This window comes from Zootoca vivipara, chromosome 17 (genome assembly GCF_963506605.1).
Source record: "Zootoca vivipara chromosome 17, rZooViv1.1, whole genome shotgun sequence".
Taxonomy (NCBI): Eukaryota; Metazoa; Chordata; class Lepidosauria; order Squamata; family Lacertidae; genus Zootoca; species Zootoca vivipara.
This window is the reverse complement of record NC_083292.1, coordinates 32,932,912-32,993,943: the sequence shown is the minus strand read 5'-3', so window position 1 is coordinate 32,993,943 and position 61,032 is coordinate 32,932,912. Positions and strand designations below refer to the sequence as shown.

Here is a 61,032-nt window from a genome sequence, read left to right as displayed (position 1 = left end):
CGTCAGCTCACTACAGGGAACGGGGGGGGGGGTAATCAATGCTGTTCCAATGACCATTTGGAAAGGGTCTTGAATGATGATATGCTCGGTCTCGGTCCTGTATACCTGAAGGATCGTCTCCACCCCCACCATTCAGCCCGGACACTGAGATCCAGCACCGAGGGCCTTCTGGCGGTTCCCTCATTGCGAGAAGTGAGGTTACAGGGAACCAGGCAGAGGGCCTTCTCGGTAGTGGCACCCGCCCTGTGGAACACCCTCCCAGCAGATGTCAAGGCAATAAGTAACTATTTTACTTTTAGAAGACAACTGAAGGCGGCCCTGTTTAGGGAAATTTTTAATGTTTGATGCTGTACTGTTTTTAATCGGTTGGAAGCCGCCCAGAGTGGCTGGGGAAACCCAGCCAGATGGGCAGGGTATAAAGAATAAATTATTATTATTTTATTTTAGGATTATTCAAAGTGCAGGTTCCAACCCGAGCCAACGGCCACTCCTATCAGCAATAGGTTTTGGGGTTTGTTTGTTTTTTGCTGTCATATAAGCAACTAATCACTCTTGGTTTAATGCATTTCCACTTTCATACATGCACAGAAATACAAATTTGTTCACTTTTAAGGTGTCACAAAGTTGGATTTTTCTTTTTGTTTTTGCTGCAGCAGACTAAGGTGACTACCCCTCTAAAAGAGGATTGGACAAATAACGCCAAGGTTGCAGGTTTGATCCCCGTATGGGACAGCTGCTTATGCCTGGATTGCAGGGGGGCTGGACTAGATGATCCTCAGGGTCCCTTCCAACTCTACAATTCTATGAAATTCATGGAGGATAAGGCTGTCGGTGACTACTAGTCGCAATGTCCCCGTGCTGCTTCTACTGTCACAGGCAGAACGTCTTTGAATGCCAATTGCTGGGAATCGCAGTTGGGGAGAACTGCTGTTGCAATCAGTTACGGCTTGCGAGCTTCCCAAGAGGCATTGAGTTGGCTGCCACGAGAACAGGATGCTGGGGCTAAATGGGGCATTTGGCCTGATCCGCCAGGCCCCCTTTTATGCTGTGGAAATGGCCTTTCTGCATCCATTTTGTCCATTTCACAGATTTCTTTTTTTTTTCTTTGAGAGAGGATCTCTTTGTAAAATGATTGTTCTCATACGAGCATCTTACAGTCCACTCCCTCCCTCTTCTCACCAGGGCCTGAAATTGCACTTTGCCGAGTCTCCTATTATTTGTTTACTCTCTCTGCGCTAGCTTCTCCACCGATTTAAAAGCCAAGTGGGTGTTTGTTCTTCCAGCTAAAGGGAGCGTTCACAAAACGCAAAGCGCTTGGTGCCGTGATATATACGTTTCAAAGTTATCATATCCTCCAATATTTCTCCGATGAAAATAAGGGTGTCCTATTTAATAATAATAATAATAATTGTATTTTTTTAAAATACCCTGCCCATCTGACTGGGTTGTTGTTGTTCATTAAATTTGTATATTGCCGTGTACCTGTCAAGATCTCAAAGCGGTTCACAAAAGAAAGTTACAATTAAAAAAACACAAAACACATAACCAAAAATAAGAACAAAGAGAACCCAATAACTCCCCCCCTTCTATAACCTATTTAAAACCAGGCAGAGGGCCTTAATGGTAGTTGTGCCTGCCTTGTGGAACGCCCTCCCATCAGATGTTAAGGAAATAAACAGCAATCTGACTTTTAGAAGACATCTGAAGGCAGCCCTGTTTAGGGAAGTTTTTCATGTTTGATGTTTTATCATGGTTTTTAATATTTTGTTGGGAGACGCCCAGAGTGGCTGGGGAAACCCAGCCAGATGGGAGGGGTATAAATAATAAGCTATTATTCTTATTCTTATATAAAAGGGTGTATATCAACCCAAGGCCTGGTTGAAGGGGAACATCTTTGCCTGGCGCCTAAAGGTGTATAGGGACGTGGGTGTTGCTGTGGGTTAAACCACAGAGCCTGAGGCTTGCCAATCAGAAGGTCGGCGGTTCGAATCCCCGCGACGGGGTGAGCTCCTGTTGTTCAGTCCCAGCTCCTACCAACCTAGCAGTTCGAAAGCACATCAAAGTGCAAGTAAATAGGTACCACTCTGGCAGGAAGGTAAACGGCGTTTCCTTGTGCTATTCTGGTTCGCCAGAAGCGGCTTAGTCATGCTGGCCACATGACCTGGAAGCTGTACGCCGGCTCCCTCAGCCATTAACGCGAGATGAACACCGCAACCCCAGTCGGTCTCGACTGGACCTAATGGTCAGGGGTCCCTTAACCTGTAAAGGTGTATAATGAAGATGCCAGGCAAGCCTCCCTGGAGAGAGGGTCCCACAAACTAGGAGCAACTTCCCACCTGATTCAGTATTGTTGGCTCTGACTGGCAGCAACACCCCAAGGTCTCAGGCATGGAAGGCTTTTCCCCATCAGTAGGTATCTGCCCCCTTTTAACTAGAGACTGAGACTTATGTTAGCAAACATGCCGAGTTACTTGCGCTGTGCACACTACGCACAAAATATACATTTAAAGCATATTATTTTCCCCAAAGAATCTTGGGAGTTTTCCCCACACAGAGCTGCAATTCTCAGCACCCTTACCAAGCTACAGTTCCCACGATTCTTTGGGGGGGGGAGGAATAACATGGTTTAAATTTACGGGGTGCCCAGGTCAGAACCAACTCCAGCTACCCTGGGCGAGCAAGGGGGCTATTGGCTTTGGTAGCTAAGTGGAACCTCCAGGTCCAGAACCAGTATATCTCCAAATATTGGAGAGGCACCCAAACAGAGGAAGGCCACCGTCTACACATGCCGTGCTTGTGAGGTTCCAGAGGATGCTACTTGGGAAAATATATTATGCTGGTGGGCCACGTGGCCTGGTCCACAAATGTTGCAGCCGTTCCGAGAGGTTTGTTCTGCGGGAAGAAAGAGGCAGCGAAAGCCCAGCGGCTCCAGCTTTTAGCTCTCCTCTCCTGCCATCAAGACAGCTCCCCAGAGGCTTAATGGACGCTCCTCCACCAGCAGCCGCAGCCCAGCTCCTTCCCCGCCCGACGCTAAGTGCAGTTCGCTGGAGCTGGCGGAAACCCCAAATGGGCCAGGCCCGGTGGCTCCCTGCTCATCCGCCGCCCCCCCCCTCCCCCAACTGCCTCCCCCGTTCCCTGGCACCAGTGGGAAACGGCCAGGCAGGTGGTGGCAATAGGTGCCAGGAAGTCTTTTCATGAAACACCAGCCAGAGCTCCCAGGCTTACAAACAAAGTGATATCCATTAGGCTCCCCACCACCCCGTGTGCCTTCTTTGTTGAAATCGATGCCAGAAGGGCTCAGATCCGCCTGACACCACCCTGTGTGACTAGGAAGGTCTCCTCTGGGGTTTTCGGATGTGTGGGGATTCTCTGAAGCAGTGGTGGGGTGGCAAAGGCAGAAGTGCAGGGCCCCTCCTTCGTGGTTAGTCACACAGCCTCTTCTTAGATTCTGCAACCTTCCAAGATTACACATTAAATCTTATATTTATGCAATAATGGTCACCGGGGATGTACTGCAACGATCAATGCAGATCTCTAGGTGGGCTCACATACTCGGAAGATTGTTCATCGGATGAACTCAAGTTGTTGAAACTGAAAACTTGCTGAACGTGTACTTGGCGTCTTAGCAAACAAAGGATGCTTAAGAGAACAGACAGATAACAATGGCTTCTTGGGTTTCTGCGGTGAAACAATTTGCTGTACGCCAAGCCACCCAGCTGGGGAAACCCAGGCAGATGGGTGGGGTATAAATAATAAAGTTGTTGTTAATAAAGTTGTTGTTGTTGTTGTTGTTAATAAAGTTGTTGTTGCTGCTGCTGCTGTTAATAAAGTTGTTGTTGCTGCTGCTGCTGTTAATAAAGTTGTTGTTGTTAATAAAGTTGTTATTGTTGTTAATAAAGTTGTTGTTGTTGTTGTTAGGGTGGCGGGACAGAAGCGCTGGCATTACAAACAGGAAAGCTAATGCAATGTGGTCCCCCGCCCCCAGTCTAACCGCCGCCCCCCCTCCACAGAGAAGCCCCTTATACATCACTCCAGGAGACCAGCGAGTTAAAATGTAGTTTATTCCTTAAATAAAGTTCTGTTAAGTCATCTTGCATTTGGCACAGCAAAATAAATAATAAAAAAAGTTGGGAGTGGAGGAAGAACCACGCACGCATGGACAAGAAAGTCCAACATTTTTGGAGGGGGGGGAGAGAGGAAGAGCAACGAGTGAGTCAGGGAAACATTGGCTACGCGGTACAAGCCCAATAATTTCAGACGCAGGGAAAAGGAGAAGGGCGGTTGGCCTTCAGGGGTCAAACAAACGGAATGAGCCACGGAAGAGAGGATAAAGCCTCTGGGCTAAGGATGAGACCTGGAACCGGCAGGAGCTGAGAGAAAGAGAGACAGAAAGAGCACAGGTGTGAAACCGAAACCTGGGGGAGAAGAAATCGGCAGGTCCCCTTTGCTATTCAGAGCATCCCAGGCCACAAAAGGAGGCCTTCGGGGCACAGGAAGAGGAAGGGGACGTGGCTGGGCCTCAGACCCCCCAACCCTCACCTGTTTCCTTTTCTTAAGCCATGGTTCAGGAAAATAAGGCGAGCGCAGGTGGGGACGGAAAGAAGGAATAGACCGTTTTAAGCGGAATTTGGATAGTGGGGTGCAGGCTCGCGCACACACCCCAGATCTGGAGGAATAGAAGGAACGGGAAGTGCCAGGGAACCTCTAAAAGGGTGCCACCCAGAAACAGATACCTATTTATATCAACCCCACCTCCCCCCACTTAAAAAAAAAATGAAGACACACAGCATCAAAGATAAGGCAGGGCTGCAACGGATGAAAAACCTAGGGAGAGTTGGGGCACAAAGATTTGGGGCACAGAGCTCCCTGCCCACAAGCCATATGGGGAAAGCAGAAGTCATGGAGACGAAACTCGGTAGCATCACCCGCAAGGGTCCAGCTCAAAAACACAAGGGGGTCAAAATAACCCAGTACTGTTCTATTTACTGAAATAAAGCAGGTGACTGTGTAGGCCAACACCCCCCTCCAGTGGCCAGCACCGGCAAGAAAAAGCCCTATAAAACTTGTTGGAGGAGAGAGCCTTGAAAGGGAGCGCCAGCAGCAGCAGCAGCAATGGCCGCTCTGAACGCAGCAGTGAGCTAATAAAGAGGGCATAGCAGAAAGAGAGCCAAGTGCCTCTTCTCCCACAGACGGACACACACTCACAGGCCCCCAACCTGCACTATGCATTTTACATTTGTGGTGTCATACCGCTTTAAGCAGCTACTTTGGCTTCCCCCAAAGAATCCTGGGAGCGTACCAAGAGATGCTAGGACACATTAGAGGGCTACAATTCCCAGTTCCCCAGGAAGATGGAGTGATGGCTAAACCCCTCTAATAACTGTGTGAGGGGAAAGAAGGCCTACTAACAGGTCTCGGCGCTGTTGACAAGACTACTTTCCCAGGATCCTCTGGGGGAAAGCCGTGACTGTTTATAAAGTGGCATGATCCTGCTTTATATGCATAGTGCAGAGGGGGCCACAAACGCGCGCGCACACAAACAAGGGTCCAGGAAGCACCCCTCTGCACCAAACCGGAGGAGGGGGACCCCTTTTACTGCCAGTGTAGTTCTTCCTGCTCTGTTTTCCACCTGCAGGGAAGATGTTTAGGGCAGAGAGCCTCTGCCCCTGTTTAACCAAAGGGGGCAACCAATCAGGAAGCAAGAGAGGCAGAGAGAATTGTGGGAGAGGCGAGGATCTGGCAGCCCACGGTTGCAGCTCAAAGGAAGAAACTTGGGGAACTCGGGGAAGTGCCCCTGCCTCACCCCACCTGGGCTAAGCTGAAGGAGGGGTGGGGGCACGTGAAGAGGCTCTGGCAAATGAAGAGTCGCTCCAAAACAAGGCCTCCATCCTCCATGCAGCCTTGGGAGATCCGGCACCGAGGCGAAGAGGCAAAATGTCTTGCAGAACGGTTGCGGCTGCAGGAGATGAGGCGGAGCCGCCGGTTCCATGCTGGGTGGTGGTGTGGGGGGAGTGAAAGGATGGGGGTGGGGCAGGAAGAGTACAGCCTTCTAAAATCAGCACACACAGAAAGGACTTCCGAGGAGGAAGGGGGGGAGAGAGAGAGAGAGAGAGAGAAAGTGCAACTCGGCTCGTCGGTTGAAGCTGCCCCCGCCCCGGTTGGGAAGGGGCCGGAAGAGGAAGAGCAGCGGCAGATTTCTAACACATGCGCGCGCACACACACGCACACGGCTTTACGAAGGCCGGAAAGCGTTGCTCGCCGCCCCGGTCGCTGCGTTGGCGGCTGCCGTGCGCACCGCTTGGTTGGAGAAGACGCCGGCGGCAAACTCCTCCTGGGCTTTCTGGAAGCTGGCGCCCGTGCGGCGGTAGAGAGAGTGGATCTGTGGGGAGAGATTGACCGGTGATGGGGCTGGTTGTTCAAAGTGCTGGCTGTGTCCTATAAAAACCCTATATATTAGGCATAGGCAAACTCTGGCCCTCCAGGTGTTTGGGACTACAATTCCCATCATCCCTAGCTAACAGGACCAGTGGTCAGGGATGATGGGAGTTGTAGTCCCAAACATCTGGAGGGCCGGAGTTTGCCTATGCCTGCGCTAGATGGTGTTGGCCAGGTGACGGATGTTAACTCCCTCCACGCAACCAGAAGGTTGGTGGTTCGAGCCCACCCAGGGATGGCTGCGGGCAGGATTCCCGCACTGCAACTCTATCATTCTACCTGCACAGGTGCTAAGATCCTCAGGTGAGCACCTTCTCTCAGTCCCATCAACCTCAGAGGTGGGATTGGTAGTGACACAAGAGAGAGGGTGCAGAGAGCCTTTTCTGTAGCTGCTCCCAACATTGTGGAATTGCCTCCCAAAAGAGGCCAGACTGGATCCTTCCTTGTTATCCGGCAGACTCAGATCTTCCTGCCCAGAGAGGGTCTTTGAAAATTAAGGTGCAGACAGGACTGATCACTAGGTCTCTGTCAGGGCAAACTGTACAGTGGACCCCCGGGTTATGTTACCTTTGGGTAACATAACTTTCGGGTTGCGAACTTTCGGGTTCACCCCCGCTCTAGATGCGGACTTTTTGGGGTACAGATAGACCCCCGGAATGAATTAAGTTCGTATCCGGAGAGTCCACTGTACTTTACTTGCTGGTTCTAAACGTATTCTGACGTATTTTAATTGTTGTTTTCAGCTAGTTTGTTTTTATTACTTTATATTTTATAATCATGGGTTTTGTTTTTTTTGTTTTTTAAGTATTCAGATGCCAGGCCAAAACATTCCACTTTACCCAGGCCTATGGCTACTAAATAATAAAAATGATTTTATTATTTGTACCCTGCCCATCTGGCTAACGGTAAAGGGACCCCGACCGTTAGGTCCAGTTGTGGACGACTCTGGGGTTGCGGCGCTCATCTCGCTTTATTGGCCAAGGGGTGCAGCTTCCGGGTCATGTGGCCAGCATGACTAAACCGCTTCTGGCGAACCAGAGCAGCGCACGGAAACGCTGTTTACCTTCCCGCCGGAGCGGTACCCAGTTAGCGGTACTAGGAGAAACAGACTGCAGAAAACAAACCTGCAGCTGCCATACTCACCCGCTTCAGCATGATGATGCCGAGTCCGGCGACGACCGTGAAGAGTGTGGCCACCAGCATCATGAGAATGGCCACCCCAGTGTTCAGCTTCAGCGCTGTGAGGCTGACAATCCAACCACTGCAGTTGAAGGGGGGGGAGAAGGATCAGTGCCCGTGAGCAAGGGGGCGGCAATTGATAACTGTGTGCAATTTTTGGCATAAAGAAAACCTCCCCTATAAGCAGCCACAAAGCGTAATTATTATTTACATCCCTGGAATCCCCCCCACCTCACACAAAACAACTTGCAAACCATTTTAAAAACAAAGAATAAGAGTTCAAAGTAGGGGGCCAGTCACCATCTCTTAGCCTAACCCAGGGGTCCCGAAACTAAGGCCCGGGGGCCGGATGTGGCTCAATTGCCTTCTAAATCCGGCCCACGGATGGTCCAGGAAATAGGCATGGCTTTACATGAGTAGAATGTGTCCTTTTATTTAAAATGCATCTCTGGGTTATTTGTGGGGCCTGCCTGGTGTTTTTTACATGAGTAGAATGTGTCCTTTTATTTAAAATGCATCTCTGGGTTATTTGTGGGGCCTGCCTGGTGTTTTTTACATGAGTAGAATGTGTCCTTTTATTTAAAATGCATCTCTGGGTTATTTGTGGGGCATAGGAATTAGTTCATTTTTTTTCCCTAAATATAGTCCGGCCCCCCACAAGGTCTGAGGGACAGTGGACCGGCCCCCTGCTGAAAAGGTTTGCTGACCCCTGGCCTAACCCTACCTCACAGGGTCGTTGTGAGGATGAAACAGGGAGGAGGAGGTGGACCACATATACTGCCTTGAGATCCTTGGAAGATAGAGGTGGTATACAAATGCCATCAATCAATCAATCAATCGTTTTTTTTGTTAAACTTTAAAAAAAAATCCAGCAGGCATTTTAACTGAATTCCAGTTTTGCAGTTTGGACTGATTTTTGGTTTTGTTGTATTGCGTTCCTTGTACATTGCTCAAGACAACTCTGCAATTAAGCAGTACATGAAATGTCTAAACAAATAAAAACCGCCCCGGGAAAGCATGGACCGCTTCCGTTCCATGAATTCTGCTTGGTCGGCACATTTTTAACACTTTCCCCACAGAGGCCCCAGACAGCAGATTTGCTAAACTCCCCACCAAAGATCAGTGCTGCCTTTGCAAACACTTAAGAGCTTGAAACAGTCCCTCACGTGTTTTCCCTATTGTACACATTATGAAAGGGTTAGAGAACGCTAAATTTATCCCCTTAGGAGCCAGTTTCCTAGTCCATCCCTGAAGACACTATTGAACTCCTTCCTTGAGAGGCTCTAATCTATTATCTATTATGAAACAGGTAGCAATAGATCAGGGGGCTGTAATGTATTTTACACCCACTAAGACATCTAATTCACCTTCGCAGGCTGTGGTATTTTGTTTTGTTTTTTCATTTTTTAAACACCTGCACTTCTTCCATGGTCAGTTGACTGCAATTATACATTTGATTGAGCAACCCCATTCCCTGCCTCACCCACTTTTGTGTTCGCTCCCCATTCAGCCAGATTTATGGGGCCCAGAGTTTCCTCAGCCCTTGCTGCTGGGCTGTTCCCCAAATCCATTAGGGTCCCCCCACCCACATTTCATTCTGCTGCAAAGCTTGGGGTTCCCAAATACCCGAAAGCAGTGCTATTTTTCTAGAAAAAAGAGAGTTGCTGGAACTGACTATGAACACCTTCACTCGTCCCCTTAGAATGGCATTGGTGCCCAATGGCTGGAATGGGGTTCCGGCAAGGATCCGAACCTCCCTAGTGAGAGAAGGGAGGCAGGATCCAGGCGAAGGACAAATAACGTGGGGGCGACAGAAGGGCTGCTGGAAAGAGGGGAGTGGGCTGGAGTGGCCGAGAGATGGAGTAGGTTGATTGTCAGAGGACATTATAATTAAGGGATGGATAAAACGGTTTAGAAATGGTCTGTTTAAAGATGCTGGTCGGGACATCCAGAGAAGCGTCGCCCAGGTGAAGGAGGGTGGTTTTAGTATTGAATCAGGTTAGAATTGTTACATTAAAATTGTTAGAATGGAGAATTGAGGATATTTTTAGTGAAAAATAAGAGGCTAAAGGAATATTTTAGGGATTAAAGTGTGGGTAATGTGATTTAAGGGATTTTATTTAAATTAGTATTATAAGATTTAAATCGCTATTTTTGGAATTATGTAAGTAGAAGTATGAAAATTGCCAAGATGGGATATAATACCCTAAGACTTGGGAAGGATGTAACGGGGAAGTTAAAATTATTACAATGTCATTTATATTAGAATGGTTTATTTTTTATTTTTTCCTCTCTTTTTTCTTGTTTCTTTTCCTTTTTTCGGAATTGTCAGTCTATATGATGTAAAGTTGATGTGAAGATATAACGACCTGTAATCCAAAGCTGAAAATTTTTAATAAATATAATTATAATAAAAAAAAGGAATGGAGTTCCGGCAAGTTCCGGCTTAAAAACAAACGCCCTGCATGAAAAGCCGCCTCCTAACCTACAGACCCCCTTGGGTGTTAAGTTCAGCAGAAGGGGCTCTCTTGGTTCTCCCGCTGCCCTCAGAAGCTTGGATGGTGGCAGCCCAGGAGATGGCCTCCTCTGTGGCGGCAGGGGAGGACCATGGGAATATGGCCGCCCTGCAGGCAACATTTGACGCCCTCCCCACAGCCCTCGTGGCACCGGCTTAAAGCGGGGCTTTGGGAAGGGGTCGCGAGGCTCTAGCAGGGTCCTAGAGCCCCCGTACCTCCTTCCCAAAGCCCAGAAAATGCTTGTCCGGTTTTGGGAAGGAGACAGGACCCTGTCAGGGCCCTTGTGCCTCCTTCCCGAAGCCGGCTCAACCAGGCTTTGAGAAGGCGCCCTTCTGAGGTGACAGAAAGACGAGGAAGGGCCCTGTATGTGGGTTTTCTCAGGGTGGGAGACTGAGGAAAGGGAAGCTCTTCCAGGTGGGAAGATTCAGCTCTCTGTATGTGTGAAGATTAAGATAAAACAGCAACCAAGGGCCACGCAGATATATTTATAATTTTGCATTATACAGTCGTACTTTATACTGGTTGTCGGACACCTTGGTACTCGGACGTTTTGGCTCCCGAACGACACAAACCCGGAAGCGAATGTTTCAGTTTGCGAACATTTTTCGGAAGCTGAGCATCCGCTGCAGCTTCCGATTGAGTGCAGGAAGCTCCTGCAGCCAATCGGAAGCCGCGCCTTGGTTTTTGAACAGTTTTGGGAGTCAAATGGACTTCCGGAGCGGATAAGTTCGACAACTAAGGTATGACTGTAGGAGGGCCATATGAGGATTATTATTAATGTTGTTTTTTCCTCTCTTTGGTGTTTTTTCCTGTTTGATAAATTGTTTTCTATTATTCTTTTTAGTTTAGCTTGAATTCCCTGGTATATTCAGTTGAAAACCTTTAATAAAATTGATTTTTTTAAAAAAAGAGAGAAGGAGCCCTCCTCGACTGTGGGCGAAACCTGTGGCCCTGCCCCTAAGCTATGAAACTCCCTCCCCACAGAGACGCAACCTGGCACCTTCATTATACAGCTTTCGGCGAGTGCTGAAGAAGCGCCTCCTTTATATCCCTGGTCTTTTGACGCCCCGAGACATAAATTTCTAGGACCCACCTTATTTCTGTGATCGCCAGTTGATTCAAACTGTTTTCAACGTAAGTGTTTCAATTGTTTTAGCTTGCCCTGGGACTTTAGGGCGATGGGCAGGTAATAAATTGAAGTCGCAATACTGCAGGCCACAGAGACAGCGAAGAACAGGGCGCCCTTACCTGAACCCCCAGCCTGGGATGCCAATGGCCTGGAGAACGTACACCACATCTTGCGCAAAGAAAATGAAGAAGAAGACAAAGAAGTTGAAAGAGCTGTCACTCCTGAAAGAGAAGGAGAGAAAGGAAACGTTAGAACCCTATTGCTACAACAGGGCTGTGTCTATTCATAAGAATACAGTGGAACCTCGGTTTACGACTACCTCCGTTTACAAAAACCTCCGTTTATGAATGCCGTGGACCCGGAAGTGTTTACATCTGGGTTCCGCGGCGTTGGATGCGCAGACGCGATCTGTGCAGCTCGCGCATGCACAGAAGCGATCTGCGCAGTGCGTGCGTGCACAGAAGCGCTCTATCGGCGCTTTGCACACATGCAGAAGCGTGCCTTCGGCGAGTAAACGCCTCCGCGGAATGGATTGTGTTTGCAAACCGAGGTACCACTGTATTTAGATACTGCTGTTCCATTGAAATAAATAAATGTCAGAGTGGTTCACAGTAGTCATACATAAAACCAGACAATAAAAAATATCCATATAAAACTCTATCCACAAGAATGGGGAATCAGTGACCCTTCAAATGTTGCTGAGCAGGGTTGCCATGTATCCTCTTTTACAGGCATAAAAATTCTGCCCGCGTGGATGTTTTTATATTTGCCAAATTGTCTCTGGCTATAACTTTTGGATGAGACATAAACATAACTGGTAGAAGAAGACTTGCTTTCTTCTTTTCTCCCGCCTCCCCTCAGCAACAGATCACAGCTTCTATAGCCCACATATAGTAGAGATATTTAAAAATGAGAGTCGTCGAAGCATCCTCGTTTTTGCTCTTCAAAATGTGGCGTTCCCCTGACTATGCTGGCTGGGACGGAATGGATGGATAGGGCCGAAGGTTGCCTCATTCCTTAGGCGGCGGAAACCAAATCCCAAAATACCCCTGGCCAGTTTGCCTGCTGTCAAAGTTACCCCGCTCCATGGCAGCATCGGGCCTCGCGGCCGCACGCCCATTTCCCCACCATACCTGAAGGCCTTGTACATGGGCCGATACCAGCAGAGGAAGGAGCAGGGCGTGAAAATCAAGGCCCAGAGGATTGAGAGGCCAAAGCCTGAGCCGCCCCCAGAATCCACGCAGAAGAAGGCCAGGGAAGCCAGGAAGTTGAAGAAGAGGGTCACAATGCTGGCTGTGGGGATGAAAAAGGCGGCGTGGGTTAGCTGATCTCAAGGAAGCAGAAAGAGAGAGGCAGCCATGGGGGGGGGGGGAGGAAGCTAAAGCCCTCCATCAGGACGCAGCTGTGGACCCCCCTCTCTGCCCTGTACAGAGTTAAGAGTAACCATTCTTTTTAATTCAGCTGCCCATCTGCCCTCAAAAAGCTGCTCTTTTATTTATTTGTGGCTTGGGTTTGTTTACTATCCTGCCTTTCTTCCACAGTGCAGAACCCAAGGCAGCACAGAGGATAAATTTGGAAAGATACCAGTATAACTAAAACAAAAACAAAAAAAACCACCCCACAATAAATATACATATTTTTAAAAAACAAATCGGTACCCCTATTCATTGAAAACACAAAAAATCGTTTAAAAGCGTGCACACACACGCAAAATGATACGGCATGCGTTTCCAGTTAATTCGTACTTGTGCCATGAGCGTGTGGGTGCAAGCTTGCAGGGCACACAGAACGCTTCTCCAGATGGCTGTTTGTTTGCTGTTTTGAAGCTGCAAAGTAACTAAAGCATGTGAGGAGGATCCCCATCAACACAGTGGCCTTAGGCTGGTTTATCTACGTTCTCCCTGCGCTGTCAAGAGGCAGCGTGCCTCTGAATTACCAGGTGCCGTGAACCTCAAGTGGGGAGAGTCCCCCTTCCTGGGCTGTCCATAAGCACCTGGCTGGCCGCTGTGAGAAAGAGGACGCTGAACAATGATGGGCCTTTGGCTTGATCCCGCAGGATTAAGACTATCTGCTCTAAGTCCTCCCTGTAGCTGCTGGGGACTTAACCTTCTGCCTGCAAGACATGGAGGAGCCCTCTGCCGCTGTGCTGTGGCTCAAGGGCTTACCCATCCAGAGGTAGTACATGGTCGTGACCGTTTTCTGGGAGTCCACGGGAATCTCCAAAGGGATATCCTGATAGAAGCACGGCTTCACGGGGCAGAAGGAAGGCAACGGAGGCCAGTTGTTCTGATGGGCTGCGAATCCAAAAGCAGAAAAAACAAGAGTGAGGCAAGCGTGCATCTTGGAGAGAGGCAGGGGCAAATTCAGGGTCTGTAAGGGGGTGGGCTTACAGGGAGCAGCCACCCCCCATCAAATCCAACTCCTCAAACGGCTTGGACAGCAGCGGAAGGAAAGGAGAAAGGAAGGAGGAAGTGAGAGGAGCAGGCCAGGGCTCAGACTGCGTACACAAGCCCTTCCTGCAGCCTGTGATATCAGTGAGGAAGGAGGGGCCAGCAGAAAGTTCCAGCGGGGAAACAGCAGAGGGGCGTCCTTTAAATTCACCCCGGAACTGAGGTGATCAGCAGCTCGCAAACGCAGGGGGAGGAGATTTGGGGTCCCCAAACTACTCTGCTGGGGGAGGAGCCAAAAAGCACCATTGGGAGAATCTGATAGCACTGAGTAGACATGTTTTCATGAAGCTCTTGCATTGTAAATAGCTTTCACAATAAAAGCATTAAAGACAAGATGGTTTGGAGTGTCGTTGTTCGAGGGTTGCCAGCAACCGCCCTGACAGGGTCCTTTCATGACACTCTAATGCAGATCTCCACCATGCAGATCAACTGTATCTACTATTTTCTCCACACCTACATGGGCAAATGATTTGGAGTGCTCCAATATCTTTTTTTTTTCAGAGTAACTTACCGTATTTTTTCCATTTATAAGACTAGGGTTTTTTTCCTTCAAAAACTAAGCTTAAAAATTGGGGTCGGCTTATACATGGATAGTGATGAGGTTGGACAGGCAAGCCGGAGATTGTCAACGGCGTTTTGGCGGGTGATTTGCTGTTGCGGCAAGTTCCACAGGCTATTGGCTGCTGCAGAAATTGCCATTTGCTGTCGGCGAGCCATCAGACGATTGGTCGCTTCGTTGATGTGCGTGTGATCGACTGTCTCGGTCCTGCGGTTTTCGGCACCCCCCCCAAAAAAGCTCAACAACTCTGGGCAACTGTCCCCCATTTTCTCAATTCAGAGTTGCAAAAAAGAGGGGGCGTGTTATACAGGTGAAACTCAGAAAATTAGAATATCGTCGAAAAGTGCATTTATTTCAGTAATGCAATTTATTATTATTATTATTATTAATTTTTACAAATGCTTTCTTTTGGAAATTCCACAGTAATAAAACAAATAGTTACAATAATACAAAATTAAAGAAAAATAAACATCGCTATTACATTTCATTCATTCCATTCCATTCATAATTGACCTGCCTAATGAAAAATAATTATAATTACAACAAATAAAGGCTTGACACGTCTTGCTTTGCATGTCATGCATCTATCTCAAATATTGGTTTCACCTTTTAAGTTGCGTTACTGAAATAAATGCACTTTTCGACGATATTCTAATTTTCCAAGTTTCGCAGGTACACGAAAAAGTATGGCAAGTAGACTTTTCCATTGTACGTAAGAGAACTTGCATATCGTTCTCTTGAAACTGAAGCACCTTGGGGTTTCAGCGTTCCTAAACACTTCGCTTTGCAGCCTACAAAACAAAACTCCTCTTTTTTCTCCAAAGTACCCCTTGGAGCCCATCCTCAGAGGCTGACTCTATCAGGAATGCTTTGATGGTGTTTCCTGCTTGGCAGGGGGTTGGACTGGATGGCCCTTGTGGTCTCTTCCAACTCTACGATTCTACGACTCCCCTCCTTTCACTCTGACCGGCTCCAACCGGCCCAAAGAGCGAGAAGACTTCCTTCGCAGTGGCTAAAAAGCTCCCCTTTCGTGCTGATTGGGCAACACGGCTGCAGGAAACAGCTGCGGTCTTTGGCACCGCCTCCCCAGATCATTACACCCCCAGAGTGAGGTCAGGGTTTTTATTACTGCCAGGGTGGGCTATACCTGCTCCGCCACTCAGAGCCGCGTTCCGCAGTTCTCGCTCCCGCCGGTCCAGCTCCTCCGCTTTGCGGTTCAGCTCCTCTTGCCGTTTCAACAGTTCCGCCGTGGCTGCCGCAGTCGACTCCTAGGGGGGAAGCAAGAGAAAAATCAGCAGGAGAGGAGGTGGAGGGATAGTCCCGCCCCATGTATATTTTTCATCAAATTGATTTTTTTTATTATTATTTAAATTTCTATGCCATTTTCCCATATGAATATGCTCAAAGCAGCTCACAAGGGAACCTTATCAATACAGTGGTCCCTTGGTTCTCAAACGCCCTGGTACTCAAACAACTTGGAATCCAAACACTGCAAACCCGGAAGTAAGTGTTCCATTTTGCGAACTTTTTTCGGAAGCCAAATGTGCTCCGTTTTGAGTGTTACACTTCCAATTTGAGTGCCACACTTCCATTTTGAGGGTTACACTGAAGTCTGTCTGTTTTCACTATTTATTTTGCGTTTCTGTTTTTGCGGCTCTTTTTGTTTTGTTTTTGTGACAGTGTGGAACCCAGTTCAGCTACTGATGACTGCAGTACATTGTTTATTGCTTTCATTTTATGGATCAACGGTCCCGTTAGACAGTAAAATCCATGTTAAATTGCTGTTTTAGGGGTTGTTTTTAAAAGTCTGGCACGGATTAATCCGTTTTGCATTACTTTCTATGGGAAAGCGCGTCTTGGTTTTGGAACGCTTTGGTTTTGGAATGGACTTCCGGAACGGATTAAGTTTGAGAACCAAGGTACCACCGTACATCACTACTAAATTATTTTAAAGCACAAACCCTCCAGCCAATAACCCAATTTGGTTTTATGAACATTCGAAAGCTTTGAAAAACAAACCGTCAATCGGACGAACATATCAATGGTATCACTGAGAGGGAACAGACTTCCAGAACGGATTAAGTTTGAGAACCAAGGTACCACTGTAACTGCAGAGCATCCATGCACAAAAAGGCAGTCTTGTTTAACAGCCCTGGAAAACTATTTCCTTAAACTATTGCTCCAAAGGGGAAATGGGGACGCGGGTGGTGCTGTGGATTAAACCACAGAGCCTAGGGCTTGCCGATCAGAAGGTCGCCGGTTCGAATCCCAGCGACGGGGTGAGCTCCCGTTGCTCGGTCCCTGCTCCTGCCCGCCTAGCAGTTCGAAAGCACGTCATAGTGCAAGTAGATAAATAGGTACCACTCAGGCAGGAAGGTAAACAGTGTTTCCGTGTGCTGTTCTGGTTCGCCAGAAGCGGCTTTGTCATGCTGGCCACATGACTTGGAAGCTGTATGCCGGCTCCCTCGGCCAGTAAAGCGAGATGAGCGCCGCAACCCCAGAGTCGTCCACGACTGGACCTAATGGTCAGGGGTCCCTTTACCTTTATAGGGGAATTGAGAAAACTATTCCTGCCTGTGGTACCGTACATCAGAAGGTCTCTAATCGGCCGAAGCAGATGTGGATTACCCATCTATTGAAACGGTGCACTGTTTCTTTAAGGGAAGTGGTTTGGGAGTGTCACAGGGAGAGAGCTCTGGTATCTTTTACAGTTAACTTCCACTCCGCTTAGTCTTCTGAGAAGTGAAAGCAACTGGGTTTCTTTTCCCCCCCATGTGTGTTCATTTCCTTTCTTTACGGTTTGTAAAAAGCAGCGCTCTGCTCGAGGTGAACGGCGTTTGCCAGCGGGGTTGCAACACCACGTAATCACAGAAAGCGGCAACGGCCTCAGAAAGCAGCATTAGAAGAATACCAGTTTCATTTCTTTTTTTATAAAAAAAAAACCACACAATGACAAGTTGCTAGTCCTGAAAATTGGGCTTGAAGGAAGACAAGGGGAAAAAACAAAGAAACTCAGAAAATGAAATGAGCAGATGAGCAGCCTTCTTGGGGAATCAAAGATTTTGTCAGTTTCACCACCATTTCTTCTTCTTTATTATTATTATTATTACTATTATTATTATTATTATTACTATTATTAATTTCTATACCACCCTTCGTCCAAAGACCACAGGGCAGTTTACTATATAAAATGCAATAATATATAACATAGTAACAAAAGAAAAGAAAAGAAAAATACCCACCCCACACACAGTTTAAAAGGCCATAGATTCTTTTAAGGCCTCAGAGAAGAGGAATGCTTTTGCCTGACACTTAAAAATATAAAAAAATTCCTTCAGTAGCACCTTAAAGACCAACTAAGATTTTATTTTGGTATGAGCTTTCATGTGCATGCACACTTCTTCAGTGTGCATGCACACTTCTTCTTCAGGTATCTGAAGAAGTGTGCATGCACACGAAAGCTCATACCAAAATAAAATCTTAGTTGGTCTTTAAGGTGATACTGAAGGATTTTTTTATTTTGCGTCGACTCAGAGCAACACGGCTACCTACCTGTAACTTAAAAATATGTAATGAAGGCACCAGGCAAACCTCCACAAACACGGAGCCACCACAGAAAAGGCCCTTTTGCAGGTTGCCCCTTCCAGACTACTCATGGAGGAGGAAAACAAATAATGGCCTCAGATGACTAATGCAGACTCCATGTTGGTTCATATGGGGCAGGCATCCCCAAACTTCGGCCCTCCATATGTTTTAGACTACAATTCTCATCATCCCTGACCACTGGTCCTGTTAGCTAGGGATGATGGGAGTTGTAGGCAAAACATCTGGAGGGCTGCAGTTTGGGGATGCCCGATATGGGGAGAGGGGGTCCTTAATATCCATTCCTACCAGTTAGAATCAATTCTAACATAATATTTGGGGTTGTGTACATACATTTAAAGCTCATTCCTCACCCACCAAAGGATCCTGGGAACTGTAGTCTCCCCTTCGTAGAGTGACAACCCTTGACACCCTTAACAAACTACAGTTCCCAACATTCTCTGGGAGCAATGTTTAACTATACAGGTGAAACTCGGAAAACGAGAATATTGTCGAAAAGTGCATTTATGTCAGTAATACAACTTCTTATTATTATTTTATTTTAATTTTTACAAATGCTTTCTTTTGGAAATTCCACAATAATAAAACAAATAGTTACAATAATACAAAAATAAACATCGCTATTACATTCCATTAATTAAATTCCATTTATATTTGACCCGCCTAACGACAAATAATTACAGTTACAACAAATAAAGGCTTGACATGTCTTGCTTTGCATGTCATGCATCTACAGTGGTACCTCGCAAGATGAATGCCCTGCAAGACAAATTTTTCGCAAGACGAATGCGTTTTGCGATCTGATGGTGACTCGCAAGACGAATTTTTCGCAAAACGAATTGACTCATGGAACGAATTAAATTCGTCTTGCGAGGCACCACTGTATTTTGTGTTCCTATTTGCATTTATTTTTGCGTTACTGAAATAAATGCACTTTTCAACGATATTTTAATTTTCCGAGTTTCACCTGTATAGTGCGCACACAGCTTCTGATTCCCTTTTGGCGCAGAATCTAAATTACCTTGCAGAACGCCGATTTTTCTCCTTTTAAAAAGTGGAAATTGAAGGTGTTAGAAGCGCAGAGCTCCAAGTTATAACAAGCACTGTACTAAAATTTGCACTGCCCACCAATGCAACAGCAACTATGTCCAAGCCATAACAGACTGAGAAAAATCTCCCCCCACCCCTCGCTGCCTAGAGGAATATGGTTGCCATGATTTCAGGCTGGGTGCCACTACAGTGGTACCTCGGTTTAAGTACACAATTGGTTCCGGAAGTTTGTACATAACCTGAAGCGTACTTAACCTGAAGCGAACTTTCCCATTGAAAGTAATCGAAAGTGGATTAATCCATTCCAGACGGGTCCGCGGAGTACTTCAACTGAAAGTACTCAAACCGAAGCGTACTTAAACCGAGGTATGACTGCATTTCATATGTTTAGGTTTTGAGATGGTTGGATATATTATTGAATTTTAGTTCTTGCTAACTTGTCTCTGCCGTTCCACAATCATTTGAAAACTTAATAAAACATTTCCTACATAGCTCTACAATTGGTAGTACGTTTACTGACTCGGAGGCGGAAGAAGGGGGCGGTGGGGGTAGTCTGCCCCGGGTGTCATCACTAGGGGGGGGGGGACATTCGGCGCGCCGCCCACCCGCGACTCCCAAGCCTGCCCCGAGCTGTCGGGGGAAGGGGGGAGCTGCGCCGCCTTCAAGATGGCCTACCCCCCTTGTTTTGACAGCTTGGGGGAGGCTTGGGAGTCGCGAGTGGGCAGCACGCTGCTGTCCCCCCGCTCACAGGCTGCTTCCTGGGGGGGAGCCTCCCCCGAGCTGTCAAAAGGAAGAGGGAAGGGAGGGAGGGTGCTCGCAAAGCTGCGTGGCTCCGTCCCCCACCCCCCACTCCACCTCCCATGGGCTGCTCGCCCCGCCCCCATGGCCCCACCACCGGGTGTACAGCATGTGCGCCGCTCCAGGTGCCAGAGCGGCTAACTCTGCCTCTCTACTGACTGGTGCTAAAATTGGCACAGCCGAGCAATACCAGCCATAGCTGACGGAGAAAAACCTGGAAGACAGCTTTAATGACCAAAACCAACACACAAAATCAAAGTTTTAAGTCAGGGGTCGGCAACCTCCGGCCCATGGGCCGGATGTGGCCCACGAAGGCCGTTTATCTGGCCCACGGGCTGCCCGTGAACCAAGCCGCTCGCTTGGCGAGTCCCCAGTGCTGCGCTAAACCAGCGCAGCGCGGCACGGGGACTCACTAAGTGGCGTCGGAAATGGCATCTGTGCATGCCCAGACGCCAAAAACCGCTTCTGCACAGGCGTGATTTCCAGTGCTGTGGACATGCGAGATGTCATTTCCGGTGTCACGCTGCGCCCGTCCGGCCCATGGATGATGTCCGTTGGAACGATCCAGCCCATGGCCGGATAACCTTGCCGACGCCTGTTTTCAGTAATAACCAACAGGGCAAATTCACTGAGAGATGGGGTTTGCTTATTCAACTTTGGAATGAAAAAACAACAGATAATGTTGTTTCCTTAATACAGCAGTTTATTGTTATGTAAGCGCCCCCCCTTCAGTTTTCTTTTTCTGTTTTCCTCCTTTATTTAAATTCCTCTTTTGTTATTTCCGTCTTAAAAGCAATGCAGCAAGGAAACAAACTGCGTCGTCTGAACTCGCCACCGTGCAGAAAACAGAAGCTCTTTTGGAGGATTTAAGAAACGGAAATAAGAACGTAAAATAAAAAGCGACCATCCTGGATTTACAGTCTCGAACCCAGGAGCGTTTAAACGCAGGCACTTCCCCCTTACCTGAGTGCCATAGGAGCCGTAATTCTTGGGCTCGGTGGGGCTTGGCTTCTTGGCGGGCTGCACGGCAGGAGCTGGCGGTGCTGCAGGGGGGGCCGGTGAAACGGCGGGAGGGGCATCGTACGGAGGGGGCAGCTGCTGCAGAGGGGAGAACATAAGAACATAAGATGCGCCTGACTGCTGGATCAGGCCAATGACCCATCTCGCCCAGCATCCTGTTCTCAGTGTGGCCAACCAGATGCCCCAATGGAAAACTCCCAAGCAGGATTCGAACACAAGAGCACTCTCCCCACCTGCGGTTCCCAGCAACTGGGATTCAGAAGCATTCCTCCAACCCCTCCATGATTTTGCCTCCTCTTTCAAAGCCATCCAGGAAGATGACTATCACGGCTTCCTGAGGCTGGGAGTTCCATAGTTTAACATGCTTTGGGGCTCCCTACATGCTGCTCTGCCAGTCTCAACAGAACCCCAGCCACCGTGTAAAGAGAGAGACAGCAATTTCTCTCACAGGCACACCAGTTCTAGAGAGTCTCCGCCTCAGCGCCCCATACGCCGAGTGCAATCTCAGCCTAGCTGCAAACTGGGCCTCGGAGACCTTTCCTCGCCCTGCAAAAAGAAGCAACAGCGAAACTGGTGTAAGAAAAGAATAACCCTCCTACCGCTGTGCTGTCAAAAGGGTTGTAGACATCCAAGGTGGCATAATCCGACGTCGGCCTGTGCTGAACGATGGCGGGGTCCTGAGAAGACAAAAGAAGTTGCGTTGAGATTCGAGAGCTGGTGTAGATGTCGCGATGGCCGCCACCTCCGGAGGCCATCTCTGATACGGTAGGCTAGATAGGCTAGCCTTCCCCGACTTTGGATCCCCAGATATTGGTGGACTACAATTCCCATAATCCCTGGTCACTGGCTCTCAATGGCTGCTAGTAGTAGTAGTAATAATAATAATAATAATAAATTATTTATACCCCACCCATCTGGCTGCGTTTCCCCAGCCACTTCTGGGTGGCTTCCAACAAAATATTAAAATGCAATAATTCATCAAATACTAAAAGCTTCCCTAAACAGGGCTGCCTTCAGATGTCTTCTAAAAGCCAGGTATTTGTTTATTTCCTTGACATCTGATGGGAGGGCGTTCCACAGGGCGGGCGCCACTATCGAGAAGACCCTGTGCCTGGTTCCCTGTAACTTCGCTTATTGCAGTGAGAGAACCGCCAGAAGGCCCTCAGCGCTGGTCCTCAGGATCCGGGCTGGACGATGGGGGTGGAGATGCTCCTTCAGATATACTGGGCTGTTTTAAGGCTTTAAAGGTCAGCACCAACACTTTGAATTGTGCTCGGAAACATACTGGGAGCCAATGTAGGTCGCTGTAATATGGTCTCGGCGGCCGCTCCCCGTCACCAGTCTGATTGCCGCATCTAAGACAACAGGCCTCTGAACGGCTGTTACTGGGGAACCCACACTGGGAATGTTATGCACCTCCAGGTGGTGGGGATGTCAGGCGCCATCCTGGCACCAGGCCTCTTCACTCGGTCGCAGGTGGCCGATAGCCAGGTGCAAAATGCAGGGACGCAGTTTAATGCTCCCCTCCCAGCTGAGCAGCACAAACAAGCAGTGTTGTCCCTGCTCGCGAGGCAGTGGGGTGAAAGTGTCTCAGCTTCCGTGGGGCCGATGCAGCTTCTTGTTTCAACATCATGGTGTATCTCCAGGTAGCAATGTTTGGCTGGTGATACATCGTGATTTATTATTATTATTATTATTATTATTATTATTATTATTATGCCGCCGAATTGCTAGTCGGCATCGTTTATGGTTGGAACTTCGACAGTATCTGACATCGCCCAGCCCTAGGGACTAGTAGCCATTGGAAAAGTTATCCTCCGCGAATTTGTCTAATCATCTCGTGCTTCGTGGCACAAATCCGCTGGATGCAAAGGTGGTACCTCCAAAAATAAGACATAGCCTGTATAGGATGAGTAGTAAAACATGCTGGAAATGTAAAGAAAAGGATGGTGAATTTTATCATATGTGGTGGACATGTGAAAAAAAAATCAAAAGATTTTGGGAAATGATATATAATGAAATGAAAAAGATTTTTAAATATACCTTTCCCAAAAAAACCTGAAGCTTTTTTATTAGGACTTATAGGACAGGAGATTGTGAAAGAAGATCAAGTATTATTTATGTATGCGACAACCGCGGCTAGGACTTTGTTAGCCCAAAAATGGAAAACTCAAGAGTTGCCGACGATTGAAGAGTGGCAGACGAAAATGATGGACTATGCGGAATTAGCAAGACTGACTAGCAGGATCCGAAACCAGGGAGAGTCAAAGTTCCAAAAGGATTGGAGTAAATTTGTGGACTATATGGAGAAGAACTGTAGAAGTTTAAAGACACTTGCAGGACTGAAATAAATCCTACGAACTGATTTTAGATAGAAGGAATAAAGAAACTGTAAGACAGGAATGGACAAAAAAAAACCGATTGGGGGGAGGGAGGGAAGTCAAAGCTCGGCAGAGCAAATAAAAGTGTAATAATTGATAAGATGCTTAGAAGAAAAATTCTGTGCTTTTTATGTTTATGTGATGTTGTGTTTTTGATTGTTGTTTGTTTTGTTATTGTTTAAATGTGCTTAATAAATTTAATAAATTGTCTTTAAAATAAAAAAGACATAGCCATAAAATAAGCCGTAGCAGGATTTTTAAGCATTCAAGGAATATAAGCCATACCCCGAAAATAAGACATAGTGATAGGCGCAGCAGCAATGCCGGCCGCGGCAGGAGGAGGAGGAAAAAAATAAGACATCCCTTGAAAATAAGCCATAGTGTGTTTTTTGAGAAAAAAATAAGTATAAGACGGTGTCTTATTTTCAGAGAAACACGGTAAAAGGGAGCCATATTGTACCCTGCCAATTCCACATAAAGCAAGGGGGTGAGGGGAATGCTTTGGATGTGTGGCATGGATATCACCCCCTGCTCAGATCATGCCAAGAAACCCCCCAACCTCTGCACAGTTAAGTTGTATCCATCTAGTGCCTATAGCTTTTTGTGTCAGTTCTCTGGAAGGCTTTTTCCTGTTGAAAGCAGACGGGCACCTGCAATTCTGCAGAAACCGTTTCTGCTTCACCCAGCGTTTTCAGAGAATTAATACGATTCATTCATTCTGAATTTCATAACCTTAAACGTTCGTGATGTTTTAAGGATTCCCTTGTACGCTGCCGTTGTATGTTTCTGTGAGTTGGTGGTTTGCAAATACAAAATACACCAGCACTAATATCTTTTTGCCGTTCGCTGTGATAGCAGCTGAATGGAGCCCCCATCTTCTGAGGCAGTCTACCTCCGAATGCTCTGTGTCTGTGTACTGGGAGGGCGGGGAAAGGAGGGTGTGCTCTCCCCCCCGGCTCTGCTTGTCGGCTTTCTAGAAGTTTCTGGCCAGCTGTTGTTGGAAACAGGATGTCAAAGCAGATGGGCTTTGGGGTCTGATTTCGCAAAGCAGGCCCTGTGTTTTAATCACTTATATGTGGCCATTCGCTGTTATTGTAACTCTGCAGGAAAAGAAAAACCTTGTGGGAAGGGAGGGTTGAAAGCTACTTGTTTCGATTTGAAGCCTGCCTGTCTGAAGAGGCCGGCTCAGCTCTCGCATGGCTTCCTGCGATGTGGAGGAGAATGCTTGAACTCTCTGCCTCTCAGCTTTGCCAGATTGAGCCTAATGGCTTGTCTAGTCCAACATCCTATTCTCACAGAGGCCAACAGACGCCCCTTCATTGGAGGTTTGTAAACAGAGCTTGGCAGGCCATCTTGTAGGGATCCTTTAGCTGTGATTCCTTGCACTGCAGGACTAGAGGCCCCTTGAGGACTCTTCCCAACGCTGTGATTCTACAACCATACACCTTCTGGGACATATACTAGCAGGACCTTAGTGCGGTAGACCTCTGCTAGTGCGCCGTCTTCAAAATTAGCCAGGCGCATTTTGCACCCAGCTATTGGCCACTTGCGACCAAGCGAGGATGCCTGGGGGCCAGGAGGGTGCCTGACATCTCCACCCATCTGGGAATCATTGGATCCGGACTGTTTTCACACACTAACACCCCATCCTATGGAATCCTGTCAGTTATATTTTTCCCTGCACGATCGGAAAGCATTTCTGGAACCAAAATGCTTTTTTCTGTACCAGCCTGAGCAGGAGCAGCGAATGACGTTCTAGTGAATTGTTGTCGCTTGTCTTCACTCACCCCACCCTACTTGCCCTGATCACGGTTGTGAAGAATATCCTTATGTTATGAATGGCCCGTGTTGCCATTAAGAAAAAAAAGGTCGGAATAGGCCAATATACATGTGGACTTTTCTTCTTTCAGTTCTCTAAGCTCTTAACTGAGCTCAAGGTTGCAATGTGAACTAGCCAGATGTTTAACTGATCATCGATCACAGCCAGGCCGTCATTTGAAAAATAAGACTTTAGAGCTGTCTTGCCCCAAAATGGTTTTGGTGACTGTACCCTTGGTGTGAAGCTGGAGGAGACTCTTGAGGGTCCCATGGACTGCAAGATCAAACCTATCCATTCTGAAGGAAATCAGCCCTGAGTGCTCACTGGAAGGCCTTATGAGGAACGGCTTAGGGAGCTGGGTATGTTTAGCCTGGAGAAGAGAAGGTTAAGGGGTGATATAATAGCCATGTTCAAATATATAAAAGGATGTCATACAGAGGAGGGAGAAAGGTTGTTTTCTGCAGCTCCAGAGAAGCGGACCCGGAGCAATGGATTCAAACTACAAGAAAGAAGATTCCACCTAAACATTAGGAAGAACTTCCTGACAGTAAGAACTGTTCAGCAGTGGAATTTGCTACCAAGGAGTGTGGTGGAGTCTCCTTCTTTGGAGGTCTTTAAGCAGAGGCTTGACAGGCATATGTCAAGAAAGCTTTGATGGTGTTTCCTGCTTGGCAGGGGGTTGGACTGGATGGCCCTTGTGGTGTCTTCCAACTCTATGATTCTAGGACAGATCCTGAAGCTGAGGCTCCAATACTTTGGCCACCTCATGAGAAGAGAAGACTCCCTGGGAAAGACCCTGATTCTGGGAAAGATGGAGGGCACAAGGAGAAGGGGAGGAGAGAGGACGAGACAGTTGGACAGTGTTCTCGAAACTACTAACATGAATTTGACTAAACTGCAGGAGGCAGTGGAAGACAGGAGTGCCTGAAGTGCTCTGGTCCATGGGGTCACGAAGAGTCGGACACAACTAAACAACAACAACCACCACCACCCTTGGTTTAAGGAGCCATTTGATGCCTAGATATCCGAGTTTCTAACACTGGACAAGTGTATCTCTGAGCACGCGCAGATAGCATCCACACAGAGGCTTGAGAGAAAGGCTTGTGGAAAAGACCTCCAAGCATTGTTCACACCTCTCTCTTTTGGCCAAAGGATAAATATTGACCCAGGCGGTTACTCATTGCCTAAGGCGCTTAGGCAAGCCATTTCGCTTAGAAAAGCTGGGTTGGGCCTCAAGAGCAGTGGAAGGGGCAGGAAGAGGACAGGACCAACATAGCAGGAAGAGCATTCCAGAAATATTTCCCAGCCCGGAGAAGACACTATTTGACAATAGAAAAATTACCACACTTGAATAGATAAGTCAACAACAGGCCTACAGCTTGGAAGGAACCATGTGCTTGGGATCTCATATGATAAAATCCCAAGGTCGATAACCCCGGAGTAAATATGGAGTTGACAATAGATTACCCCACCTCAGATCCTAGTTATCTCTAGCAGAGATAAGGGACTGCAGTGGGCCAGGCCAAACCTTAAGAGTTTCACAGCCGTGGAGTTGGAAGGCGGAAGAGGCAATTAGAATGAAGTGAATCGGCCAATTATCCAAAGAGATCTGGGCTGGGCTAGCTACTAGGTTTATTTAATCCAGAGATAGGACAGAATGCAGCAATTCTCAGGAGGTGGAGATAAACGAAGGCACCATGGGAAATAGCATTTGAAGAAATAACTGTATGTGTAAAGCCCCTCAGTTATTCTAGGGCTCGGTTAGCTCCGTAACAGGCAGCCTCCAGTTATTACTGGGGATTTTTAATTTATTTTTAAGGTAGGGCAGGCACAAACACTGCAGCGTTCCAGAATAGTATGGTTGACTAAACAGATATGGAGACAGCAAAGGGGGCCGAATCCAGCCAGATCAAATGTTTCTTACCCCAACTGATGAGACGGGAGTGGAGAGAGAGGCCCTCATTCCACTAATAAAGGGTAATTTAAAAATTAAGCCTGCCCTACAGTCTCGGCTACAAAGGATCCATTGACCACCAGATTCAAAGCAGAAGCAGCAGCAAACGACAACAACAATTTACTGACATCTCGCTCTTACTCTGCCGACAGTCGCCAGAAGGTAGGGTCGGTATGGGGGAAGCAGCAGGCGTTGGTTCATAGGAGCGAACTCCTAGGGGCCCGAGGTCCCTTACGCCTCTCCCCAATGAGATATTTGAGGGGGCGAGGCCACACGCCGCCGCCCCTCCCAGTTAGTGGGCATTGCCATTCAAATAGCATGCGTGTACCGCGTCTTGTGATCGATTATGTGGGGAGGGGCTTACCTGCCCCTCCAATATTATATTCAATATAATTGGTTTATTATAAATGGGGGGGAGTAGTTGGGGATGGGAAAGAAACCAGCACCCCGCAATCGCAGTACCAGGGGCAAAAGCGAATCCAACAGCGGAGATCCAAGAAGGCGCACGACTTACTCCCAACTTCGGGCTTACCACGGGAGGGTAGTGGTAAAACCCTCTGCTCACCCCCAGAGGGACTGGGGGTAAGTAAGCTACTAGGACCCACCCACCTAAAGACAACGGGCAGGGTGTCAACGAGTTCAACGCCTTCTCCCCGAGTCCCCGGTCCGTATCCGGGTAAAGAGCCCCTTTTACCCCGGAATGGACATCATCACCCCGGGGGAGGGGAGGAGGAACCGCGCGCGCCCCCCGCCGCCAGACGCACCTGGAAGGGATTCCCCGTCTCCCCCTCGAAGGGGTTTCCCCCGCTGTTCAGGGCCATGCCTGCCCGTCCTGCCCTCCCTCCGCCGAGCGTTCGACTGCGTCGCCTCGCCTGCGATGCTCAACGCCCATTGGCTGCCGAGGTTCTGCGCGTCACCCGCAGAGAGGGAGGGTATTCCTACGCACGTGACTGAGAGGAAACAGGGAAGTGGAGCCGTGACGCCAAAAGGGAGATGCCCCGCGCGGGGATGATGGGAGATGTAGTTCTGTACCCGAGGCAGAGCTTGAGTTTAGAGGGGACTGGGCGCAGGGTATGCTGGGGGCATACGGAAGAGGTTGCTGAAGCCAACGAAAAGGGTATCAGCCATGCTCCGCACCAGGGGTTAGGCAACATGGAGCCCTCCAGGGGCTGATGGACTCCAACTCCCATCAGCCCCAGCCAGAATGCCCAGCAGCTAGGCATGATGGGAGTTGTAGTTGCTGGATTACAACTCCCATCATTCATAGCCGTGCTGGTTGGGGCTGGTGGGAGTTGGAGTCCAACAACAGATTCCGTGGACTACACACATTGCGTGTAAAGCACATGGCACCTCCACAAAATCCTGGGAATTGTGGTTTCTAAGGATGCTGGGAATTGTAGCTCTGGGAACTGCAGTTCCCAGGTTTTTCCAGGGGAAGTCGCGTGCTTTAAATGTATGACATAGGCACAGCCTAAGTTTCCAGACAAAGGTCTGTATAGTTAAAGCTATGGTTTTCCCAGTACAGTCATACCTCGGGTTACAGACGCTTCAGGTTGCGTGATTTTGGGTTGTGCACCGTGCCAAACCCGGAAGTACCGGAACGGGTTACTTCCAGGTTTCGGGCTCACACATGCGCGGAACCGCTAAATCGCACTATGCGCAGAAGTGCCAAATAGCCACCTGCGCGTGCGCAGATGCGGCGCTGCGGGTTGCGAACGTGCCTCCCGCACGGATCATGTTCGCAACCTGAGCGTCTACTGTAATGATGTATGGAACTGAGAGCTGGACCATAAAGAAGGCTAATCGCCGAAGAATTGATGCTTTTGAATTATGGTGCTGGAGGAGACTCTTGAGAGTCCCATGGACAGCAAGAAGATCAAACCTATCCATTCTGAAGGAAATCAACCCTGAGTGCTAAATGGAAGGACAGATCTTAAAGCTGAGGCTCCAATACTTTGGCCACCTCATGAGAAGAGAAGACTCCCTGGAAAAGAACCTGATGTTAGGAAAGATTGAGGGCACAAGGAGAAGGGGACGTCACGACAGAGGACGAGATGGTTGGACAGTGTTCTCGAAGCTACCTACTTGAGTTTGGCAGTGGAAGACAGGAGTGCCTGGCATGCTCTGGTCCATGGGGTTACAAAGAGCCGGACACGACTAAACAACAGCAGCAGCAGCAGCAGCAGCAGCAGCAGCAGCAGTTTCCAGAAATAGCTACCTATATCAGTGATGGCCTCCAGGTGACCAATTTGTTGAGCATTCATTCTTATTTCTTGCACAATTTTTTTGTAAGGCAACTGTACGATACCAGCTGCTTATTAAGTATTATTGCACAAAGTCTGGTGCACGTATATGTGTGTGTGTGTTGTGGGGAGTGTTGTCCTGTAAGAGCACCAGATCTACTTTAAGTGAGCAACCTGAATTTGCAGGCATTCAATGGAATCAACCCCTACCCCCGCAAAATAGCAGGAGTATGGAAGCATTCCTGGTCTTGCTTTTAAGCTGCAAGCTGGTGCTGTCAGATCACTGCGTAGGTCTCAGGGATTGTGCTGCCTTTTCAAACAATTCACCTCTGACTCTTTCGTTCTCTCTCCTTCCTGCCCTCTTTCCTCTCAGCTGGCTCTTCTCCTACAGCTCCACCCTCCACGTTTCTGATTATTCCCACAAGCTTTATGAAGCTCCAAGAATGAACAACAGCCTGGGTCAAATCTCCCTGTAATGGAGAATTAACAAGAGCCTCTCTTCAGATAATAATTCTTATTGTTACGAATAGCAAGAATGACAACAAGAGCAAAAGATCAACTGTTTTATTGAGACAAGGGACTCTGAACCCACAACATCACCCCAAAGACAGCAGGAACGTGGACAGTCAGGAGATGGACCATCTTTCCCGGGACCACCCAAATTGGCTGGTGGCCGCTCCCCAAAGCCCCAAGCACATATCCTTCTCCTCCCACACTGCCCAAAATCCCAGCACCCAAAGACACTGGGGGACTGAACTGTGGGTCTTGTGCACAGAGGTGATGTCTTCTGCCACTGGCCAGCTGAGTTCTACTTGTTCAGAGCAGCTGTGTTCATGGTGGTACCATGGATTTTCTTCTTCAACAGACTTTTGATGCAAAGGTCTTGAAGGACCTAACATTGGCAAGGGCAACCAGGCTGTGTGGAAGGAGTAATCTCGGGGAACATTCCAGAATATCAAGAAAACGTAAACATTCCCAATGCAGCCGGTTCCAGGTAGCATCATCCTTGATGGGGCCCAAACACTTGTCCCATCAGAGAGCCAGAAATTCTCCTGCAGCAGCGGCAGGGAAGCTCCATCTTACGGGCTTCACGAGACCCACCAGGACTCCCCCATCCAACCCACAAGTCCCGGGCTACAGAACCAAGACAGCCTTGAGTTTGGTGGATGCCGGGCCCACATCAAGACCATGGAGGGGCTTTGAGGTCCAGCGATCCGCAGTCGCGCAGCCCAGGGAATAATAACTCCTGTGTCCGCTGGAGTGAGGGTCCTTGGAAGGGGGGCTCGCTCACATGACGGGGCACTGCACTGGGCGCTGCAGCGACTGCACGGCGCTCGCTGCCGTCACCCGCAAGGCGCTGAAATCCAGACCACCAAAGCTGGAGAAGATGGAGCTGGGATCCGTGGCAGCTTTGGGGTTCACAATAGCCAGGAGGTCTCGGGGGAGTTTCGTCTTGCTCCCAACCGCTTCCAGCTGCTTCTTATCTGACCGGTTCTGGGAGAGGAAGAAAGAGGTGCAGGGTGAAATTAATGCTGGACCATGGCTGTCGCCCTTTGGCACTGGTAGGACGGAAGGCAAGGAGCCCAACAGTAGATGGCGCCAGTGGCAGGCAGAGCTGGCTAATTATGGCTTTCTCGCCACCCTTCTCTCTGTTGACTTCTACAAGGGCAACGCTGAGAGTAAGGAGGAGGGAGCCTTTCCACTTAAGATGCATTGTCTTGATTCACATGTAATGCTAAACCATAGCTAATGCTAACCACAGTTAATGCAGAAGCATTTGACAGACGATCACTTAAACCTTGGTTTCTTGTGTCACAGGCTAGTTAAATGCACCAGCGGGAGCAGCTGAGCCTTCAGAGTGGTTTTGATATTTTTGCAGATCTGTAGCTTCTGGGCAGCGATGACTCCTTAACCGTTGTTAAGGAGGGCATCCAGGTTTGCACATAATACTATGGTTAACATTAACTAAGGTGTAGGAAGGAACCAACTGCAAACCTTGGTCTACAAGAGACTGTTAGCCATAGTCAGTAAACGGTAGTTAGCTAGGGAGCTGGGCTCATATATAACACTAAACTGTGGTTTACCAAACCATGGTTTAGGTCACTAACTACTGTATGGGGAAACTATGGAGTTTGGAATGCCACAGTTGGGACACCACCACCAAGAAGCCCCTTCCCCTGCAGCCAGTCGTTTAATCTCTGGATATGGAGACAAAGGAAGGCCCCGTTGGAGACAAGACAGGGCAAGATGTATCAGGGAGAAAGCAAGCCTTACCTTGGGCAGCTGGTATTTCTGCCGGAGGTGGGCCCTCATGCTGGCCCGCTCAGCCTTCTGTTGAGCAAAGGCTGCGTCCCGTTTGCTCCTGCAGGAAAAAGAGAATCAGGATGAGCCACTCAAACACGGGAATGAGATGCTTCTGGAAGAGGCAGGCTCGCCTCCTTTGTGGAATTTGCCAAAAGTTCCAAACTTGTCAAAAGTTTGGACGAGCAACTGCAAGTGCTTTTGTGCGGGTCTTCGACTTCAGCCGTATGTTTTCCACAATTGTGGTCAAGCGCAGAATTGGCACACGCAGAATTGGGTAGTAGGGAAACCTTGAGAATTTCGGAGAAATATTAGCATCGTGTTCATTTTTAAAAAGCGGGTTTCTAGCCCTTATGGATGAAACGGTAGGCAAATGCCTAGGGGCCGAGGTCCCTTCGCCCCCCCAATAAAACATTTGAGGGGGCCAGCCCCCCTGACCAAGTTGATGAGCATTGCCATTCAAATGGTGTGTGTGTGTGTTGCGTATTGTGATCAATTATGCAGGGTGGGGCATACCTGCCCCTGAATATTTTATTCAGATTGGCACCTGTTGCCCTGTCTACTTTTGCCTCTGGCCTTGCCTACCAACTGCATGGGGCCCTTGAGAGGTTGCCCAGAAGGGAATGTGGCCCTCGAGTTGAACCTCCTGGCTTAGGGTTTTAAGATCCTCGGTCAGGAAAGGAGTAGCGCAGGCATCCCCAAACTGCGGCCCTCCAGATGTTTTGGCCTGCAACTCCCACGATCCCTAGCTAACAGGACCAGTGGTTGGGGAAGATGGGAATTGTAGTCCAAAACATCTGGAGGGCCGAAGTTTGGGGGTGCCTGGAGTAGAGGGACTCTTACTTTTGCTTTTCGTTGATCGGCTTCTTCCGAGCTGGAGGCTGTGCTCGATTCTTGTGGCACCTTTGGGAGCTGATGTCCTTCTCCCTGGGGAAGTCGGCCGAGACACAGCACAGCAGCTGTCTGGCCGGCACTCCAAACGCCGATTTCACTGCGGACTCCATAGGGAGGACTGCTGGAATGCAGGTCAGAAAAAAAAGGAAGGGCGAGGGATGAGCATGGTGGCTTTCAATGCACGTTGTGAAATGCACAATCTTTTTTTAAAATGAGCATTGTGGGGGGAACCTGTCAGAATTCCTTTCCCAGCTGACTAAAACAATACTGTATTTAAAAGGATAAAATGTGTTTTAATCATGATACCAGTTTATTTCAGATTAAGGGCCCCGGCCATTAAGTCCTTGATTCCATTCCGCTCTCTGCCACGATTGCAGTTTAGGATCAAGGTTTCGTAGGCGCTAAGGCTGGGCGATCTATCGATCTATCATCCAAAACTGGTTTGAAGTCCATACTGTGATATCGGTTTCATCATTTTGGACATGGCAATATATTGTGAATCGTGGCGTCAGTGTGTGTGTGTTTGTGTGCTATGCAAAAATCATGATGCAGGAAAACCCGTGAAGTCGGCCAGTGCCTCTACTTACATGTAACTCCATCCTTATTTCAGACATCATGATATATCGGTATATCGCAATGTTTAGCTGGTCATATATCACGATGCTGAAAACCAGATATCGCCCAGTCCTAGGGGGGCACAATTTGTTGTCTGCAGGACAAGAGCAGCTATTTGATCTGTATAAGCTCTCCATCCTAGGACAAGGAGAGAGAACCACTGGCCCACTCACTCACACAGAGTTTCAGAAATATTATTTGAAGCTATTTAAGGGGAGGGGGACGTGGGTGGAGCTGTGGTCTAAACCACTAAGCCTAGGGCTTGCCGATCGGAAAGTCAGCGGTTCGAATCCCCGCAACCAGGTGAGCTCCCATAGCTCAGTCCCAGCTCCTGGCAACCTAGCAGTTCGAAAGCACGTCAAAGTGCAAGCAGATAAATAAGTACCGCTCTGGCGGGAAGGTAAACGGCGTTTCCATGCGCTGCTCTGGTTTTGCCAGAAGCGGCTTAGTCATACTGGCCACATGACCTGGAAAAACTGTCTGTGGACAAACGACAGCTCCCTTGGCCAGTAAAGAGAGATGAACGCCGCAGCCCCAGAGTTGTTTGCGACTGGACTTAACTGTCAAGGGGCCTTTACCTTTAAAGGGCTTGGGGGGGGGAATCTTGGGGGGGGAATCTCTCCCAGTTGGTTTCCTCACAGCGATATTTGCAGCAAAAAGGAAACTCTTGCAAAACCGTCACAGGTGGAAAAAATTAGGAATGTTATTTGTAATATGAAGTCTGGGAAAGTGTGGGGGCCAGTTAGTTTCCCCATGGAATAGTCTGCCAGTTCACAGTGAGCAGGCATTCGCAGGTCCCTTTAAGAACATAAGATGCGCCTGATTGCTGGATCAGGCCAATGGCTCATCAAGCCCAGCATCCTGTTCTCACAGTGGCCAAGCAGGATTCGAACACAAGAGCAACTCTCCTCACCTGGGGTTCCCAGCAACTGGGATTCAGAAGCATTACTGTATCCAACTGTGAGATCCATACTTAGAGGAGACCCGTTGAAATCAGTTGAAATCCACTGATTTTTAGGAGCCTGCTTGGAGTATGACTTCGCCAGATCTCACCCAGTAGACGCTGGACTTCCCAATCCAGCAAGGATCTTCTGACATGCTCTCACCCAAGCCCTAGGTGGGCTAAGCTTCCCCCATCGAGGGCCGCATTACCGCAGGAATAATCTTTTAAGGGCCTCATGCTAGTAGCGGGTCAGACCCAATGATGGTAGGAGCCAGAGATGCAAAAATATTCCAGGTCAACTAATCTGGGATAAAGACCACCCTGCTTCAATTTTCACCACATATTAAGAATTTCATACCCTCCAACATTTCTCAGACGAAAATAGGGACGTCCTACCTATTCCATAATAATAATTTTATTATTTATACCTCGCCCATCTGACTGAGTTGTTCCAGCTACTCTGAGCGGCTTCCAACATATATAACGACATAATAAAACATTAAACATTAAAAAAAAATACAGGGCTACCTTCAGCTGTCTTCTAAATGTTGTATAGTTACTTACAGTGCTTTTTTTCTTGGGGTACGCATACCCCTAAACATTTTGTGAATCTGTACTTTCATCAATTTACTGTATTTTCTCTGATTTGAACTAAAAAATGGTTATTTTCTCAAGTCAAAATTACTCAAGAACATTTTTTTTTTTTAAAAAAGCACTGGTTTACTTATCTCCTTGGCCTCAGGGACCACATAACTCCAGACCCTCCAACATTTCTCCAATGAAAACAGGGGTGTCCTGGCCTAAGGTAAAGCAGGACATTACGGGATCAAATCAGAAACCAGGACCAACCCTAGGGACACTTGGGAGGGTCTGGTTTTTATGCAGGCTTCACTCTCAGAAAAGTACGGACAAAAACCAAGGAATCAGCCTCCTGCCTCTGGAAGCCAGAAACATACAGCCACATCCCAGATCCTGCTCTCATCTTCTCACCTGAATATTGCCCCGTTCAGTAAACTCACCTGGGAACCTGGGAGTCTTTTGTGCTTCTGTCAGGCATAGGTAGCTAGCTGGTCTTCTCTCTCCAAGTGCCCCAGAAAGAAGATTAGAGATCTCGAGCAGCTCAAGCTATTTAAACAGGGATCAGAAGCGACGCAGAGACTCCGGGTGACGCCAAGCTGTCTCTGATCCACCTGGGTGACAGTCAGGCCATCCAGATGGCACCTTGAGCAAAACATCCGCTGGCTTGCCGTGTGGGACACCCGGCACGTGCTGGTAGCCTGTGACACACTGCTCCATTTCCAAGGTATCTCGAACAGCTCGCTGGAGGATATCGGAATTAGCTTCGTGTCACCATCTACCCCCAAAATTGCAAGTTCCTAGTCCTCATGGCTTGCTCCAAAAGAGGAAAACAAAGCAGTTGCCAAGAACTGATATCAGTACAACCTGGCACATTTGTATTTCTAGTTAAATGTTTCCCAAACTTGGGTCTCCAGCCGTTTTTGGACTACAACTCTCATCATCCATAGCTAGCAAGGCCAGTGGTCAGGGATGATGGGAATTGTAGTCCAAAAACAGCTAGAGACCCAAGTTTGGGAGACACTGTTCTAGTTTATATATGGTCAAAACACCTCTGGCCATGTCACTCTTCCGAATTTTAACATACCTTTTTTTATTCGTTTGCTTGAATGTCGCTTCAACAATTGAAGTTTAATTGTATTATTCAAGAATTCACACAATGACAGACTTGTAGAGTTGGGAGAGACCATGAGGGTAATCTATTCAAACCCCTGCAAAGCAGGGGTCTTTTGCCCAATATGGGGCTCAAACCCATGACCCTCAGATTAAGTCTCATGCTCTACCAAATGAGCTATCCCTCAACTCCCGTAATAAGAAGACATCTTACTGTCTTTCACCTGTTGAGGACTTGTGGGTCGAGGAATACCTGCAGGAAGTATCTTCGCCTGATTAAAAAAGAAGTACCCCCTTCTTATACCTTTTTTATATATATAAATGTATCTTTCAAAGTGTTAAATGAGGGAATGGTTCTAGTATTAAGGCTTTATCGGGTGAAATCAATTTTTAAAAACAGGCCTTTTAGAAACACAACTTTTAACTGGCTTTCGAGGTGCTCCCTGGTTCATAACATACCAGGTTTTTAATTTTCACCCACAACAATTCTAAAATCGAGGAGTGTGGACTGAAAACTGTCTTGTGCAATGTCACAAACTGAATTATTTATGGCTTTTAAACTATGCCGTTTAAACGGGAGAATATCAGTTATTGGGCAGTATACAAAAATGGTCAACCAGCTAGGAATTAAAATCAGTTTCCAAGGAAAACGTTCTTCTATCCATGATCAAACCTCTCCATACGGATTGCGTTATTCATTCCTAATATATTAGCCTTGAATGCCTCATGGACAGAAAACAGGGACACGGCTTCCAAATGCCTTGACGCCAATGCGCAGGATCATTGCCTCTGAGTCGCATCTCAACCATTGCATATTGCTGATGACTCTCCTCTGCCTTATGCTCCCCAGTCTTTGCCAACCTGGCGCCCTCCAGAGACTTGGGACTGCAAATCCCATGAGACCACAAGAAGACTTCACAAGCTTTTCTTTTGCAACCAAGAGACCAAGGAACATTTAAAAATAATAATAAAAAAGTAATGAGAGCTGCAATTTTTAGAGCTCTCAATTCTGCACCAGTGGACAGTTTGGGCTGCCATCACCCACTTCCAGGCAGAAATACCTCTGTGTTTCTGAATTAGGCCAAGTGAATCACATGACACCCCCCTCCCAACCCTCCGCCAGGGTTCCTCAGACATCTCCCCTTCTCTCCTTTTGCTCTAAGCCGCTTAATTATAACCCAGGTCTGGGTCCTGCCACCTGCCAGGGCTTGTCCTTGGCCCGAGAGTCCCCCAGCTCATCGCGCTGCAATCTGTTTAGCGCGGCCTAAACCCCCCACTGGTGCGTCAATCTGCTCTGAAGCTCCGCTCTCGATGGATTGCTTTAGACAGCGAACGCTCCGACTTGGGAGCCAGGCTGCACCAGGGTGGGGGCAGAGAATACAGGGGGCACGCGACCCACATCGGCAGCAGGAAGCCATTTCCTATGTCCCGGAAACGTACCCTCCAACATTTCAACTTCCTTTTCCAGTGCATCAGTTCTGCTAAAGATTCCCTCTGCTGTTCGTTTAGAGAGGAGACAGTGATCATGCAAAATTTCCCACGTCAAGAGAGTTGCAGTCTTTTGTTGTAGCAGTCTATTATGCCAAGATTGTTATGCCCAATTGAGGTTTTATTATATGGAGGAAGCTGAGGTTGCCTGGGAGCCTATGTATATACCGGCTCCTAACAAGCCCGGATCAATTGACCTATACTTCCATCAGAGGAATATGTGGCAATACCTCTTACTTGGAACAAAGCATCTCCGGCCGCAATACTTGAACACTCGATATATAAAGGGCGAAGGCTGCAAGACATATTAATTACATACTGCTTTGCAGTTAGCTCTCCCTTGGGCTCAGTCACAATAGTCCAGCACAGATATCTGGGCTAAATTTAGCAATGGAGTTCTGGGCGCTTTAACTGAAGCCACGTTAAAACTGCAATCCTTTAGTCAAGATGGTCTTCTAAGCATTTCGTATCAGCTAAGAATGCCAAGCCAAAACAGGTGCTCTCCCAACTCATGTACTCCAATTAAAATATACGGCTTTTGAGCCCACGTAGAAGTAAAACGGATATGTCCCTTGCCTGTATGCAGCAATTAACATGAACTGCTGAGCCAACTGACATTAAAACTATTCAGGATAAAAACTAAGCCCACTAAATCCCCTGTTCTATAGATAAACATGTGGAGAGGCTTTGTCGAGAACTGAATTGACTCACCCCCTTTACATATACTGTATATAGAAAAATAGGTGAGATAGTTGAATGCACCATTGCTTTCAGGCTTTCATTGTATTTTCATTTCATCTTTGTAGGCATTTGATCAGTCACACTTACTGCTTTTACCGTATTTTTTTGTTTGTGTTTATATCAATAAATGTGTTTATATCAAGAAATAAATATATATATACAAAACTAGAACAGGCCGCAGAGCTCAAGGACAAGCAGCCTTACTCGTCACCATCTTCACCTGGAAGTCCTATTTATAAATACAGGGGAAACTCGGAAATTAGAATATCGTCGAAAAGTGCATTTATTTCAGTAAAGCAACTTAAAAGGTGAAACCAATATATGAGATAGATGCATGACATGCAAAGCAAGATATGCCAAGCCTTATTTGTTGTAATTGTAATTATTTGTCATTAGGAGGGGGAGGTCAATTATAAATGGAATGTAATTAATGAAATGTAATAGCGATGTTTATTTTTGTATTATTGTAACTATTTGTTTTATTACTGTGGAATTTCCAAAAGAAAGCATTTGTAAAAATTAAAAGCAAAAGAAAAAATAAGTTGCATTACTGAAATAAATGCACTTTTCGCCGATATTCTAATTTTCCGAGTTTCACCTGTATATATATATATACTGTACCTGTATATATACAACCTGAGCATGGATTGAAGAGGCTCAACAGCCATGAGGAAAGGCCTATCCATTTGTTTCTATGGCAACCTCTTTGAACTAGCCCAGGGGTCAGCAAACTTTTTCAGCAGGGGCCCGGTCCACTGTCCCTCAGACTATGGGGGGGGGGGGAGACTAGATTTTGAAAAAGAAAAAAAACACGAATTCCTATGCCCACAAATAACCCAGAGATGCATTTTAAATAAAAGCACACATTCTACTCCTGTAAAAACACGGAGATTCCTGGACTGTCAGCAGGCCAGATTGAGAAGGCGATCGGGCCGCATCCGGCCCACGGGCCTTAGGTTGCCTACCCCTGGACTAGCCAAACAAAGGCATTACCTTAACATAGAAACTGGTTTGGCAAGATTCCCCTTATACAGTGGTACCTTACAAGACGAATGCCTCACACTACGAAAAACTCGCAAGACGAATGCGTCTTGCGATTCTATGGGTTACTCGCAAGATGAATTCATTTTGCGAAAAATTCGTCTTGCGAATTGAATTGAATTTAATTAATGTGTTCCTATGGGCAAAAAAAAAAAGAAATTTCAATGCATTCCTATGGGAAACCGCGGATCGCAAGACGAATTTTTCGCAAAACGAATTGATTCGCGGAATGAATTAAATTCGTCTTGCGAGGTACCATTGTACATTCTAACCTCACAGATACTAGATGACAGGTTCTGGAAAGGGACCTAGGCTGACCCCCCCAAACTCATCTGGACCTCCATCCCGACTGACCCCCCCCCCTAACACACACACACACACATTTTACACAAGTCAATGAGAAATACAGGGACCCCATCCCATGAAAAGCAGAACTAAACCCCCATCTTCCAACACACACATGGCATGCTATGGGGCACTTTAATACCCACACCCAGAACATATGTATATTTCTGCAGTTGACATCAAAGGAGGTTTAAGGGTTGTTTGTACTTTGATTAAGACTTTGCACTTATTTTAACAGATTAACACACTAGCCCTCTGGAATAGATCCACAAGAGGGATCAAGAGCAAGAATGGCCAACGGGGATCTGCCATGGGTCAGCCCTCGTGACCTTGTCATTTAAGCCTGCAGGGATGGCCCAGCCCAGCTGAGTCAAAGCACCACCAGCCCCACCGACTTGCAAAGCTGGAAGGACTCCAGCTCCCTGGACACATGCTTTTAAAAAAAGAACTCAAAACACACCGTGACGGCAACACCACGATCCGCCTTTGACCTAATTCATGTCACCTGACGCCGTGCACAGATCAGAACATTGGGGTTTTCCCAGCATTAGTAGACCCATTGGAAGTAATAAACAAAACCATTTCCACGAGTCTACTTTGAGTAGGACTAACACGGGATAAACCCCATAATTGCCCATCGGTGCTTGCTTGTCTCCAGATTACGCAATGTATTACCTAGGTGAGTAAAAAGACGCCCATTTTAGGGTAAATGTGCTTAGGAATGCTTACGTTTCTCTCCAGCAGCTCCCAAATTGCGGCACTCCCTTCCCAAAGAGGGGCATCCTGTAGCAACTTCATTGTACAGCTTCCGCTGTATAATGAAGATGCAACACTTCAGCCTGGTATTTGACAGCTAAGGGCATTTTGTTTTACTGAATTTATACGGCTCTGTTCCACTTCAACTGGGTTTACTCATTTTATAGTAGTTAAACATATTCCTAGCCATTTTTCATAACTGTATATTATTGTAATTTTGGGGACCTTATAGCAAAAGTTGATGGTGGCAGGAAATCCTACGGGGACCTATTTAAATACAAATCTCTGTATCATCACTAAATTTACCGCCCACTCCGCAGGTCCCCACAACTATTTAAAATTAAAAACGGTTAAAACAGATTAGTCACAGGAACAAGGGTGTGAGCCCTGAAAACAGATCTCTCAGTTGTCAAAGCCCACTGAAAGAGGTGCATCTTCAGTATTCACCAAAAGTTGTCTGGCGAAGGTACCAGGTGGCCCTTGTGGGAGGGAAGTCCACAACTGAGGGGCTGCCACCGAGAAGGCCCTCTCCTGGGCTGCCACCACCCAAGCTTGAGGGGTAGTAGAACTACTCAAATTAGACCCAGTGATCTGAATGGACATGCCTTGCACTGGCTGGTTAATTTCCAATGGGTCTAGTTTACGATTGACTTGGATGCAACCCCGCCTTCCACAAATTGGTGGTGGTGTGTGTCTTTTGAGGCAGTGACTGGCCCAAGGCTACACAGCGAGAGCTTCATAGAATTGTAGAGTTGGAAGGGACCTTGAGAGTCATCTAGTCCAACCCCCTGTAATCTCAGGAATGCAGGAATCTCAACACGGCGGAGTGAGGATTTGAAACATGGTCTCCCAGGTGCTAGCCCGCTGCTCTAACCACTATACCACGCATTTTACAAAACTTTAAATGGTACTTGGGGCAGAGGACCATTAAGACATTCCACTTCCCATTGGAATCCTATTAACCAATGTCAGGATTGAGGTGGGCAAAAGAAATGGAGAAGGCAGACGGAAGGAGACAGGTACAAGCAGCATCCCAAGCAGCAGCCCTTACTCATAGCATTAATTCATGTCATATTTTATTTGATTTTTCCACAAAGACTGTACAAAATCCATATAAAATCCTGGCATTGGAATGGGCTATGGTTTCGTATCCAAAAATAATTCCCCAAAGGGGATCCCACCAGCCTTATAACTTACATGGGGACGTGGAGAACACGCTGCCGGGGGGGGGGGGGAGAGAAGGGGCTGGAATTATGTACAGCCGGAGCAGGAGAGGAGAAGAGGGCCCCAATTCAGAAGGAGAGTCACATTATTTACAGGAATGGGGCAGGTGGGAAATGCCACAAGATTTCCTGCATGTTTATATATATATATATGTATATATTTATATATATTTATATTTATATATACACACACTATCTCACATATTAACAAGCTTTACATGATAACAAAAAAGGGAGCCTGTGGTGAATCAGGACGCAGTCTGTATTATTGTCGTCCCCGTTATTATTATTTTTAAAGCACCAAAATGCATGAGCGTAACCTGCACGAGCCTCCACAGGGGCCGAATGTGCGGGAAGGTATCTGGGGGCAGGGATGAGTCAGGGAGGAGGAGCTACGCTGGTCACCGGCTGATGTCACGGCTGGAGTCCCAGGCTTTGGGGCCAGGCTGCAGCTTCAGGGAGTCGAAGAAGGGGTGCTTCAGGGCCTCGGCCAGCGTCAGCCGCTTGGCCGGCTCGTATTCCAGCATGCCCTCGATGAGGTCGAAGAGCTGGTGGTGTTCTTCGGCCTCGGAGGCCAGGTACCTCTGTGGGGAGAAGGCGGCGGTCAGAACGCAAGGGAAGACCAGCTGCTGGAGGCACACCTATGGGGATGCTGTGTGCTGCTCTGGTTGCCTCACCTCAAAAGGGATATTGCAGGGCTGGATAAAGTTCCCAAAATGGCAAGCGAAATGATCAAGGGGATGCAGCAACCCTCTCATGAGGAAAGGCAATTCTTAGGTTTAGAGCAGTGTTCGAAATTTGCCAGGTACATTTTGCACCTGGCTATTGACCACACGCGACCAAGTGAAGATGCCCGGGTGCCAGGATGGCACCTGATGTCTCCATCTGGAGATGAATGCCAGGGGATCCTTGGACCTGGATTGTTTTCACACACTAATACCCCATCCTGCAGAAGTCTATCCATTATATTTTATCTGCGCAATCAGAACGAATTTCAGGAACCAAAAAGTTGTCTTGAAAAATGTGACCTTTGAGCCGCCTGGCCCCCAAATGGCAACTTAGGCATTCTGTTTTGGAGACTATAACCCAGGGTTTAAGAAGCCATTTGGCACCTAGCTTATATATCTTTTAACACTGATTTGGAGAAAAAGCGAGTAACAGGTGGCATGACAGAGATGTATGGCCTGGAGAATGTGGAGAGGGAAAAGACTCCCCCTGTTGCTCAGAAACACTAACTTGGGGGCATCTAAGGAATATGATTGTTGGAAGATTCAGGACAGATAAAACACGGAACTTCTTCACGCAGCACAAGGTTGAACTATGCAACTTGCTCCCATAGGGGGCAGTGATGGCCAACAGCTTGGATGGCTTTAAAAGAGGATTGGGCAAATTTGGGGAGGATGAGGCTACCAACTGGCTATTCCATGGCCAGAGGGGAGTTGCTCTTGTGTTCAGGACCTGCTTGAGGGTTCCGCATTGGGGCACCTGGCCAGCCACTGTGAGGACAGGATGCTGAACTAGATGGGTGACTGGCCTGATCCAGCAGGCTCTCCTTATGTTCTTATGACTCGGTATATGACCACTTCGTAGGTGAAAGCTGCTCTTTGCTCCTACCCAGAGTTTCCACTGGTGCCAGCCAACCCGCCTTGCCCAACCCATCTCCCAGACCCTGTGACATCCCTCCAGATCTCCCTCTCGCATCCCAAAGCAGCAACGCCCTTCCTTACTCTCAGCGGCTTGCAGTTCTCTCGAACATAGCGCCCAGCAGAGGTGTTCTCGTCCCAGTCCAGGCGGCCGTGATAGAAGTATTTCTGCTTCCTGCAGTGAACGAGGAATGGCCAGGTGAGGTCCAGAGTACAAAAAGCCAGGTGAGCAGAGGGATTAGGGAGCAGCCACCCGCCCAACAACCCCAAAGGAAGTGTTTTGGATTTTTCCCATCCCATCTCACACATGAGCACCAAAAAGCCCCCACCTGGTCTTCCTGGTCATCCTCGATGGAAGGGGACCCAGGATTCGCTCCATCATTGCCAGATGCTCTCTGTTATCATGGGTCTGAAAGAAAAACAGCTTGGGATTGAAAATGGGGTTTTTTTTGGGGGGGGGGAGGAATGAAGCACCATGCTGGGAGCTTTAGCCCAGCGGTGGCTGGTGGGCAACATGACTGGCTATCTCCCTGCTGGAGACATATGCCAAAATAACATTTCGTTTTGAAGTTGGTGTCAAAGCTCTATCAAGGCTTCAGGAAATTACGATCCCTCCTCCGGTGGCAGTCAAACGGCAGATAACCGAAAGAGTTCTTACCACGTAATTTATTCAGTATTCACAGAGAGAGACAAAGGAACGCTGTCTTTACAATAATGGTGTTGCTCCAAGTAAAGTCCCACCCCTTCAGTCCCTCCTAATATACATCACCCTTTCACCAGCTGGTCAGTGCTTTCTGCCTCTGAGATTTCTGTTCTGCTACTCACACAGCCCGTCTGGTTTTGGGAGAGGGAGGATTGGGAATGCTCTCAAGAGACACTTAGTCTGTTAAACGTCTCTCTGTGATGCTTCTCCTTCCTGCTGCTCCCACAATATATCCCAGCTTTCCCCCTCGTCAGCCTCTGAACTATGCCTTTCGGCAAACCACTGTTCTAAATCTACACTGTCCTCCTCTTTGCGGGGAAGCTGCAGAGAGAGGGGATCGGCAACAGCTCCCACCATTCCTCCTCAGTCCAACCCCTGACAGTTGGTTGCCAGACCTTGTGGGATGCTCACCTGGAACAAAGTGAAGCCCATGTAGTACTCAAAGATGATGCAGCCGATGCTCCAGACGTCACAGGGCTGGGTCCAACCGAGCTCTGTCATACGAGAAAGAATTTCAGCAGGTTGCCCCGGAGCTGGCCAAGCCCCGCTGCTGCCCCACCTCTCCTCACCAGACCAGTCTTATGCAGATCTTCCTGCCCTGCCCACGTGCCCAAACTCACTAGCAACCCCAAAATCAAGTGAGCGCCAAGACACTGACCCAGGATGACTTCCGGGGCCCGATAGTGCCGCGTGGAAACGATGGTGCTGTGGTGCTCGTGGTCGAAGGTGGCGCTGCCGAAATCGACCACCCGGACAGCCGTGTTCTTGAGGCTCCGCTCGTCTCGCTTCTTGTGGGGAGGGGGAGACAAGGGAAGAAAAGAAGGGGAATGGGCTGTTAATGCAGGGTGGAGGGGGGGGCGTCAGGCTCGGGGCCCATGTTGCAGCCCCCCCCCGGCCTCTATATCTGGCTACACCCCACTTCCCTGGCCACATCCCTCAGCTGCTCTGCTTCACCTCCCACCCTGGCTTCCGAGCATTTTTTGCTTGGCTGGAATGTGCCCTGGGACTCCCATAATGCCTCTTGCTTGGATGAAAGATCAAGAAGGGGGGTTTGAATGTGAGTAGCAGTGTTTCCCAAACTTGGGTCTCCAGGTGTTTTTGGACTACAACTCCCACCATCCCCAGCTAGCAGGACCAATGGTCAGGGATGATGGGAACTGTAGTCCAGAAACAGTTGGATACTCAAGTTTAGGAAATACTGAAACTAGCCTACTGTACACTGAGGGAACTGACATTTGTTATTCTGTGCACTTTTGCCTCTGGCCTCTGGAAGAATGTCCAAGGGGGAATGTGGCCCTTGGGCTGAAAAAGGTTCACCACACCTTGATTTGATGTCCCAGGCAAGGATGGGGAAAGGACACAGCTCAGGGGCAGAGCATCTGCTTTACATGCAGACGATTCCTGGTTCATTTTCCAGCACCTCCAGGTAGGGTGGGTAGACTCCCTACCTGAAACCCTGCAGAGGCGCTGCCAGTCAGTGTAGACAGTACTGAGCTAGATGGCCCAATGGTCTTGATTTGGTGCCTAGCAGCTTCCTATAGCCTGCCAATTAGCTCTGCTCGTCCCTCTTTCCTCCCTGGAGCCAACGCTGCGCAGACTGCAAAACGCAAAGTGTCCCCCCCCCCGGCCTGTTTGTTGCAGTATGATACAGATTTATCCAATGCACACTCACCTTTTCCAGGTTGTAGGTCATCTCATAATCAGAGTTGACAAAGAGGATGTTTTCGGGCTTGAGGTCCGTATGTGTGAGCTTGTTTTCATGCAAAACTGGAGGGGGAAGAAGGAAATGAAACCAGGTCAGATTTTGACATGAGAGGTGGGTACAAGGCAGGGTGTTAAAACTCGCAAAGAAAAAGCTGCACTTGTTCATCCTGCACAGCTCTAAAAGTTCTCCACGTGAACCAGGCCACAGGTCAGCACCCCTTCCATCCAAGCCCTCTCCTTGGAAACCTTTTAAAGACAACATTTTTATCTTTCCAGGTTTAACGGATCCACTTTTGGGGGACACTTCCCCCCTGGCTGCAGCTGAACATAACCAAGCTGCTTTCTACAAAGAGAGACTGCTGGAGAGCAATGTCTCATCAAAGAGCACACAGAAGTGTTGTCTGGCTTTTCTGCCTGGGATCATTTTAACTGGAGATTTCAGAGTTTAAGCATGGACATTTTTCATGCAAAGCAAGCCCAGCCTTCCAGGGATCTATGGCAGAGGTGAGCGAGGAACTAAAGACCAAATGTGGCCTCCAGTACCTCTCCACTGGGACTTTAAGAGGCTCCTCAGACTACACCTCTCAGCAGCCCTGCTCTGTCTCCTCCTGAAGTGGATTTGTGTGGCTGGAATGTGTCCTTGAACTGCAACCGTCCCTCTGGCTTCCCAGGGTGGAGCACAGAGTGGGGCAGGGGTGTCTGCAAAGACGCAAAAACCTCTCGACTTTGTACAGCTGGCTACCTTCCAGGTACGCAAAATATAAGAACCTGTTCCAGGTTCTCGAGTCCAGGAAAGGGGGAAGATGGCATGTTCCGGGTCTGTCCCTGCAACTCCCATGTGAGGCAACTTTGTAGAAATACTGTTGAATACCAGCGGCTGAAAAACGCAAGAGGGAACTGCATTTTCCTGCTTGGGTCCTGCTTTCCAGGCTGGCTGGCCACTGTGAGAACAGGATGCTGGACTAGATGGACCATGGCCATGCAAACTTCATATCACCTCTTGTTTCGCTTTTCTCTAAACTACAAAAAGCTGCAACTCAAGAGCTGCAGCCTTTTTTTCTTTTTTTACGGAAATGGTCTAAATAAATAAATGCATTAAACCGTCCAGATCCAGCAGGCCTGCGTCTTGCTGCAGCCTCTTGCCCCCACTTGCCCTCCCACCCCAGCCCGTGTCTGCTCTTGGCACTCACATTTGACAGCCAGGCACACTTGATAGGCCATGTGCCTTATCTGGTGGAGGGGGTAAGGCAGGTAATTATTGTCCTTCAGGAAGTCAAAGGTGCTGAGTCCCAGCAGCTCGAAGGAAATGCACATGTGACCGTGATAGTCGAACCAATCGTACATCTGCACGCACAGGCTGGAGGACAGAGAAAGGCACAGGCAGTTGAAGATTCCTTCCTGCAACTAGCTGCAGTTGTTTTATCAGGCTACAGGAGGAGGAGAGTGATGGGACTCACAAATATTTATTGCCTATTCTTTTAGCGGCCACTAGGCTAGCTATGGCTGAAACATTGAGGGTCTTACACAAGGAATATCCCACGACTCGGGGTACAAAAATGTCTGGCAATTGGCCACTACTGAGAAAATAACTCAGAAGTGATTTTTTTAAAAAACAGAAAAACTGGGGGGGGGGTTGCAATATGATGGCCATTTACTCTATATAAAAATGGAACTGGTCTTGAAGATAAAACTCTCCAAAGCAATTTTGCGTGTCTTGTTATCCTGAACAGGACAGCTTGAATTTTATTTCTTCCTTGGGAATGACTGAGACAGATAGCACAATTTTGTGCTGTCTCCAGAACGTTATATGCCGGACATTTAGATAACTTGTAGATATTTATAAGAATCGTTCATGTTAATGTGCAACCTGATACCTGTTATGGGGGTGGGGGGGATGTCATGCTATATAATTGCTATTATATATAACAATCCAACAAAGATTATTCTTTTCAAAAACCCTCCCCCCTCAACTAGCTGCAGCCATTTTATCAGGTTAAAGCAGGAGAGAGAAGGGACAGCAAGGCCTCTCCATTGCCTCCGCTGAGAACAGCGATGCTCAGCTCCCCCCTTGGCTGTTGCAACAACCCTGCTTACTAGGTGGGCCATCGGCTGGCTGCTCCTTCTTTCAGTCTAACCTGCCTAACCCAATAGCCACCAGCTACCACTCGTAAAGACGTTTCTACACTGCCCTTCGGTTCCTTTACAGAAATATAAGTAATCTCCACTAGGTGGCACTGTAGGAGAAAGCCAGGAGTTCCTGGACCTGGTCTAGGAAGGCAAACAAGAGGGGAAAAGGCTGGGCCAGAGCTCCTTTCCTTGACAAGAGATTTTGCAGAGGGCGCACACGCCTATTTCCAGATGTCTTAGAGCTACTCACTTCTTCTTCTTTTTTTATTAAGGATTTTTTGGTTTACAGAAATATGTGCAATGCCTCTCGTAACATTTTTACAGATCAGTTTCATTTGTTGAGACATTGGGAAGGAAAGGGGGAAAAGAGGTAGATGGGGGGAAATGTGGGTGGGGGTGGGTTCGGGTGATGGTGTTTCTATTCTACTGAATACCCTGTTTCTCATATTTTAAGGCATCCCCATAAAATAAGCCATAGCAGGATTTTTAAGCATTCAAGGAATATAAGCCATACCCCGAAAATAAGACATAGTGATAGGAGCAGCAGCAATGCCGGCCGCGGCAGGAGGAGGAGGAAAAAAATAAGACATCCCTTGAAAATAAGCCATAGTGTGTTTTTTTGAGGAAAAAATAAATATAAGACGTGTCTTATAATATGAGAAACACGGTATATGGGGGGAGGGCAGGCAAGCTACTCACTTCTTGTTCTCCGGATCCTTCTCGTTAATTTTCTCCAGCACATTGATCTCCAGCCGAGCTGCCTCTTTGTACTTTTCCACATTCTTGATTATTTTTAGAGCCACCCGTGTATTGCTCCTTGGGAGGAAAGCAAGAGAAGTATCTCAGAATCCCCGCTGGAAGGAGACGGGGAGAGATGCTTGAAATGCTATTCATCATCTCAACTTCTGACTATAGAGAACCTGTGGAGCCCTCCAGAAGTGGTTAAGACTCCAGTTCCCATAATCTGTGACAAGGGTCATGGATGCTGGCTGCTGGTGATGAGGGGAGTTGGAGTCGAACAACACCAGGAGGGCTCCACAAATTCCCTCACCCCAGCTTTACACCTCTGTAAGTTTGCTTAAAATATGACCCTGATTGGTTGGGACACAATTAGTGTAAGACAAGGGTCAGCAAGGTTTACCTTGCCTGGGCCGAATCAGTCCCGCAGAGCCCCCTCCATGGGCCGGATAGCGAGCGCGTGTGAGCAAGTGCGCCCATGATTTAAGGCGTCTGCTCGAGTCGGCACATGCGCAGATGCAATTTCTGGCATCTGCACATGTCTGCACATACACAGACATAATTTCCGGCGTCTGCACGAGTCTGCACATGCGCAGACACAATTTCCGACATCTGCGTGTGCGCAGATGCAATTTCTGACGCCACGCAAGCGAGTCCCCACAGCACGGGGACTTGCCGAGCGGGCGGCTTGGTTTTGGGGCAGCTCATGGACTGGTTAAACGGCCTCCGTGGGCCGCGTCCGGCCCATGGGCTGCCGGTTGCCAACGCTTGGTCTAAGACAGAGGTGGTAGCCTGTGATCCTCTAGAGGCTGCTGGAATACAACTTCCATCATCCCTGACCGTTGGCCATGCTGGCTGTTGCAAGTTGTAGTCCAACAGCATCTGGAAGGCTCCAGAGGTTCCTCATCATTGCTCTAGGTGCAGAAGTACATATTGGACTGGAGGGTTGCCTATGTCTACAGCAGGGGATGAGTACCTGTGGCCATGAAGATATTGCTGGACTCCAACTCTCATCATCCCTGATTGGCTATGCCGGCTGAGTTGGAGTCCAACAACATCTGAAGGGCTCCTCAAAATTTTGTCTACTCCCTTACCCCCTCCTCTGCTGCATTTCTTGCATACATTTGGTCTTTACCTAGATACACATGCATTTCCTGGCAGAAATACTTTTTACCAATATGGGGAGAAGTGTGTCTGCGCACCATGTGGTGGTCATATATAAAAATCTAGGCACCAGCTAAGGTTAGCAGTCCACGCCATCTGATGAAGTGGGCTCTAGTCCACAAACAAGAGCAGCCCTGCTGAATCACAGCGAAGTCTATGTAGTCTCCAGCACCCGGCTTCACAAAAAAGCCAGGTCTGAGTTAGGACCATAGGAAGCTGTCTTATACTAGTCAGACCATTAGAACATCTAGCTTAGTACTGTCTACACTGACCAGCAGAGGCTCTCTGGGGTTTCAAGGAGGGGACATTTCCAGCCCTACCTGGAGATGCTGCAGATTGAACCTGGGACTTCCTGTTCGCAAACCAGATGCTCTACAACTGACCTATGGGCCAACCGAGCTACCGCTGTATCAAGCAAATATTACAGAGACACTCTAGGAATCTGCCTTCTACTGAGTCAGACCATTGGGTCCCTCTAGTTCAGTACAGGCTATGCTAACTTTCCTGGATTTCAGACAGGAGTCTTTTCCCCAGCCCTACCTGGAGATGCTGGGGATTGAGCCTGGGACCTCCGGCATGTAAAGCAGCTGCTCTAGCAGTGAGCTAGGGCCCTTCCCCACAACCCGTGAGTCACCCTTTTTTTCTAAGCTGGAGGATTCCCATGTGCTTTTGCTGTTCCTCACAGAAAAGCAGTTCCAACCCACAATGCAAGTGACCAGCACAGCTGCCACTCGGACCAGAATCCCAAATGCCGCTTCCTTCTGCTCACTCACCTGCGGTGATCCACACACTGTACCACCCGGCCAAAAGTGCCCTCTCCAAGGGTGCTAATAATCTCGTCTGAGAAAGGAGAGGGAGAGAGAGACAGAGACAGAGAAAGAGAGAAAGAGAATGTGAGAGAACAAGCAGTCTCTGGTCACAGAGCATAACACACCATCACAAAGGCTGCCTTTGCCAGCTCAAAGAGCCAAGACAGGGAGGCCCCTGCAAACTAATTCAATCCCTGACACTTTGGGTAACAATATGAAAAGATAACAGAGAAAGGAGTTGGGAAGGGAGACTCTTTAAAGAAAAGGAAACAGAAGAAGGGCTGGGCTTTTTTTTCCCTTAAAAAAAATAACAACAACAATTAATACTGTGAAGAAAAATAAGAAAGGAACAGGGAGGGGGGGGGGAAGCTAAGAGAGCAACTGCGCGACTGCAACGGGAGCTTAACTAGAGACTAGATTATGTTACGATTTGGCTGTACATCTTTCTTGAAGCCAGTCGCCGATGCGATAGACGAGGTGGCCTTCGTCGTCGTCTTCCACGCTCTTGGCTCTCCGGCCGCTTTGCTGACTCCGCTGCGGGGGGATCCCCAAAAACGCAGGCACAGGCAGAGGAGGGGAGGGTTTTCGTGTTTTCATTCATTCATTCACCCGGCCAATTCGGGGCGTTTTCAAACCAGCGCAGGGGCAAGCCAGCCAAGCGTCACCCATGGAAATGGTAGGTAGGCCCGTTGGCAGATTTGAGGAAGGAAGGAGGGACGATTCCCAGGCCAATTCATACGGCGCAGAGGCGCATATATATATAAACGATAAGGGATATTGCAAGGGAAAAAAAAGTCAAGATAACACACACACTAGCTTAGGAAATCTCTCTTTAAAAAAATAAAAATAAAATGTATAATCAAAGAAGTAGTAGTAATATATATATATAAAAATGGAGAAAGTCTTCCACAAAACAGACCCACCCAAGTCAGTACAAAAGGACAGGGCAGAGAGAAAAGTCAGGTCTTCGCATGATAGGGTCTACATGCTGGAAGAGCACACAGACAGCGGCTCACCAGCCAGAAGCTCAGCAACCACAGGAAAGGGATGGGGCTTGCTTGAAGCAGACCCCACCAGACGATCAGTGGCAAGGGGTGGAAATCCTCCATGGTCAACCTCTTCCTTTCCAGCCTCCTAGACTTGCTTACCCCCAACAAGCAGAGAAGGAACTGGACTTTGATGGCTGAGCACATGCTCTGTAGACTGAAGGCCCAGGGTTAAGTCCCTGGCAACTCCAGGCAGCCGGTGATGGGCAAGACCTTTCTCTGTCCGAGATCAGGGAGAAGCACTGACAGTCAGAATCTACTGGGCTAGATGGGCAAAAGGCCTGAACTGGTCTAAGGAAGATCCCCCATGTTCGCAGAAGTTATAACTTCAGGACGCATTTTCCCAAGTTACCATGAGGAGAGAAATTAGGTCGAAGCACAGAGCTCCCCGTAAGGTGGAACTTTGGCTGAACTCTATCCACTAACCAAAAAAGCTGGGTCAGTTATGTACCTATACCATGTACCAGAGCACTTCCTAGTTCAAGGCTCCCAAAAGTCCAAAGGACTCATGAGTGGAAGAGCCTGACTGTTGTTGCTCTGCACCATTTGCCACTCTGGCCATGCCTCCTTCTGAACAGCCTCTGCTTTGGGGGGAAGCAGATAATTTTGCAGCATGTTTGTACAGGGTGTGATGGGGTGGTTGCAATTCCTCCCAATACAGAGGCAAGAGCTCTTGTACGAGGCTGCCTGCTGCATCTCTGGACTAAGTCACTGCTCTGGCCTTCCACTCGAGAGGTATGACCAGGACAAGCAGACACACAACAGAAAACAAAGGAGTTGTTGGTTCATACTCTTACAGAACCTCAAAGTCAACATTTTTTTTAGGTGCGAGAAGGAATTGTGTCCTCAATTGTTAACGTCCTCATTTGTTAGTTCGGGGAAAGATATGTCTGTCAGCTATCAGAAGTTGGGGACACACCAATTCTACAATAAAGCCTATGCCTGTCCTGGGAAGTGACAGAGAACCTATCGACCTCCAGAAGTTGCTGGGAAACAGCCCCATTATCACTGGTCATGCTGCCAGGGGTTGATGGGAGCTGTAGTCCAGCAGTATCAGGAAAGCCACAGATTCCCCATGAGAACTGTTAAGAAGGTGGCAGGCACCCACTGTTCTGGGAGTATCCAAAAGGTCTACCTGTTTTCTTCCTACAACACAGAGCTTGCTCACTTTAAAAACCTCTTCACACTCTATCAAGCGAGCTGGTCTTGGGCAAAATGAACCAGCTGTTTGACTCAGTATTCAGTAGCTTCATATGCAGAGAATTCAAAGAATTACATCCTTTGCAAGCGAAAAAGGTCCCCTTGCTCAGTTGCTGGCATCTCCTTCTAGGGCTGGGAAAGGTCCTTTGCCCCAAAGTCTGCTGGTCAGACTATGTAAAGACTGGGCTAGATAGATGGAATACAAAGTTGGTTTCCTATTTCATACTCTCACAGTTTGGCATCCCTGTTTGGCTTACAACGGGGGGGGGGGGAGACATACAGCTCAGGGGCACAGCATCTGCTTTGCTGATGCTGCATCTTCAGGTAGGACAGGAGAGACCCCCTGTCTGAAATCCAGGGGAGCCTCTGCCAGTCAGGGAAGGGAATACTGAGCTAGATGGACCATGGTCCTGAAATTTAGACTATGAAGCCACCAAGGTGCCAGAGGCCTCTACTCCCTACTTACATGTAGAGGTGAAGACAGCCACCTGGGAGCAAACAAGCTGAGGAGGCCCACCGCAAGGGATAGGCTGAAATCATTCACACACACTCGTGGCGAGCCTGTCGTCACAAGAAGTCAAACTGTGAATCTTCTTTTTGGCACAAAATCACAGGCCTTGACTGTGCGTCTAGAGAAGTCTGAAAACTCTCAGATTGGGATGCATTAGTCCACCCTTGACACTGGTTGGCTGAGCCCTCTGAGAGCACCTCAGGTGACCTTAAAAAAGGGATGCAGGCGAATTCATGAGGTGGGGAAGGACATCAAAGGCTGGTTGTCATGATGGCTATGAGCTACCTCTGAGATCAGAGGCAGCCTGCCCCCTAGAAAATGGTAGCCAGAGAGAGGACTATTGCCATCATGCTCTGATGGCTGGCATCACAGGAGGAGCAGCTTGGCCACTGGGGAGACAGGACACTTCCTACGTCCCTAATGCAGCAGCATTTGCAGTCCATCGTTAATAGCACAAGAGCCCTGCCAGATCAGGCTAATGGCCCATCCAGTCCAGCACCCTGTTCTTACCCTGAGCCTGAGCAAAACAGCGCTCTCCCCCTTGTGAATGGTATTCGGAAGCATTAGTGCCTCCTACTGTGGAGGCAGAGCATAGCCATTATAGCTAGTAACCATCCTTACCAAAAGACAAGGGCGGGAGCAATCTAGGACTCTCAACAGAGCAGGACAGGCCTCCAAGCAGCGTGGGCGTTTCTGGAACAGAAGGGGGCTCAGGACTAACACCAGGGCCCCAAAAGCATCCGCTGCGCAACTGTGTTTCTCATGGAAGAAATCCGGCTGCCTCTGGAGGCTTGGAGGCCGTGACAACTACTCACCGATGAGGAGCGGCTGAAGGAGCGGCTGCGGCGGCGTCTCCGCCGTCGCTTCCGGCGGCTGCTTTTGCAACTGCGGTAGCTGCCATCCCGGGAACGCTGGTACTCGTAGGAGTGGTAGTCAGGCTCGTAGTAGGCGTCGCCCCGCTCGCGGCTGTACCCCTCTCGCCGATAGCCGTCGCAGTAGCGCCGGTCGTAGGCGCGCCGGTCGGAGGAGTGGTCATCGTAGCTGGGAGAAGGGCAGCGGGGGAGAAACATGGCACAATTCAGCCAGGGTCCAGGAGCAGAGGCAAAGGCTGGTTCACAGTGCCGCCTGGGTCAGGTTTGCCCCCCGACCTGCAGCTTCCGCCCGTTGCCTGCCCAGCCCCCCTGGACCCAAGCGCCATGACATGTAAGAGCTGCAGCATGCAAAGTTGCTGCATCTCAGTGACAAGCGACACTCCTCACATTTAATCAAAAGTTGTCCCCAGCCCCAGTTTGCAACCATCCTTTGTGCTGTGCACGTATCTGTTCTCAGCCACTGTTCTCACAGTTCTCAGCCACTCGTTGTGCACCAAATAGTTTTTAGAAAAGTGTCAGAGGAGGCCCTCTTTATGCAAGAACACACAAAGAGCCCTGCTGGATCAGGCCAATGGCCTATCTAGTCCAGCATCCTGTTCTCACAGTGGCCAACCAAATGCCCCAGTGGGAAGCCTGCAAGCAGGGCCTCAGGGCAGCAGCAACTCAATCCATGTGTGGTTCCCAGTTCCTGGTATTGAGAGGCCTGCTGCCTCTGACAGTAGAGGTAGAGCATAGCCATTGTGCCACTGATAGCCTCATCCTCCGTGAATTGTTCTAATCCTCTTTTAAACCCATCCAAGGTGGTGGCCAGTCAGGCCTCTGTGGAAGTGAGATACATAGTTTAACAGTACACTGTGTGAAGAAGTACTTTCCTTTTATGTATGCTGCAACATATACAACTACCCCTCTGGAATTCCACACACACACACACACACACACACACACACACACAAACAAACAAACAAACAAACAAACAAACAAACAAAATAGGCCTCATCAGGGAGCTTACCATGTTTCTTTCCCAAGTGTACATATCAAAAACATGAAGAATGGGCAGTGCAAGCACACACACGCACCATATAGACAGAAGCCTCAGGGACCTTCAGCCTTTCCTGAACTCCAGACTCCCATCAGCCCCAGCAGGCATGGCCAAGGGTCACGGATGATGGGAGCTGAAGTCTAACGTCATCTAGAACAGCAGATCCCAATCTTTTGGCGACCTGCAAGTCCAAAGCATCTTGGAATGGTGACCAACCAATTTATTGCCACAATTGACAACACAGCATCGTAAGTTGCCAACGAAATAAAAAAAGACCACTTAAAGGATTACAAGCAATAATGATTTGGGGTTTGCTTATAAAACTTGCAACAACATAACGGGAGGTTTGTTTCTAGGACCAAGGTGAAACTTTCAAGCTCCCTTGCTATTTTTACTATAGGATGCTATTAAGATAATCTTGTTAAAGTTACAGTATTGAAATATTTCTTCTTGTATGCTGTTATATTTGTTATTGTTTTATTGTGTTCTCATGAAATTGCTTTTGCACTATTTGATTTTGAAATGTGTTTGTTCCTGTTTTCTTTGTTTTAAGCCACTTTGAGCATGATTATTTTGGTGCATAAAAGCGGCATACAAATACAATTACGAATGAATTTGCATAGGCTTTGCAACCCACTTCGTTTGAATCTAGAGGGCTGATCTAGAGGGCACCAGGCTGGGGAGGTTGGGCCATTCACATCAGAGCCACTATTTTCTGGGGTCCTGCTTCAGGTGTCACAGCCAGCGCTGGCTCTTGGTACCTTCTGCTCCTACTGACAGCACGTGCTCACCTGCGGGAACGGACATGATAGCTGTCTTCCCTGCGGTGGCGCCGCTCACTGCTGCTCGACCGTGAGCGACTCCGCCTCCTCTTGTGCTTGCGGCTTCTGTAACGCTCATGGAAGCTGCCCCGGCTGCTGCGTTCTGAAGAGCGGAACCTTCTGGAATGAGGCATCTGCAAGGAAAGGAGGGAAGGGTTAAGTGGGGCTACCTAAACTGGCTGCCAGGTGGGCAGCAATTAAAAAACGTTAAGGGGGGGAGGAGCCTGTTTTGAATTGCAAAAAAATGAAACAAAGGGCTTTCCCCAGCAGTCAACAGAATAGTGTTTTGACACAAACTAATCTATACAAGCTTTTCATTAATTAAAAAAGCCCTGCCATTATGCTGTTACATCCAATCAAGACCCATTTACAAGAGCTATTTAAGAGACCATACAGAGTTTCCAAATTGCTCTTAAAATAGCTCTTCCTACCCCCCAGGGATGGAGGAGCCTGTGTCTCTCCGGATCTTGCAGGGCTACACTTCCCTCCATTCCTGACCAGTGCCTCGGGAGCATGCCCTTAGCCCACGTCTTTGCTTTGAATTCACAGCAATTGTAATCTGGGGAGGAAATTCCAACTGCCACACTGGGGCTTACACCTAAATAAAAGTTGTCATGGAATGCACCATTGTGGGAGGGGAGCTTTTGTTCTCGTTAAAACAGCTGAGAATCAGAAATCCTTGCTGATCTATCACAAATCCCCCCACCCACCCCGACTTTCTGCCCACCTCTACGCCATGAGGTCCTTTTGTTCATTGATACACAGGAAGCTGAGCAAGTTTCTCCTCCATGAACCTGCCTAATTCTCTTTTAAACTTGAAACCATCCAAGTAGGTGGCCCTCAGTACCTGCTCAGGTGGGAGCGCATTCCAGAGTTTAAGCATGCGCCATGTCAAGAAGAGCTTGAGATTCATAAACCTATGTAACACACCACCTTTCCACACACTCAAAGCAGCATGCGAAAGAAATAAAAGAACCACAAAGAAAACCATTTTAGAAACCCTGAAGGAAAAGAAAAGAAAACAGCACCAACAACAAACAAACTCAAAGCTGAGCTGGACATTAAAAAAAAATGCAGCTCCATTTTCCATTCAGACTAATAATTTACTAAGCAAACTTTTTTAAAAAAACAAGGAACTGTAAAAGGAGCAGAGTAAGACAGCTAGGACACACATGGGCAGCAGGATTCATTACAGACTTAAAAAAAACCCAGTAGGATAAAAATAATTCAATATACAAATAGTGTCCAGAATTATTTATCTACATCCATTTCTTACTCTGTATCTAAATCAGTTTCTTAGGCTACATGCACACCACACCTTTCTTTTTACAGCACCTAGAACACATTTATTAGGCGACTTGCCAACAAATGATGACATATTATAAAAATAATATTATATTCGTTAGTCACTTTCCTCACAAAAGTGATCTAAAGCGACCTTCCATTAAAACAAATTGGGTAAAAGCCTTAAAACCACATCTTGAAAAGATAGGTCTCACAAATCCTGCCCCACTCAAAGAGGCCAGAAATGCCTGAAACCCTGAAATTAAGGGCCAAAAGCGCAGGTGAAGAATAGAGTCTTTGCCTAGCAACTAAAAATAAAGATGGTGCCAGGTGAGCCTTCCTGGGAAGAGCATTCCACAAGCAGGGGCCACCTCTGAAAAGGCACGTTCTCTTGTCAGCCTCCAGAACACCCATAGGGGGGCCACACACTGTTAACAAAGCTGCCGTCAATTTATCATTAATATTAATGAAACTAATTTTAAAAACAGAACCTGTCCCTTGAAAATCTGTCCTTCCTATCCACCATCAGTAACGGTGCTACGTATATTAGGAATTACAGGGTTGAACAATATAAATATCATTATTAAAAAACAACACTTGCACTGAAAAACTACTCATCACCCACCTCAGATACAATTATGGTGTTGAAAATACTGTAAATACACTATTAAGAATGCTACTGTTGTTAAGTCATTACTACTATTACTACTACTGATACTACTAATAAATAATGCTAGCAGGAGCCAGCCTCTTACCCTGCTGTCATTGTAACACATTTCACACACAATTGTGCTGCATCTATTACAGACACATTACTCAACAATGTCATTACTCTTCATATTAAATGACAAAATCATGCTAATGAAAAGAAAGCCAGCCTCCTCCCCTGAAAAGCTACAGTAGTCCCTCTACAATGCTGGTGTTGGGTATATAAAGGGCATGGTGTTAATAATAACTTTAATAATTTTATTATTTATACCCCCACCCAAATCTGGCTGGCTTTCCCCAGCTACTCTGGGCAGCTTCCAGCAAAATATAAAAATATAATAAAACATCAAGCATAAAAAAACTTCCTGATACAGGGCTGCTTTCAAATGCCTTTATCTCTTTGACATCTGATGGGAGGGTGTTCCACAGGAATAACAATAATTTTATTATGCTTTTTTCCTGGGGTACTCAAGGGTACGCTGTACTGGCACCTTCCCCCCCCCATGTTAAAAGTGTGGCTCTTACTCATGACAAGTACTGGAACCTCCCCCCAAAAAATAAAAATAAAAGCACTGCTGTTAACCATGTTAGTGTGCCAGTGTGGCACATAATAGTTCAAGCGGTGGGCTAGAACTCTGGGAGACCTGGGTCCAATTCCCCGCTCAGCTGTGAGTGATACTGGGCTAGCTGCAGTCTCTTAGCCTAACCAACCTCACAGGGTTCTTGTGAAGATAAAAATGGGGAGGGGGAGACCCATGTATGCCACCTTGAGTTCCTTGGAGGCATGGTGGGATATACATGTAATAAAGAAATAACAGTGGCATTGTCATTATTACTGCAATGAAAAGCCACCCCAAAGGAGCTGCTCTTGTCACCCATCTCCTCTAGAGTGATGGAATTTTATCAAATTAAGTCCTACTCAGAGTAAACCCACAGAAGTCAACAGATTTAAGTTAGCCTCTCTGTCTCTGCATGTATATGAAACCACCCTTGGTAACAAGCAACTAATAAATAAAATGTTTGATTTTATGATAAATTTGCTTGTCCTGTTTTCAGTGGATTGTCATTTATATGCACCACATAGAAATGCAAATAATTAAGTGGTATACAAATGTTTCAAATATTATTTTTTATTATTGTTATTACTTGTCTTTCACCTGCAGGTCCCAGGACAGGGTTACAACAATTTAAAATCATTTGCAGGTTTCTCACAGGAACCCAAAAATTTGATTGCTCACTGTTAAGAACAGGATGCTGGACTAGACAGGCCCTTTCTTAGGCTCTTATATTTAAAATTCAGTATTTAAAATAGTCAAAAGAGGGTGGGTCCTAATAGACACAGCTCCCGATTCCAGCAGGTCTAAACAACTTCACTGTGCTTTTTCCAGCACCTGCTAAAAACATTTTCTTGCTTAGGCAAGCATATCCAGATACGCAGAATGCTGACATGCATTTTAATCTAGTTCTGGTTTGTTTTTAAAATAAAAAGACGTTTTAAATAGCTGGGGTTTCTTTACTGATAATTTCATTGCTTTAGTCTTTTTGTAAACCCTTTCGGGGTTTATTTGGTTTTTACAATCAAGCTGCATATAATAAATTATATGAAACAAATAATAGCCCAACACAATCCCCACATCCTGCTGTTGCCTACATTAGGACTGTGCTGTAAACAATGCCTAAGTGTGGTTGTGGTTGCTGTTAATCACCACTGCTACAACAACAATGGGTGGTGATGTGGTGCTAGCGAAGGTGATTAATGGTGGGTGGGTGGGAGAGAGAGAGTGCACAAACCAGCAATAACACCTTCAGCTCCTTCGAAGAAAAGGTGGAATACAAATGCGATAAACGACAACAAGAGCAAAGATAGATAGAGCCATGTGAAGAGATGCCCCTCCTCACCTGCTGCAACTGCAGCAGCAGCAGGACAATTTCTTGGAATAAGACTTGTAGAGTTGGAAGGGACCACGAGGGTCATCGAGACCCCCACCTCCCCCCACAACATTCTGCCTAACCGACCCTGCCATCAAGAGCCTTATTCGCTGCTTTACAGTCTTTTCCCCAAGCCACTTCGAGGAGTGCCTGTGTTTACAATGGAGCGGCCTATACAGGAAAATAAATAATGCTGCGAGTAGGGCTCTCAGAGGCTCACCCTGATGGTTGTTCCCAAGGCCTAAGTGTTCAAGACCCCCATTATTGTGGTGTAATTAATTGAGAGGTAATTAATGAGAGGTAATTAATAATAATACTAATAGTAATAATAATAAAGAGAGCCGAGGGAAGAGCTACCCCAGGTCACCCCCCTCCCACAGGACCCCCTGGGCCTGGTCTGCCCCTCATGAGCCCCACCCCCCGTCCTTCCCCATAGATCCCCCACAGCGGGGGGAGGGGCGGAGGACGAACTCCCCTCGCCCCACCCCGTCCATAATAGCCCTCCCCCCCCGCAGTTTCCCGCACCCTCTTGGCCGCCAGCCCGGTGCGCTTGTCCCACAAGAAGTCCGTCTTGGCGGCGGCGGCGGCGGCGGCGGCTCCTCGTCTCCCCACTTCCCCGAACTGAGGGACGAAGCCAGCTGCTCCGAGCGAACGGGCGAGTCGCGGCGCGCATGCGTCGCCGTCGCCGTTGCGGTCGCGATCTACGCGCGCTCAGCATACGCACATACGCACGCCACGTATGGGGGAGGGAGGGCGGAGTAAGAATGCGCCGTGGGCGGGCGTCGCCGGACGTGCGGTGGGTTGGGCGAGGCGTAATGAGGCCGCAGAGATAGGAATGAGGAAGAGGCGCGCGCCCACCTGGAAAGGAGGGTAATGTTGTTTGCCTTGCGAGTTGCTGGACTACAACTTCCGTCATGCCGTCCTTGACCTTTTGGCCGTTGCTGGCTGCTAGGGTTGCTGGGAGTTGGAGTCCAGCAGCGGCTGGAAGGCCTTCAGCAGGTTCCCTTTACAAAAAAATAATGCAATAATAAAAAATGTTGAAACACTACAGTAGAAAAGAGCAGCAAATAAACTGTCAGACTCAACGAGATTGAAAACAAACACCAAGCACCATAATAGTGACATATAGTGGATTAAAGCGGAAAGATCTTTACTAAAATGATCAAGGTAGGGATCAGGAGGTCTTCCTCAAGGAGAGTATTCCATAGTCAAGGGGTCATCACCGAGAAGGCTCTTTCACGTAGAGCTCTTTGGCGCATTTCAGATGGCAGGGACACCAGAAGGAGGGTCCTTGCTGAAGATCTCAGCATGCGGGCAGGCAATTGTGGAGGCAAGCAGCCCCTCCGGTCTCCCTCCCTCAAGCCTCACACAAAAACCAACATCTTGAACCTGAAAATTAATTGGCAGCTGGTGCAATTGGCGAAGCAAAAGCATCATAGCATCCAGTTGCAGTTAACAGCTCTGCAGCTGTATTTTGGACTAAGGTCACATCCTCACATACATTTAAAGCAGCTGGCATACCCCACACAAAATCCTAGGAACTGTAGTGGGAATTGTAGCAT

General features: G+C 47.8%; 3 protein-coding genes across 5 annotated transcripts; all 3 read right to left on the bottom strand.

Annotated features, from left to right (window-relative positions):
- Window positions 1–4,044: 4,044 nt before the first annotated feature.
- Window positions 4,045–27,784, bottom strand: SCAMP3 (secretory carrier membrane protein 3). Its single transcript, XM_035097958.2, has 9 exons — window positions 27,658–27,784; window positions 21,339–21,416; window positions 20,683–20,817; window positions 15,416–15,536; window positions 13,425–13,553; window positions 12,393–12,552; window positions 11,379–11,480; window positions 7,579–7,696; window positions 4,045–6,379 (listed from the first exon to the last, which is right to left on the bottom strand). The coding sequence occupies exons 1-9, from the start codon at window positions 27,712–27,714 to the stop codon at window positions 6,233–6,235; spliced, it is 1,047 nt and encodes a 348-aa protein (XP_034953849.1). The 5' UTR covers window positions 27,715–27,784; the 3' UTR covers window positions 4,045–6,232.
- Window positions 27,785–30,395: 2,611 nt separating this feature from the next.
- LOC118075754 (complexin-3-like) lies at window positions 30,396–32,604 on the bottom strand. Its single transcript, XM_035097959.2, has 3 exons — window positions 32,281–32,604; window positions 31,411–31,498; window positions 30,396–30,630 (listed from the first exon to the last, which is right to left on the bottom strand). Exons 1-3 carry the CDS (start codon window positions 32,439–32,441, stop codon window positions 30,424–30,426), a joined length of 456 nt encoding a protein of 151 aa, XP_034953850.1. The 5' UTR covers window positions 32,442–32,604; the 3' UTR covers window positions 30,396–30,423.
- Window positions 32,605–39,214: 6,610 nt separating this feature from the next.
- Window positions 39,215–60,144, bottom strand: CLK2 (CDC like kinase 2). 3 transcript variants are annotated; one of them, XM_035097956.2, is made up of 13 exons: window positions 59,996–60,144; window positions 55,520–55,683; window positions 53,633–53,858; window positions 50,501–50,594; window positions 50,025–50,091; window positions 48,049–48,165; window positions 46,413–46,579; window positions 45,191–45,285; window positions 44,177–44,306; window positions 43,930–44,012; window positions 43,145–43,224; window positions 42,900–42,990; window positions 39,215–41,756 (listed from the first exon to the last, which is right to left on the bottom strand). In XM_035097956.2, exons 2-13 carry the CDS (start codon window positions 55,681–55,683, stop codon window positions 41,574–41,576), a joined length of 1,497 nt encoding a protein of 498 aa, XP_034953847.1. In that variant the 5' UTR covers window positions 59,996–60,144; the 3' UTR covers window positions 39,215–41,573. The 3 variants fall into 3 exon arrangements, with proteins under 3 accessions (XP_034953847.1, XP_034953848.1, XP_060125846.1); XM_035097957.2 differs by having other exon boundaries at window positions 44,177–44,303; XM_060269863.1 differs by lacking the exons at window positions 50,501–50,594; window positions 55,520–55,683; window positions 59,996–60,144 and having other exon boundaries at window positions 53,633–53,738.
- Between the last annotated feature and the right edge of the window lie 888 nt (window positions 60,145–61,032).

What these genes read in the sequence shown, in the direction of transcription:
- SCAMP3 (XM_035097958.2), bottom strand. Translation starts at nt 27,714, where the DNA reads ATGGCCCTGAACAGCGGGGGAAACCCCTTCGAGGGGGAGACGGGGAAT. An exon ending in ACGGCTCCTATGGCACTCAG is followed by an intron (nt 15,537 to 20,682) that starts GTAAGGGGGAAG and finishes CTTCCCCCCTAG; the next exon opens with GAGTCGACTGCGGCAGCCAC. An exon ending in ATCCCAGGCTGGGGGTTCAG is followed by an intron (nt 7,697 to 11,378) that starts GTAAGGGCGCCC and finishes CTTCAACTGCAG; the next exon opens with TGGTTGGATTGTCAGCCTCA.
- LOC118075754 (XM_035097959.2), bottom strand. Translation starts at nt 32,441, where the DNA reads ATGGAGTCCGCAGTGAAATCGGCGTTTGGAGTGCCGGCCAGACAGCTG. An exon ending in CCGATCAACGAAAAGCAAAA is followed by an intron (nt 31,499 to 32,280) that starts GTAAGAGTCCCT and finishes TTTTTCCTGCAG; the next exon opens with GAGCAAACGGGACGCAGCCT. An exon ending in AGAAATACCAGCTGCCCAAG is followed by an intron (nt 30,631 to 31,410) that starts GTAAGGCTTGCT and finishes TTCCTCTCCCAG; the next exon opens with AACCGGTCAGATAAGAAGCA.
- CLK2 (XM_035097956.2), bottom strand. Translation starts at nt 55,683, where the DNA reads ATGCCTCATTCCAGAAGGTTCCGCTCTTCAGAACGCAGCAGCCGGGGC. An exon ending in CCTTCAGCCGCTCCTCATCG is followed by an intron (nt 50,595 to 53,632) that starts GTGAGTAGTTGT and finishes ATCCCCCCGCAG; the next exon opens with CGGAGTCAGCAAAGCGGCCG. An exon ending in AGAACTGCAAGCCGCTGAGA is followed by an intron (nt 41,757 to 42,899) that starts GTAAGGAAGGGC and finishes TTCTCCCCACAG; the next exon opens with AGGTACCTGGCCTCCGAGGC.